At 40.9% G+C, this 66,500-nt stretch overlaps 2 protein-coding genes across 5 annotated transcripts; both read right to left on the bottom strand.

Annotated features, from left to right (window-relative positions):
- Positions 1-6,571: 6,571 nt before the first annotated feature.
- Positions 6,572-51,282, bottom strand: LOC124279704. 4 transcript variants are annotated; one of them, XM_046715541.1, is made up of 3 exons: positions 51,081-51,282; positions 26,412-26,505; positions 6,572-9,430 (listed from the first exon to the last, which is right to left on the bottom strand). In XM_046715541.1, exon 3 carries the CDS (start codon positions 9,125-9,127, stop codon positions 7,142-7,144), a length of 1,986 nt encoding a protein of 661 aa, XP_046571497.1. In that variant the 5' UTR covers positions 9,128-9,430; positions 26,412-26,505; positions 51,081-51,282; the 3' UTR covers positions 6,572-7,141. The 4 variants fall into 4 exon arrangements, with proteins under 4 accessions (XP_046571497.1, XP_046571498.1, XP_046571499.1 ...); XM_046715542.1 differs by having other exon boundaries at positions 51,091-51,282; XM_046715543.1 differs by lacking the exons at positions 26,412-26,505; positions 51,081-51,282 and adding an exon at positions 17,759-17,855.
- LOC124279725 (extensin-like) lies at positions 41,814-42,728 on the bottom strand. Its single transcript, XM_046715588.1, has one exon. The coding sequence runs from the start codon at positions 42,726-42,728 to the stop codon at positions 41,814-41,816; it is 915 nt and encodes a 304-aa protein (XP_046571544.1).
- Positions 51,283-66,500: the final 15,218 nt, after the last annotated feature.

The raw sequence follows: 66,500 nt of genomic DNA, 5'->3' as shown, positions 1-66,500 counted from the left end.
ATTTCTTTAACGGATTGATTCCTGTTTAGCATGTAAATTGTGTAAACTATCAAATTACGTATTTCTGTTTTATGAATTGTGTATATTGATCTCACACGCACATACGTATCATATATAACGTATTTATATAATATGTTACTGAGTCTGTCATTCATTTGTTCTAAAAAAAAGGCTCGCTGACTTGGTTGACACACGTCATCGTATCGATCTCGATCGATGCTCATGCTTTTGATCACTGGATTGTCTGGTCAAGACTCGAATATTTACAGACTGCTGTCATATAGTTGGCATATTGCAGATTGGGGCGTTCAACAACAAACAAACAAATTTATTCTAACGATGAAATGGATGCACCAATACAACCCCCTCTAAACAACATTAATGGACTATGCCACACCCAGATAACACCTATTACGAACAGTCATTCAGGTATGACATAACCCCATCATCTAATTGGTTCTCTGTACCAAACAGGTAGAAGTTAGATGAAGTGGGAGGATGCTTTTCCTTACCTGTGACCAAATATTCTAAATGAACCTGTGGTGTGCGGAGTTTAATGAGATGAATATATTTATAGGCTAAGTGTCTTTGACTAAGTGAATAACAAATTTGCCAGCAATTATCAGTATATGCAGAACAAGATGTAACAGAAACAGTTGATATGAAAATAAAACAAAAATATGCATTTAAAAAATTTGCAATCGTTAAAATGTGAACGATAACCTAATGCTAGTATTTTTCAGTAAATATTATTGGGGTGCCGCAGTTAAGATGCTACCATGACAAAACAAATATGAAATTAAGAAATGTTAGCCAGTACCTGTGTTTCTCTTTACATGTAGTTCCGTGCTACCAAACACCCTGTGGTAGAATGTCTTGTGACTCCGGTACAATGACTTTGTGACTACAGAAATCTATAGCGGCCATGGTCAGAGCTCTGGTCTGCACTGGCGGAAAAGCTGCAGGTTTCACTACACGCTGTAATTTAGAAAGTAATATTATATGTACAAATATTTTTTAGGAATTTTAAGTGCATTTTCTGAGCCAATACGAATATCGATTACATTATGATTCCTTGCGCTGAATATTCCAAACCAACAAGTTAATACTAACTGAACGCACATAAATGTAATAATTATTAAAGTTCCCTCATATTTGAAGCACAGCTATTGCTTAACCCCCTGGACATGACGATTTGTTAGAATACACGATTGGTTCAGTGTAGAGGTTGAATAACTGTTCGATTGTTTCGCTTTTGTTCGTTTATTGTTCCAGAGCGCCATCCCCAGACTAACATCTAGTCTTTGAAATGAACGTATTTTACAGAAAAAACGGTTTCTAAATTACGTTCATATGATAAAAAGGAGCCCAGTGACTATATTCATTTACTGAAAGTGTGGTTATCTAGACATGCCACGCATTCTAGACTTGGGCTGTATTGGGTATATGTGTTTTAGGGTCTGTGTGACAGGCTACGTGATTCCATGTCGGTAGTGCTGATGCCGTGGAGAACAGAGATCCCCAGCATTTCCTGGGTGCTGACATGAGATCATGGAAGAGGGTCTGGGGGTCCGGTGACGACATTCAACCGCCATACCAGCTCGCTTTGACATACATCATGTCTAATAGGCTATATTTGTAGTTGCATAGCCTTTGGCGTGAAAGAGGAGTCGGTTACACTGCATATCATGTCGATGTTGTGGTGAACAGCAGTGGAAGTCAGTATTCATATTAGCTTTTAACATTTCACTTCTCAATTTTTTAATCTGTATATGTTCACGAGTGCTGTAGGAACCGATTCAATGAGATAACAGTAAATCCTGCCCCAAGTGATGGTAGGTAACTTCCCCAAGATATGGCATAGACTGAGTGTGAGTCAAGTTTTAGCAATATTCCAGCAATATCCCGGCGGGTACACTAGAAATGGGCTGGTGTAGATTGACCTACACGATGTGGTTAAAGGATTGTTTACGGGTAACGTTAATGCGCAGCTTCGTCCGCATACAAACACTTTAACTCAATTCAAGAGAGTTTAATGCACACTTGTGCTGTGGTTAGGAACGATACAGCCATGTATGTGAATATGAATATTTTACGTGCGCATCTCATGATGTCGTTCCTGTGACATTTATGAAATTTCGACACTACAGAAAAACTGAGCGTTAATTGCGCGTGTGTCCCCCTGTCACGGTCGGTATTGGGTGGCAAGTGGGTTGCCGGTGAGGTGAGTGTGGGGCATGCAATTAGTGTTTTGTTTGTACTGATTTGTAAACTTAGTTTAATTTAAAAGTTGCTTCTTGGTTACACACCAACTTCTTTACACTTGGAAATCGACATTGGGTTCAATACGTAACGCAGTCAGACAATCACTCTCACTCCTGTTATGAATAATCTGCAATGGAGCTATATATACAATGCAACCTTCCATTATATTTGCCGTCCTGTTCAGATGTGCATCCAGGGACTTGGGTCAATAAAAGGTTTAAAGACAAGACACACTTTACATGTAGGACATGAGAAAAAACAGAACCATCACAAGATTTACACAATTTTTTTTATTGAATACAGATGTGCATGTGAAGCAAGCTGAACACTACCCCAGTGCTTGCACAGAACACGTTCTATATACCAACATTAGCTGTGTGTCACGGTCCAGCACATACACCTACAGCACACATACAGCTCTGTGTACCACTGATAAACCAGCTTCAGTGACCCCTAGTAATTCACACTGACAACAGCTGACAAGTAGATTTCTTGTTTCGAATCACTTCTTGTGGGGTGTGTCAGTGGGGTGAGTGGATGGGTTGGAGGGTGGGTGTAGACTGGGTTGGGGTGTGTCAGTGGGGTGAGTGGATGGGTTGGAGGGTGGGTGTAGACTGGGTTGGGGTGTGTCAGTGGGGTGAGTGGATGGGTTGGAGGGTGGGTGTAGACTGGGTTGGGGTGTGTCAGTGGGGTGAGTGGATGGGTTGGAGGGTGGGTGTAGACTGGGTTGGGGTGTGTCAGTGGGGTGAGTGGATGGGTTGGAGGGTGGGTGTAGACTGGGTTGGGGTGTGTCAGTGGGGTGAGTGGATGGGTTGGAGGGTGGGTGTAGACTGGGTTGGGGTGTGGGCTCTGCGCGTTTGTTGTGGTTGGCATGTTATGTAATATTATTTCATTCCACCCCAAATTTAACGTTTCTTTCATGACCTACAAAAAATGCTTAGTCCTCAAATAGTGTTGAACTTTATAATCATTTGTGTCACTTCATCATTACACCAAGAATGATGAATGACCAGTCCCTGAATTCAACATATCAATCTCAACCAGTCTGGTTGACTGATATCTCCAAATCCCCTGCAACAAACTGACTGTTGCGAGTTTGCAGTTTTGTGTTATCTGCATGGATGTCTTCCATATTACACAATGGACGTATACATGATGCAGTGTCCAGGGTTTCACACACATCACCCCTGTATGTTACTGTGAGGGTTTCACACACATCACCCCTGTATGTTACTGTGAGGGTTTCACACACATCACCCCTGTATGTTACTGTGAGGGTTTCACACACATCACCCCTGTATGTTACTGTGAGGGTTTCACACACATCACCCTTGTATGTTACTGTGAGGGTTTCACACACATCACCCCTGTATGTTACTGTGAGGGTTTCACACACACATCACCCCTGTGCTTCGCACACCAGCCAGTCACGCACACTGCAACCACTACACAGTGAGAGCACATTACCAGAGACTCTCAAGCTGGCTACAGTAATTCACAGAGCTTGTGAGGGAATAGACTGCAGTACCAAATATAACACCTTTTCAATTTCTTCTCATCACTGGGCAGCTTTTTATTAATGCTAAAAGCATCAAGAGCATTAAGTCTAGTAAACATTCTCAAACCGAACTATCTGTACCGTCTTTGAGAAGAATGCTGTATATGTATAGCAATAAGTAATGATTTGATAAATAGTCATCTGTACATATAATCATTCACATAAATCACTGATTAAACTGACTAAACACAAGAAGGAAAACCATTTGAATCTCAGTTTGATTGTATCTCATTGTCTCAGATTGCCATAAAATTATAAGATATATTCAGTAGATCTTTGCAACAAATAATAGAAATATTATATATATTAGAACTTTCAGACTGGCATACAGATTTAGCATGAATTGTAGCAAAAATAACACAAGCAGAACATCACAGTTCATTACATAATGCTGTACTACAAAATATAACACAGATGTAATAAAGTGGGATTTACTTTGGGAGAGGACTTAAAGACAACTGTAAAGGGTCTCTCAAAAGAGCGTATCCTAAATGAGCGTATGTGGGTGAGAAATCACACAGTACAGTCTGCAAATGTACACAAAATGTAAATGCTTCAGAACAAAAGGCATATACTACAGTTTATCTCCAAATTCAAAAGTTAAAGAGAAAAGAATATTGCAATATAACATCTGTATTTGTATTTGTTGGAGAGAACCAAACATTTCATTTACTGCTAATTTCAACCCATCTTGGACTCCCTTAGGTGAGAGCAAAGGGAGGTAAGCAGTGTCTTGACATGACTGATTGACATGAGTGAGTGTTGGGTTTAACAACGCTTGAAGAGTATTCCCGGTATATCACAGTGTGTCAGCACAAGGTGGGAGGAACACCGGACATGAGGCAGGGCTCAGACATTTATCACTTTAATGAAACCCACGAGAAGAACAGGTATGGGGCTGACAAATCTAGAAACATAATAAGACCAAAATGGGATTCAAAACAACCATCATAGTGCTCAAATCAGCATGCCATGGGACACAACTCTGCATAGAGAATTGTATTACCGCAGACGATTGGTCCGTGATACAGATCAATATATTAGAGAAATGAGTGACATGGCATTGCTGATTAACTAGTGACTGACTGACTGACTGAGTTTGGTTTTACGCCGCTTTTGGCAATATTCCAGCAACATCACGGCGGGGGACACCAGAAATGGGCTTCACACATTGTGCCCATGTGGGGATTCGAACCCGGGTCTTCGGCGTGACGAGACAACGCTTTAACCATAGGCTACCCCACCGCCCCGATTAACTAGTGAGTCGAGCTGGGGTGCAGTCCTGAAATTGCAGAAATCTACAGTATTTTCCACACAAAATGGTTCTATGCCTGCGTGACACCATAGTTCACCATAATCACAGAGCCAGCGAAACTATCAGATAATCCTTTGTCTGGTGACACCAATCTTTATAAACAGTTTTTGAAACTTGTTCACGCTTCTGCAATTGTCTTCAAATTTGATATTGTGGTAAAGAAAGGCAATTCTTCATAGAGTGGCCCTAAATATCTTAATTAAATATGGCAAAGTTATTATTTATATCTGTACAGTATCTTCTGTGGTTAATATATCTAATATACACGGGTAGATAGGTCTGGCTGGGAGAAGTCTCACGGTGATAACAACTTGATACAGGCAACAAAACATATTCAAACAGACAAGAAAACTTTAAATGATATGTAGAAGATATTTGGATTTCCTTGTCAAATAACATGTTTATCTCATCAAGAGACTTGATAATGTTGATATTGAACATTTTTGAGAGACGAGGTAAGTGAGAGGTTTGGTTTATTCGAACTTTAAACAGCTTTCAGCCATAGTACAGGATGACTACTTGAAGGGAGCAGAAAGCCGAGTGTGATGCAGATGTTAATTATCTTGGTGGAATCAGAGCCCATATGAAAATATTATTATATTGTCTCTGGTGAAATCCACAAGCAAGGGCATGGTGCTGACATGGATAAGGGAGGTAACTCCGCACAGTAAATTGATGACTGCTCCCACGCCAGCCCTAACCTCCAGTCACCAGATCAGATAAAATTGATGTTTGACAAGAGCAGCAAGATGATCTATTTATCACATTTATCATGTACTTTCTTACTGGTCTTACAAAACAACAGTCTCTTGGAGGCAGACTGAAACTCAGTGATTCCAGCAAGGATTTAGTGGAAAAGGTATTTAACTATCAGGACAAACATTTCACTTCAATGTTCCACTATCTTATCTGATGTTCTGAAAATTAGCACTCACTGAAAAGTAAACCTTTTATCTGTGTTACAGGTCATATAAATTGAATGGTTTCTGGTTAAGTTGACATTCAGAATGGTAAAATTGCTGCCTTGATTTCAACCAAATAATTGATTGCGAAGCATGCAAACGAGGTATTGAGGCCTATTAAATATTCATAAATACATATTGAAGCCATTATCAGCAGACACTGCCCTATGATGCTAGGGTTATACATGCTATATACAATAGTGTATCTTTCAACACAACAAACATACAGAAGAACTTAAGGTTGGCCAAGATTCACTGTGCTTTATGTTGTCCTTGCAAATGTTTTGCGTAGTAAATACAGTTGTAAACAATTAGACAGGTGCTGTTCCAGCAAGGGTTTAAAACATCCCCCAAGTTTCTAAAGCACCTCAAAATGTATAACGTTTATGAGGATAAGACACTTAACATTCTTTGCATACAGCCATGTAAAGCTTTCACTTTGTCCAGTCAAAACTGATCCTGTTAGGAAACACTAACTGGAATATTTCATTAAATTTGTATAAATAAATCTTTACTTTTGCTATCGATGGAGCACATATGCTTAGTGTTACAGTGGTTTTACTTAGAGCTCTATAGAAATATCCAACATGGTGACCATGCTGCTTAGTAATTAACCTCAAATAATGAACAATGCATATTTGCTTCACAGATATGTAGTGCTATTGAAAAAAACATTTATAGTTGTGTCGGCTTGATAAAAGAACTTTCAAGAATCAAAATGTGTAAATCCTGACAGTTCCCATGGCAATACCCTTTGATAAATAATGAATAACCTATATAGATTCCAGCTGACATTTGTAATTTCTATTACAATGATATCGGGCTGATATGATTAGAAAATATAGCAATTCATTTGAATTGCTTTTAATCTGGTATTCAAAAATCTTATCCAATGTTCATACAGGCACTTTTCAGCAACAAACATTTATGGGTAGTTGTAAATATAATAATCTTAACCAAAACAAATTGAAAATGTCTCAACAATTATCAACAACATAATCACAATTGTCCATTCCTGATTAAATATAATGTAAACAAAAATCAGACAAGTGTCGACAGTTTGTCATTTGCCTCTGTTAAAGAATTTGGTCGAACCTGATGGTTTGTCATGTGGGGAGGGTGGCCGTCAGTGTTGTTATACTTGTATATCTCATGACTTGCCCTGACCGGGCCATTCTTGACTTGGGATGGAGAACCACAACGGTTGGACGAGGCGGCACGTAGACGATGCCGAACTTCTTCCATAGAAGGGTCTGTAGCTTGTAATGACAAGTTTGTTTGGGAAGGCATGGCATGAAAACTGTGACGATGTGATGCTTGCTTTCCCTGCGAAAAACCAGTGCGACCTTGACCTTGGAAGAGTTTATAAATGTCAGACGATGGTGCAAAAAGTGCCCTTCCATTTTGCAATGCCATTTCTGATGTTGCCCGGAACTGATTGGACAGTTTAGGTGTTTCATCGATCTGGACGGTGTTGTTGTTTGTCAGATTACGACTATCCACCTCAAACTTGGAGTGCATCAAATGTACATCACTACAGTCCCATGAGTAACGGAAATCTGGTTTGCGGGTGTTTTGATGGGAAGAGTTTTTGGGTCTCCGCATGACCACTTGACCCGTGTGAGGGGCTGACCTTATGTCATGTGCCAGATTAGGCATAGAGTACATGTGGTTGGGATACTTGGTTAAGTTGGCTGGAGGAATATCCCCAGACGGGCCATAATTAACACTGTCACCATGCAAATGGGGTCGTGGCCTTGAAGCCAAATTAGACACATCGCCATTACAATTTCTGGAATCTTGTTCTCGGGTATCCGCCTCCGAACGTCGGAATGCATCTGTTCCACTGATGGGGATGTTTTCCATCTGGGACACAGAGTGCCGATGAGTATCAATACCATCACTTCTTCGTCGGTTGGAATTAGTAGAACCTTGACCAATTTTCACAGGCACAGCTCGAAATATTCCCTCTTGTGCACTCCAGCTACTTTCCTCCATGAACATTTTACGTTCTGCATCATTTGTATGTTTTTGCTTGTATCCTGTTTGCTCAGTCCTTCCAGGATCACCATTGAACCTTAGTTCCGGATTCCTCAAGTCATATCTGGTGCCTTCAACAGCAAAACTACCAGGTTCCTTAACAAATGTATTCTGGTCATTAACATATGACCTTTGACTTTCACGGAATCGATGTTCATGTACATAGTCATTTGACCTGTGGTCAGGTACCTTTCTAGGGTCACTGCTGTAAGGCACTTGCTGATTGGTGCTTTCTGGACCCCCTGTTGACTCCTCTTCCTGAATTGTTGTCAATGCACGCAACTTTTCCATTAGAGAATTGTCTTGCTTTTCCACCGGTTGTGATTTTTTCTTTGCAATAATGTTCTGACGGGTGCCAACAACTATCCGTCCATTACTGGGAATTTGTTGTGATCGTGCATTCACATTTAAATTCTTTTGCATGCTACCCTGACTAGATGAACTTTCTGATGTCAATAAGGATGACAAGCTTGATGACAAGGGAGATGATAGAGAGGCAGTAGTGTTTGTCCGACTGTCAGTGCCATAACCTTCATCATTTAGGAAATCTTCATCAGGATTTTTATGACCATTGTTGTTGGTGTAGTCACAGTGTTGGTCAATAAAACCGTCTGTCGGGTAATTGTGTGTAGTCTGCTTCATGTGTGGATTCTTACCACTTTTCTGCTGTTCATATTCCATGAAACTATTCTTTATTCGTTCTTTGTTTCTGTTTTCTTCTTCAGTTGTCATCATTATCATCGTATCCGATGATGACTCACTTTTTATACTCTTTTCACTTGCCGAGTCAACTAGCAAGTCCAGTGGATCAAACTTCTCCCACAGTTCTTGTGTTGTTTCTGGAGTTATGTGTTTTAATGGTGGTGAAAACAGAGCATTGGAATTATCAAATCCAAAGAATCCTTTGGGAGATTCCTTATCCCATATTCGATCATGTTTTGTTACATTCAGCCTCGTCAAAGGCTGAGGTTCGGGTGATGTCTGCATAGTTACCTCCCCTTGACCTCAGATCTTCACACAAAATATTTCCACAGAAATTCAGCATGTCGGCAGACTTTGAATCCAAGAATTACATGGTCTTACCAATACAAAGCACAATCACAATAATCTTGCAAATGCAACTGTTGATATACACAGAACGCTTTCAAATATTGTAACCACTCAATAAACAACAGTTACTGGTGAATGTTATCATTCACTTCTCAGGAACAACAATATTCCAGTGTTGATTATCAGTCATGTGATCATCGTATCCAATCAGAGGCTGCTGCACATCAGCTGGGAAAGTTCCTGAAATGACATAGAGGCACAACTGTATGTTGGTAAGAATTCAAAACATACTTTGGTGACGCAATTATTAGATAGACAATAAGTGAAACATCATGCAACTCTGATACCAAGGCTTCATCTTGATTGACAAAACTTGATTCTTACAGGAAATCCAGTTAGTGATTGAGTGAGTGAGTTTTATGCTGAACTCAGCAATATTCCAGTAATATGCCGGCAGTCTGTAAACAATCAAGTCTGGATCAGACAATCCAGTGATCAACAGTATGAGCACCGTTCTGCAACTGGGATACGATGACATGTGTCAACCAAGTCAGCGGGCCTCACCACCTGATCCTGTTAGTCGCCTCTTACGACAAGCATGGGTTACTGAAGATCAATTTTAACACGGATCTTCACGGGTAGAGGGTCCAGTTAACATGGTACAATGAATACACCTCTAAAATCTACTCCAGACCAAACCATAGACTGTGACCACCTTCCATACCCTCTGACAACAGTCTGTGAGTAGAGGAAGTTGTAAGGTACGGCGGACATTTTATGAGTGTCACAAGGAGTTAGTCTGGGTTACATTGTAACAAAAGCATACTACAGTAAACAATATAGTCTAGGGGAGATAAACCAATGATGAATATTATGAGCAATGTTCCAAGGTCAAGACATGCATGTACACACTTATACCAACAATTCCCTCATCTTAAAATCTAAGCTGCCAAACCAAATGAACATTTGCCAGTGGTAAGTGATCCACTAATTAATGCCCCCTTGCCACACACTGATAACGACCAGGGAGATTGGTTCATCAAAGCTACTAATGAGTGCACAGAGTGGATAGATAAATCTCCTAACAAACCAGCTTGAGACTCCAGTAAGGAGATTGTCCAATCAGAAGCTTCCAGCCAACAATGGAAGCAGGAAGCAAAGCAGCAGAACTCTGATATCAAGGAATGCTTGAAAACATATCAAGATCCCCTGAAAGACCAACACGTCAATGTTAGCTGACACCATTGTGGTTAAGGAGCACAACATACAGAACCCTTGTTGATTTCACACGATAAGGGGCAATATCAAAACGTTTTCTTGTAATCTTGGTGGCAGTCACATTTGACACATTTGACCACTTCCAACACTTTCTGCTCTCTTGACGCCTTACACATAACCCTGGTGTAACCACTCACACATAGCCATAGTCTGATTTGTCACTCATAGCCAAAGTCTTTCCTCTCACATATTGCCTTGGCTAGATCGCTCACACACATGGTCCTGCTCTAACATCTCACACATAGACCTAGTGTAACATCAGACACATGGTCCTGGTGTAACATGTCACACATGGTCCTGGTGTAACATGTCACACATAGACCTAGTGTAACATCAGACACATGGTCCTGGTGTAACATGTCACATGGTCCTGGTGTAACATGTCACATGGTCCTGGTGTAACATGTCACACTGTGATTGCCCTGGTGTAACAGGTTACAAATAGCATTGGTGTAACAATTACTAACATCAGACACATAAATGGTCCTGGTGTAACATGTCACATATGGTCATGGTGTAAATTAATATGAAATTGTCATGTGAGTACTTGAATGTGCACCAATCTATCTGAAATACTATGGCCAAGACGATGAAGTCATGGAAGTCGTAGAGAGACACTACGGTCTTTGTACAACATGAGGTTTTCTCAGGCCTCCGTGTGATGTAGGTGATAGGCAGGCTTTGTATATCTTAGAGCCAACTTCTGAAATCTTGGGTGATGAAGCTGTCAGATTGAATGATGATAAAGGTGTGTTCTGACTGGCATGTTACACGTGTAATAGTTTCATACAAGCAGATGCTTCATGACATCTCTCACTAATACCACAAGCAACACAGAAATAAGCCTGACTGAACAACTTGGCGTGGGCAGTATGGGAAGACAGGGAAACAGTGTTTCAGTACAACCCTAGACTAGCCCTTAGTCTCTGAATATATTTAATTTTGATTGTAACAAATAAATCCATTTAAATTGAAAAGGAATCCAAGGGAGACCAGAGATTCACCTGAACCTGGAGAAATCTAGACTTGCTTCATTTAGGGCTTTAGCATTGCAGGGAGGGCTGGCAGTAGGGAACATAATGAGGTTCAGGGACTGTGAGACAGAGTAGTACAACCCCAACAGGCAGCCCACAACATGTGTGGTAACATCCCAGTTAATGCTTTCAATGCTTACATACACCTCTGACTTGATTAAATGCAATCAATCCATCTACTTTGATAAATGGTATCATTTTCTATGAGATGTCTGTGTCCTCAACCATTGGCCTGCCATGTCTAGTCCAGCACATTATGTCAGGTGAGGTGTAGCCTTGCTCCAAGGCTGTACTTACGATAAATCCAGACCATTGGTGTACAGTGTTTCTATACTTACATACGCAAGTGTAGATAAGCAAGAGTCAGACTGTTATAGGGACAACTTGTTCTGATTATTTATATTATCTAGAAATCATGATTTAGACTAATATCTATTACTCAGTATGTATTTACTTTTGCCAAATGTATGTATTATGGGCCTTGGGCCTAAATTACCGATTAAACCTGCCTGTCTGTCTGTCTGTCTGATTTAGACTAATATCTATTGCCTCAGAGACTGGTGGAAGTCTAGGTAAGATGCAGGTGAACAGACCTAGCTGCTTGTGAGGATACATTATAGTGGCCCAGCAAGCAGTCCAACAGAGACTGTTCATGCAGTACTTTTCTAATGCATCATATTATATAGGTATTTGTATCTTCAAACATGTGTCATCCCAGTGGTTCAGAAAAGAGAACATGTTACAGCACCATGTCACTGACCCATAAACACAATACAAGGGACATTATCATATTCATCCATTCGTTAGAAAATCACAGTTTCAGATGCAAGTCATGCTTCGCAGTTTCACTTCAAAGTTTATTGTCAAGTGTGTTTCCACATCACGCTTTTCAATAGAGAGGGACAGTAAACCAACGAGCTCTCACAGGAAACAGGTGACGTCTTAACTGAGAAGTAATGGACAACATACCTTCAGTGAATGGCTTCCCAAGCTGGAGTGTTGATGCCAGTGTATGTACATATTATGTGCACAACTCAGTAGAGCACAACACATGTTATCTAACAGATAAACACCCAAACCTCTTCTGATGGTTACATCTCTCTTCCCTGTGTTTCAACTCCAGATAATGTATGTTGGGCCTCTGGAGGGCCTGTTTGAAGATAATGTACTCCAATACAAAAGACAGAAACCTGCTAAAACTTTCCATCAACATCTCATCTAGGAAATATGCTTTTGCTGCCATGCCTCTTGCCACCCAGTGTGTCAGCGGTAATGAAGCTTGTAACAGGCTTTGACCGGCCAGCAAAAACACCTTCTCCACCTGTGACCTGACAGGTGAAATCCACACACGAACATTTCACTAACACCAGGTATGGGGAATTCTCCAGCCTGTCTTCAAGCATGACTGAGCGCCTCTATTGCAAGGATGGCCCTGGGAAAATCTATACCAAATAATAGCTGTCATTGTCTCTCGCTCACCTCCTATTTCAACAATTGTCGTCTTTTCACAGCCATCAATTAAAATTCCGCAGTCTTTGTTCTTGCTCTGTAGGTCAACAGGCAAGTGAGTTTTGAGATGGTCGGAAGACATCCCTTCAAAGATGATGCTGTTTATTTTTTGCAGCCATTTTTTGAACTGTCAATGTTTTCTTTGTAGCTGTTTGCCAACATGTGTGTAGGTGACAGGTTGAACGCTGTTCCCTGGTGTCGGTGAACGGAAGTATCAAGTCAACTGTTGTATGAATGAGACACAAGGTTCTATCCCATATGACAAGAAGAAAACAATAACACACGTATCTCCAATACATCATAAATTATTGCAGAAAATCAGTCTCTCAATACCAGGTTTAGCTAGTTATCACCTGAAGAGTTAAAGAGTTGTCTGTGAAGATGTCTGGTGCTTATGTCTCCTCATGGTAATATGGCCGTCTGCTGCTATGAACATGCTGAGTAAGTGATGGGCTTTGAAATTGCAGCAATACTTTACTGGGCATGTCTGGATGATTGGAAGTGGACTATGTACCGGCCTACCAAAGAAAACATTCCCACTGTGCAGAAATACGCAGTAAAGTCCACATTAATCATGGAAATAGCAACATAAACATAATACCTCGCTACTGAAATAGTAAAAACGGTAACTATACATCGCTAAACCTGGATAGAAAAACGAAGAGCCTGCAACTTGCGCATGTGCTTGGACATGGAAGAGGAAGCCTCGACCGCATGTTGATATTTTCCAGCTTGGACAAAAGTTACATTCCCTTTTAAGTATTTCTGTTGTGTTATTTGGCATTTATCATCATCATACTTGTGTGCACACTTGTTTAGTTTACTTTCCATTCGTATGAAAATGATTGACAGCAATTATTTGGACATATTCAATACCTTTTCTACGCAAGGCGATTCACGGTTGCTCAGAAATTAGAAAGAAGCGCATGCGCAGTAGAGGTCAAAGTTTGCTGATCTAAAAATGTTGCAGTTTCATAGTCTTCCGTTGCCGTTTTTACTGTTTCAGTAGCGAGGTATTATGTTTAAGTTGCTATTTCAACGATTAATGTGGACTTTTCTGCGTTTTTCTGCGCAGTGGGAAAGTTTTCTTTGGTAAGCCTGATGTACTCATCTGATGAAAAATACCTTTGTATGACAACTGCTGATATATCAACCAACCAGCCAAGAAACACCTCAGTGGGAAATAGGTAATGTCACATGGTTAAATGATACCTAGCACCCCAAGCAACTTCACGTTCAGGTAACTGCTGACTACCCATATTACATAAAACATACTTCTAGGTCAGTCGAATAATCTACAGTGCACAGTTGTCTGCATGGTGCTGGTACCCTCACCGGTATTACCCACCACATTACATAAAGTACCATTTCATCTATTTCAACAATAATGATGCAGGAGTCTGTCTACAGTTTCCTGAAGATACATAGGATAACTAAACACTGTCAAGAAGTATATTAGTTTATAATCTTATTTACCTAGATTTTTTATTTCAGAATGATTTAATCTAATTTATTATTGCTACAGAGACATGGTGCAACGAAAAACAACACTATATCAAATTAATTAGAAGAGATAATGTTTCACCAACATAAAATACAAGTTCCATATGCAGCATCCAGCTATAACATCTAGCTACAACAGGCGTCTGCCACGGATTGCTACAAAGTATTGAAGATCTTCCTCCACAAATGGCAAGCAGCTGGACTCCCTGGGAGAAGATGTCTACGGCTGAGTGGTCAGATTATTCGTGATATTGACCAGTGGCCATTAAGAAGGTAATTATAACCTCGTATTCCTCCCATTCACTGCCTCCATCTGCCAGATGTACATTCCGTCCATCCAACACATCACACCATTAAACTATGTTAGCGCACACATTACAATTATCCTCCTACATTTTCATCACAGTTATGTGAACACATTCAGATAATTACCTTGTATACCTACTGTGAAAGTAAAATAGACACAAAAATAGCACCTTACAACTGACTCAACACTCACTGTGGAGTATCTGTTAATGATAGGACTCACTCACATCAAGGCAAGGTGTCAAGAGTAATGATTTTATATCACATTTTTAAAGTATTTTCAGCCAGATTGAAGAAGCAGGTCATGGTTTATGTTTGATTTGGAGATCTGTGTACTTCATGGGATATGTCTGTCCACCAACTTTGTAACTGGACAAGAGTCATATCAAATCTACTTGTTAATCCTGTACCTATCCTGTGTACCCACCCATCCTGTATCTGGTGCCATGTGCCATGTTAATCCTGTATCATGTTAATCCTGTACCTATCTCTGGTGCCATGTTAATCCTGTATCCTGAACCTATCTGGTGCCATGTTAATCCTGTACCTATCTGGCACCATGTTAATCCTGTACCTATCTCTGGTGCCATGTTAATCCTGTACCTATCTCTGGTGCCATGTTAATCCTGTACCCATCTGGTGCCATGTTAATCCTGTACCTATCTCTGGTGCCATGTTAATCCTGTACCTATCTGGTGCCATGTTAATCCTGTACCTATCTCTGGTGCCATGTTAATCTGGTGCCATGTTACCTATCTCTGGTGCCATGTTAATCCTGTACCTATCTGGTGCCATGTTAATCCTGTACCTATCTGGTGCCATGTTAAATCCTGTACCTATCTCTGGTGCCTGTACCTGTATCTGGTGCCATGTTAATCCTGTACCTATCTGGTGCCATGTTAATCCTGTACCTATCTGGTGCCATGTTAATCCTGTACCTATCTCTGGTGCCATGTTAATCCTGTACCTATCTGGTGCCATGTTAATCCTGTATCTATCTCTGGTGCCATGTTAATCCTGTACCCATCTGGTGCCATGTTAATCCTGTACCTATATCTGGTGCCATGTTAATCCTGTACCTATCTCTGGTGCCATGTTAATCCTGTACCTATCTCTGGTGCCATGTTAATCCTGTACCTATCTCTGGTGCCATGTTAATCCTGTACCTATCTCTGGTGCCATGTTAATCCTGTATCTATCTCTGGTGCTGGTGCATGTTAATCTGGTGCCATGTAATCCTGTACCTATCTCTGGTGCCATGTTAATCCTGTACCTATCTGGTGCCATGTTAATCCTGTACCTATCTGGTGCCATGTTAATCCTGTATCTCTGGTGCCTATCTCTGGTGCCATGTTAATCCTGTACCTATCTCTGGTGTATCTATCTCCATGTTAATCCTGTACCTATCTCTGGTGCCATGTTAATCCTGTACCTATCTGGTGCCATGTTAATCCTGTACCTATCTCTGGTGCCATGTTAATCCTGTATCTCTGGTGCCTATCCTGTACCCATCTGCCATGTTAATCCTGTATCTATCTCTGGTGTCATGTTAATCCTGTACCTATCTCTGGTGCCATGTTAATCCTGTACCTATCTCTGGTGCCATGTTAATCCTGTACCTATCTCTGGTGCCATGTTAATCCTGTACCTATCTCTGGTGCCATGTTAATCCTGTACCTATCTCTGGTGCCATGTTAATCCTGTCTCTGGTGCCATGTTAATCCTGTACCTATCTCTGGTGCCATGTTAATCCTATCTCTGGTGCCATGTTACCTATCTCTGGTGCCATGTTAATCCTGTACCTATCTGTTAATCCTGTGCTATCTCTGGTGCCATGTTAATCCTGTATCTACCTCTATCTCTGGTGCCATGTTAATCCTGTATCTATCTCTGGTGCCATGTTAATCCTGTATCTATCTCTGGTGTCATGTTAATCCTGTATCTATCTCTGGTGCCATGTTAATCCTGTATCTATCTCTGGTGCCATGTTAATCCTGTATCCTGTATCTATCTGGTGCCATGTTAATCCTGTACCTATCTGGTGCCATGTTAATCCTGTACCTATCTCTGGTGCCATGTTAATCCTGTACCTATCTGGTGCCATGTTAATCCTGTACCTATCTCTGGTGCCATGTTAATCCTGTACCTATCTGGTGCCATGTTAATCCTGTACCTATCTGGTGCCATGTTAATCCTGTACCTATCTGGTGCCATGTTAATCCTGTACCTATCTCTGGTCAGGGGCAGTGGGGTAGCCTAAAGGTTTACCGTCCGCTTGTCACGCTGAAGACCTGGGTTCGATTCCCCACAAGGATAAAATGTGTGAAGCCCATTTCTGGCTTCCCGAGTGATTCCTGGAATATTGCTGGAATATTGCTAAAAGTGGAGTAAAACCATACTCACTCACTCTGGTCAACATGTTAATCCTGTACCTATCTGGTGCCATGTTAATCCTGTACCTATCTCTGGCGCCATGTCCTGATCAGCTAGTGCTGACAGCTACTGTGTGTCACCAGCTGGGATTCTGTCAGTTGTCTGTTACACCAGCGAGCAGCCAGTCAACAGTCAGTGGTGATTTATGGTGAATGGCATTGTTGCTGGGTTTTCTTGAATAAGGTTAATCAATAACGTAACTTGAATATTCATAGAGTTTAGATTTAAGTGACACACTGATACAAATATAGCCGGGGTTACCATGATCTTAGAGCAAAGACAGGGTAGTGAAGTGTAGTCAACCTACAGTCCCACTGTGTAGTGAACTGTATCAGGTGTTGATGTCACTTAATGATCAGTAACATAAACCAGTCTATCCTACCATCCTCCATGTGGATAAGCAATGGCAGATGAGGATTTAGAAAAGATAACAGTCTTTTAATTTTAAAGAGGAAGATGGGGGTGAAGAAAATGCACATATTAACCGAGGGTCATGATAACTGACCCAAGATGCAGATTCTGGGGATTGTCCGCATCCCACTTCACCCACTAGGAGCATCTGGCTTCACCCTGGCCACATCATGATGTACAAGTAGACAATCAAGTGGTTATCTGTTGTAACGTTTCTGTAGTGGCTACCCATCAGGCAGGGGTGATCAATGGAATCAAGCCTTCCACTCTACACGGATGACTACATGACTTCACCTGTATTGTCAGTAGTATTTCTCCACGTACATATCTACATTCCCTACACTCAATATCCCCGATGTGCCATGACAAATCTCATCAATCACCCCAATGGAATGTACTGGCAAATCAGTCATACTATGCAGACAGATATCAATTAGGTTGCCAGCATATCTAATTGTTCACATATCTCACATTCAATCATGCAGAATTTATTGACCAAATGTCTATTTACAATAGCACATAGCAGTGTGAAAACACAAGGACAGCTGGATAACATGATGACAGCTGGATAACATGTTGAGTGAGTGAGTTTAGTTTCACGCCACTTTTAGCAATATTCCAGCAATATCATGGCGGGGGACACCAGAAATGGGCTTCACACATTGTACCCATGTGGGGAATCAAACCCAGGTCTTCACCATGACGAGCGAACGCTTAAACCACAAAGCTACCCCATCGCCTTGGATAACATGAAGTTAGCTGGATAACAGGAAGACAACAGGAAGATGACAGGAAGACAACTTTATAGCCTGTGTTTTTAGAAGTTACTTATAAAGTCAGATAATGACATCATCACAACTAACCAATAAAAAGAAAGTAGAAATAACTCCAAAAAGTTTTTTCATCATTCAAACTTGCCAAAGGATTGTCCACAATTTTGCACATAGGTTACATGTGTGGCACATTCAAAATAAATTCAAACTAATTGATTTATCTTGCTTTGAGTACCTAAACAGTCATGTGTAAAAAAATAACACCCCGAAACTACACGAGCCCAGAAAATAACCAACATTTGTTCAAAAAGGGAGCAAACTTTCAACACAGGTCTGACGGACAGTGTGTATCTCTTCGCATCCACATGCAAACATTTTGATCGTTCAGTGCAAAGACAGACTTCGACATTGCACTGTCTGGAGTGAACTGGACAAAATATGGTTTACCTACGAGTGTCATATGACAAAATCTAAACATAGAGTCCGGCAACAAATTGTACATTCAAATCTGAAGTAATAGGAGTCTACATACCAAGGCATTGTTCCCCTGCCAATTGTAAGCTGACATGCATGAGTTCTTGGCTACCTTACATCACAGCATACAGGAGGATTTCTCTTCATGTATTCATAGGCTATTGTAACTGACTTCATTCAGACATGATAAAGACATTTTTTTCGTTTGAAAGACTTTGAGTAAAGCATATTATTTACATCCTAATTCCTTATTAAGAAATTATGACGGACAGGTTTGACACAAGCCATATCAAAGGCCTGCCTCTGCGCTGCACTAACTTTCTATGAAATCTTCTACAATGAATTTGGAAAATACTCAATTCTGATTGGTCAATCAAAGGTTTCATATCACAACAACCACCATTGACTGAAAAGGCTATTCTGACTGCCTGGAAGCTCATATTTATACAACAAATTAAAGGCTACTTAATGCAAAGTTTCTGGTGCAAGTTTTCAAGTATGTACATCAAAAGATGTTGCTGAAAAAGGAAGGCTACAGAAACTGTCTGAGAAAGTATGGTTCAAGTTTAAGAGACAACAGTGAGCTTGAAATTTGGCAACTTTCTAAACTGTCCCGAATGTGTATCTCACTGAGGTGAAGTGCAGTGTAGAGTTAAACCTTGCAAAAATTGCCTCATTTTCTTCTGGATCACCAACTTGATGTTGGCTATTATTCAGTGTACGCAAGGAAAGTATAGTCAAGGTCTTCTCTACCTGAACTAATAAGCACTTAACTCAACCAATGCTTCTTCACTCAATAACACTTTACACTTTACACTTTACATTGTCATGGAAGAATGGATATGAGATAGGTTTCCTGCATATTTAACCACGCTAACTTATAGATATCTCCTCGTTAAACAACAATACATATATAGCTAACTGTATCTGCCTTTTTCTATGATGATGTCATCAGCGTCTACTCATTACAAAGCATCAATGAACTATGCCTGGGGACACGGGGCTGGGTCGCATCTAACTGACCCATGAAGATCCAGGTTAGAATTGGTCTTCAGTAACCCATGCTTGTCGTAAGTGGCAACTAATGGGATCGGGTGGTCAGGCTCGCTTACTTGGTTGACACATGTCATCGTATCCCAGTTGCGTAGAACGATGCTCATGCTGTTGATCATTGGATTGTCTGGTCCAGACTCGATTATTTACAGACCACCGTCATATAGCTGGAATATTGTGTTAAACAACAAACCAAACAAAATCAAACCTGGCCTCACACAGTGTCACTGGACTGGGCCCAAGGATGCACTCTACACAGTCTAACACTATACGAACACACAACATGGAGTCTTTACACAACACCCAGTCATTGACATCCAATCTACATCAGGACCAATATGCAGCAGCAGTATCAACACGGGACTGACACATCCCCGTCACAAGACTCATACAACATTGATGATGCTGGCGGGAAGCTCATCACTCCATCATAAATCTAAGCCAGGATTATGATTAATTAATTCAACAAAGATAACAAAGTAGTACTTTGAAATTTCAGTTCAGCAAAAGGAAGTTACAAGCACAAACAAACATGAAGACCAAGTGGTCTTTATCTACCGGTACTACCTATCCGTATCCTTGTGGTTCTAATACAAGACACACTAGAATCAACATCAGGGAATGTAGAAATCTGCTAAGTAATGTAATGAAAAAGTATAAATACTTGATAATTGAATTCAATCAAATGAGATTTAAGGACATAATTTATGTACCTTTTTGTCATCTGTTTGCATAAGAACTATAAAAAGAAGCATCGTATCTCAAATCATTTCTTTCATTGTGATACTGATAGGCTGCATTACTTGACACAGTGTGGCCACCTACAAGACAACTCCAGATTTCAGGGTCCATTGTCCCATAAGCTCAAAGCAGTGATATACATTTTTTATAAAACAGTAACAATCAGATGATAGATATCTGTGAACAAATTCACATTTTTATAAGAAAGATTACATTGGTTAACAATCGTCTTCAATATAGTTCACGAGTAAAACCGTATCCTCCCAATTTCCTAGGAAGTAACTTGTTTGTGGATTTTTCTTCTTTGTAAAATATTAAAAAACCACCAGGGCAGGATTTTTAGCCAATTGTAGTACACCATCATGGAGTACAACACCAGGGAGGTTGTAGCCAGACTACACTACAACTGTTGTACACAGGCAGCTCATGCTGATAACATAAAGGCTCACACAAGGAATCCAACAGTACTCTCGTAACTGATGGTCCATTATACAGGCTTACTGAAGCAGGCAAAGTCCCGTAATTTATGATTCTAAGAAGACAATAGATATAAATAATTAATCATTTCCAAACATCACATGTTACCACTTAATTTACATACACCGGAAATAAGCATATTAAAGTTAACAGCAAAACTGAGGGCAGGGAAGCTGTAGTGATTGCCAGTGATGTAGAACTGATATTGAAAAGATTGGTTCATGAATTATTGCTGAAAATATGTTGGACTGGTCAGGACAGATTTCAGGTCTCTGCCTTCATGCAGAATTAATGACGCTGCAAGGCAGGTCTAATAATTGCAAAAATTGTTGTCAAGGCAACATTGGTCTCCATGACACCTTGAAATATGACACTGTCAAAGCCAATTTCAATTTACCACTGTGTAAGGAAAAACTATCTTTGTCCCAAATTTATGATATATTTATGAGAGATCACAAAAGCTGCCAGATAAATATGTAACAGCTGTTCAGGCTTTGCTGGATGACAATGATGATTCTTCATTTTATATGAAGAGCTGTTGTCAGCAGAACATTACTAATACCATTTGTGCACGATTTGTCAGTAGCATTGATGCTTGGTATGAGTCAGTCAGCCTCAACCAAGTTGTAAATACAGTTCGCATTTACGTCTTTGGACAAACTAACTTGATCTTCCCCTATACATTTGTATCAAGTTTATTTCCAGGGTAGGGCAGTTCCGTTAGTTCCGGCTCCAACAATATTTTGAATTTAGAATATACTTAGGATTGAAGTGGAAAGGTGTGATAAATAAATATAATAATCATAATTTTGTAAAGGTGTGATTGCACGTAACTCCCAAGGACAGGGCCACATGTATTATATACAGGTGTTTGGAAAGGTGAGGTTTGCACATCTCTGAATCCCTTTCAGTATCTGCCAGTAAGTGACATAACTTCTACGAATGATTGACAACTTTCAACTCTGGGACGCTGATCAACCAATCAGTTGAATCGAGGTTCGTATCATAAAACATTATGAAAATCAGAAGGAAAATCAGGATCATTGCCCTCATCAAGTTTGACAATACTAATAATGTTCACACCTTTTCAATACAATATTTAGTACTTAATATGAACAGATATCAAAACATTGACTCTCCTAAATGTTTAAGTCATCAACAGACAAATGATTCAGAGTTTTCTTCTGGAAGGATGATCTCACACAAAGAGACAGACAAGACCATCAGAGACTTTCAACAATGTTGTATGCAGAGTAAAAGATATGTCTCAATTTTGATTGACAATTTCTTTGTTCATCCTTGTTGTCAAACATCAGTACACCTCCCCATGCTCTAAATGATGATCTAATGACTGCAATCTACCATTACTGTTAACACACAGCCATTGATACCTGCAGTGTCTGCACCATGAAGCCCTGATGTAGTCGAGCAGCTTCTGAAGCACCATCAGCAGGAACCAGCAGAAAACATGGCCACATCATGGAATCTGATTACCAGGCAATTTTAAGACAGACTTAATCTAGTCAGCAGACAAAACAACGACTATTACCCACCGCACATCAAAGGAAATCCTGCAGTCAGGGGATTAGGTCCCCTGTTAAACCTCATGGATAACTTAATGGACTGGACACAGACAACCAGCAGGATGTAAACTGGTATATTTCAGAGAAGCCTTTAGTAGTGTTGTGCCAAAAAGGGAGAACAATGTTACCTGTGTTTGCCATTTAAATAAATGAAATATCAATACACATTAAAAATATAATAACAAACAAAAATCTATCAAACATGGCCTGATGGAAAGCAGAACATGCAGGATACCAGAATCACTCAATCATTAGCTCAGTCAAGCGCCAAATAATGGTAACATTATCACCACATTATGTCGGTGGGATATCAGCAATTAATTATAGTTCTACATGACATGCAAGACAATTATACTCCACATAGGAAACAACCATCAGAACTGACGTTTTTAAATAATCATAGACATTTATTGTGAAATACAAGATATTGTCTGAATGTAAACTACCACAGAGTTAGCATACACATTAATATCCGTTTTCTGTAAATACACCATTTCACCACAGTGTTGCAAGATAATTACAGCCTATAGCACATATATCATATGTGGGTGCTGACATAAATCCACAATAACAGAACTTTCATTCACAAACATAATCACCATCTTAGTATGTCAAAATGGATGTGATTTTACTTTTTCAGTCATCACAGTCATCATGACAGGTCTTTGAAGTCCTGCCATGTAGCTGGAATATTGTTGAGTGCAGCATAAAACTAAACTCACTCACTTTTTGAAAGTCATATTTTTCTTACTGCAGGATACTGGGATTAAAAGAAATCAAAAGAAAGAGTTCAACTCTTTAACTTGAAGTTATGGTTATCGTTACCGTGTTATCAATGTTATAATTTACTATCATTCAAGAGGGATAAACTGTTTTAACACCAAACCAACTTGTAAACACTGTGCATGTACCATCATGCATGTACTAGTAATTGTAGTACACGTGTTATTACACATTTACAGGTTACTGATCATCCTAAATATAAACCCACAGCAAGCTGTTGCTACCACAGCCTGTCTTTCAGATTTAGGACATAGTCTATTTATTGCCACATTGTTTACTATCCCATGACAAGTGTACAATGTGTACAAGTACCATATATCACATGATTGACAGTTACATACGTGTATATGTCCACACGTATCACATGATTGACAGTACTGCCTTGAGTCCTCACACTGTAATGTGAGTCTGTGGTATGTGGAAAAATCTGTTTTCACAGATTGAAATTAATACCACGTTTGTTGTTCACCTTGTGTCAGAACAAGACTAAATTTCTTTAGTCACAGCGAGTGTGACCCAAATCGGGTACGATGTCGATATAAATGTCCCTTTCTGGTGTCATGACACGAACAGCCGACACCGAAATGTAAGTGACTTATGCTCAACACAGCTCTGTGAGGTCAAACAGGGCTAATGGGATTGGGTCGTACTGGGAGGGACAACAGCCATTCAAACACCTTACAACTACACTATCGCAACCTATTTCACACGCTTCTTGTAACAAGCTTGTTGGGGATATTGTCTTATCAGCTTGAGTTTTCTTTTGTGAAAAATATGCAACATTGTTTGTGTAAATAAGCTTGTTAGTGGCCCTGCTATATTGGTGTGGCTGTTGACTGGACAATACAGACAATAATGTGGGGAATTTTGTCAACAACACATTATGTCACAGTAAGATTCAGTCACTCAGGTTTTCTATGTATAGATTCAACAACAAACAATATCACTGTTTATCAATCAAATGATCTATATCTTCTCTATATGATGACGAGATGAGATGTTCATGAGAATGTATTGAGCGAGGGTTTCAAAATCTGTTGGGGGAAAACGCCATCCATTAAAAATGGGAGTTGTCCTGATGTAAAACCCAGCGGCCATTGTGACCATTGGATTCACGTTTTGGTTTGTGCCAAGGACACAGGATATACCAAGATGTAGACAGACTGGGAGTGGTTCAGTACAGCGTGTCATGTCATGTCATGTGACCAGTTCATCTGGTTGTCATGTCATGTCGAGTTCACCTGGTTGTCATGTCCAGCATGTCATGTCAGATCCAGTATGTCCCTGTAGACCATCTGACCACACCCACATGGATTCCGACAGGGGACAGATTGATGTCCTGGTCAAGCCTCCTGTATCTAGTATCTGTCCACTACATGCAGGGGAGTGCCCAGACTGCTGGATGTGCTGGACTGGGGTGGGAGGTGGCAGGGAGGCATGTTGGAAGGTGGTGGGAATGTCAGGTATGTGCCTCCTCATTGTCTAGAGTTGTGAGGAATGTGGTCTGTGATTAGTGTAGCTGGGGGTGTTACAGAAGGAAGTCTCCTCACATCAGGGGGAGAGCCAGCTAAAGTCAGTGGACAGTGATGAGTGTTTAGGGTTCAATAGTACATTGTCTTAAAGATGTATACAAATACAGTATTTGCCAATAGTACCTGAAGGGCACAATACATGAAATAGCAGTTCTGCTATGTCCATGGAAAATAAGATTTTACTTTGCCTTTATTCCGTGTTATGTATAACGCAGGGGGTCATCCATGGACCCCAAGACGACTGACTGTAATTTAGAAAAACATAACTAGACAATTTGCAAAATAATTACTTTTCTAGGAGAGCAGCTTTCTAATATAGAGCCTACACCCTTCAAACACAGTCTAGAGTCTGAAGGTGAAACTGCAGTATACCAGAAAGCAAATTAGTATTTATAGGGATAATTACAGCTGGGTGTTTGGTCAAATGTGCTGCAGTCATAACTGGTCGCCCTTCAACAGCCAATGAATGGAATGTATAAAGCTTCTTATATTTATCTGACATCCATATTTCAGTGTCCAGACACACTTCTCCATTCGATTCTTGTACGTCTGCTGCTCAAATATACAGAAATCCTGTCTGTCATGAACACACCCATTACGACTTGGACTAGCATCCAACAAGACGTTTACAACAGAACTTACTATGCAGTTGTACTACCAATCATTTGTTATTTAAAGAACTCAACTTGATAACTCCGAATAAATCAAGTAGTCTCAGTTTCCACATATCTCACCATGACATTTGAAAGGAGATTAATAATTAACAGGAATCAATGTTTTCTCTTTCAGCTTATCATTTAAGACAAATATTTGTCTATAAGAATCAAGCTTAGTCGTATTAGAAGAAGTAAACATGTACCACATGATCAGTCAGGTTGTATTTGGGTAAACTGAAAACTAGATCAAAATCAGTCGATCACACAACCAAACTACAATAATCAAGCAATTAAATGCTGTTAAAGAAGCAATTATTTTCACCTATGAACAACTCTTTATGCATGACATGGTATTTTCCCACAGGTATTTCAAAGATATCTCTAAATGGCAATCCAACCAACTCATAACCAATTGTCACACCGGATAGCACAACATTGTGCATTCAACATGAGACTGTTCCCAGCAGGAAGCCTATCTCTCAGCTATAGACAACCCCAAACCATGAAGTATCACTCTCACCACAATGCTTGTCAGCAGTTAACACCCCCAGGGTACATAAATATTTACGATCCACACATCATTAGAATTATATTCTGCATACACAGTTCACACCTTGTTCGACTAGAAGGCATCACGAAATAAACATAAGACACGCATGTTTAAACGTTCCTCACCTGCTGCAGCCCAGCTCTCCAGTACAAGCCTCGATCTCTTTATATCACGCTGGATGTTGTCTCCTCCGGAAGTCTTGAACTTGGTATCCAATACCTGAAACATAATATACAAAAGTCTCAGTTCATTTATTCATACACACATTCTTGTGTCCACAAGTTACATAAAACTCAAGATTTGAAATACACAATGAGTTTTAAAGGAAACAGTTTCAAGCTGATTAAGAAATAAGTTGTCATCTGATATGACCAGATTAGGAAGGGCATGTCCAGTACGAGTGCTGGCTAACATCAGCAAACATGAACGACATATTCATAATCCTTCTCTGTAGAGAGATCATGTTCATGTTTCAGATATTATCCGTCAAATATGTGCCCACGACACGATGTATTTAAAACAAATATGGTACCATGATGTAAACTTTGCTGCATAACCAAGAGTATTTGTAGTTGTGGACAAAATGTCCTCCAAGTGATCTTTAAGGAACTAGATTGTCAGTGGTTTATGCTAACATTTGCCTAATGTAAATAGATAGTTCATGTTGCTGACAATCTTTGTAAAGAATGACGGCGGGCAGTATACCAATATGACATGCATCTGGATACCAAAGTAGCAAACTAGACAGACAAAAGGAATCATATTTCAGAGGTTCACTCACTCACTCACTCACTCACTGTACAGACAGATGTACATTCAGCGAAACAACACAAAGTACACAAGTCAAACTTATGTATACTTCTTGTACATATGATCAGAAAATAGCATGTTAAAGTCATTTTATGTCTTGTTACAATCCTGTATCAAACACACCAAGACATATGGGCCTTGTGCTAGAACATAGTATCCCCACACAACAATACTTGCAACAAGCCTGGGATCCCTTCATTTGCCCGGAGAGCGCGACACCTAGAACCCAGGTGATGACTACAGTGTACAGTGAGTGAGCGAGCCATCCCGGGATTCCTCGGCTGGATGATTCACATGTTATTTGAGTAAATCTAATATTTCTGCATATCGACTGCTGCAGATATTAAAAATGTCATGTGTCAGGTAATAATGGGACCACATATTATCCATGGTAAACAATATGTTAGGTCCTGACACTTAGAGCCTCACGCAGTGAAAAACACTGAAAAACAGTCAGCATCTGCTGAAGAACAACAACAAAATTGTGCATCATATATATTGTGGGGCGGTGGGGTAGATTAGTTGTCAAGGAGTTCACTCGTCATGCAGATTCCCCACATGGGTACAATGTGTGAACCATTGCTGATGTCCCCAGCCGTGATATTGCTGAAATATTGCTAAAAGCCGCTTAAAACTAAACTCACTCACTCACTCATTCCATAGCCTGTGTCACAGTCCCTGAACCACATTATTTCCCCTACTTACAGCCCTTTCTTCCAAGCAAAAGCCCACAATTAAGCAAGTCTGGTTTTTCACAGGTTCAGAATCTCCCATCTCAATCGAGTTCCTTTTCAATTGAAATGGAGTATTTGTTTCTTTGCTAATTCTATATTTTGAGAGACTAAGCATGAGTCTCAGTTGTATCGGTACAGCCAGGTATTGTTCACGTCAGCGGACGTCTCCCTGGCAGGTGATACAGAAAGGAGGTCCGTCATCTCCTGGAGGCAGGTGCGACAGAGAACACTCCCGGGTCCCTCTCAGATACCATCTTAGATCATGTCTGTCCTGAACTGTCTCACCTGGGACCCACCTCTCCCAAACATCAAAGGTAATGACAGGTGCCCTCAGGTGTCCACAGGTGTAAATATCTTCCTTTTACTGGTCAGTCTCTCAAAAACTTTACCTCAGAGTTGTGGAATGTTGTGGATTTTTTATCCTATTCACAAATTCCTTTTTTTTTGCTCCTTTGTGAATTGCAGGAATTTGTTTAACCCCTAAGCTGACAGAGGTTGTGGTACTCATTAACTGAACACCTGCTGAAACTGTAAACACCTTTACTAATAAAAAAGGATAGATGAGGCAAAGAGAATAATCGAGGGTTGTGATGGGTGTTTGATGAGCCCAAGGCACCAACAACACTCTCATTATTCCCATAGTAAGTTGCAATGGTCTTACCCATGATCAGCAAACCTGTGGTCAGCAGAATGGACACTGGCAAAATGATTTGAATTGATGTCATACAGTTTCAAAATCAGACAACCTGAACAATTTGGTCTCTCAGTCTCACAAATACTCAATTACCCTATGAGAACAAACTCCTCATCAATAAACCTGAGTTGTTCCAGGAGGTGTGCAGATGGACATGGTACAGTGTCTCCTCTATGCTGTCAATGTGACCTTTCTCTGATGAACTGGTTGTTTTTGTTATGTACATAAGCTGAGTATAAGCCATGAGAGGAATCTGAAACATCACTCTACTCCAATCTTACTCCGGCTTCCCCAGGAATCTGTCCAGGATTAAAACTTGTTAATATTTCACAAGGAATGTGCCTCTCATATGCAGCAGGATTCAGCTGACCTGATGATCACACTGATTCACAGCAAGTTACTAGAAACAGGATTGTATGTCTATTAGAAGGGAAACATATTAAGAATATCATACTGGTGTATATAGTACAGTATACTTGTGCATGCAGAAACATCATACTGATGCATGCAGAACATCATACTGATGCATGCAGAACATCATACTGGTGTATGCAGAACATCATACTGCTGCATGCAGAACATCATACTGGTGTATGCAGAACATCATACTGGTGTATGCAGAACATCATACTGGTGTATGCAGAACATCATACTGCTGCATGCAGAACATCATACTGGTGTATGCAGAACATCATACTGGTGCATGCAGAACATCATACTGGTGCATGCAGAACATCACACACGTGTATGCAGAACATCATACTGGTGTATGCAGAACATCATACGGGTGTATGCAGAACATCACACAGGTGTATGCAGAACATCATACTGGTGTATGCAGAACATCATACTGGTGTATGCAGAACATCATACTGGTGCATGCAGAACATCATACTGGTGCATGCAGAACATCATACTGGTGTATGCAGAACATCATACTGGTGCATGCAGAACATCATACTGGTGCATGCAGAACATCATACTGGTGCATGCAGAACATCATACTGGTGCATGCAGAACATCATACTGGTGCATGCAGAACATACGGGTGTATGTAGAACAGCATACTGGTGTATGCAGAACATCATACTGATGCATGCAGAACATCATACTGGTGTATGCAGAACATCATACTGGTGTATGCAGAACATACGGGTGTGTGTAGAACATCATACTGGTGCATGCAGAACATACGGGTGTATGTAGAACATCATACTGGTGCATGCAGAACATCATACTGGTGTATGCAGAACATCATACTGGTGCATGCAGAACATCATACTGGTGTATGCAGAACATCATACTGGTGCATGCAGAACATCATACTGGTGTATGCAGAACATCATACTGGTGCATGCAGAACATACGGGTGTATGTAGAACAGCATACTAGTGTATGCAGAACATCATACTGGTGTATGCAGAACATCATACTGCTGCATGCAGAACATACCGGTGTATGTAGAACAGCATACACGTGTATGCAGAACATCATACTGGTGCATGCAGAACATCATACTGGTGCATGCAGAACATCATACTGGTGTATGCAGAACATCATACTGGTGCATGCAGAACATCATACTGGTGCATGCAGAACATCATACACGTGTATGCAGAACATCATACTGGTGCATGCAGAACATCATACTGGTGCATGCAGAACATCATATACGTGTATACAGAACATCATACTGGTGTATGCAGAACATCATACGGGTGCATGCAGAACATCATACTGGTGCATGCAGAACATACGGGTGTATGCAGAACATCACACACGTCTATGCAGAACATCATATTGGTGCATGCAGAACATCATACGGGTGCATGCAGAACATCATACGGGTGTATGCAGAACATCATACTGCTGCATGCAGAACATACGGGTGTATGCAGAACATCATACACGTGTATGCAGAACATCATACTGGTGCATGCAGAACATCATACGGGTGTATGCAGAACATCATACTGGTGTATGCAGAACATCATACGGGTGCATGCAGAACATCATACTGGTGTATGCAGAACATCATACTGGTGTATGCAGAACATCATACTGGTGTATGCAGAACATCATACTGGTGTATGCAGAACATCATACGGGTGCATGCAGAACATCATACTGGTGTATGCAGAACATCATACGGGTGTATGATGTCATACATCTGAACTTAATAATAAACCTGGTTGCTATACAGAGTCTAACCACTGTCTCACACACACACACAATTATCCCAGAATCCGTGGTTATTAAATAACATTGCCACTCAGGCACTGAGCAATATATAATTTACCCTTAGCACTTGTATGGAATAATTCATAAACTGATATCACATACTGCGCCATGCAGGTAACAGCTGTTGAAACAATGGCGTACAGCATGACACTGTTTCAGCAGTTTCAGGAAATACATGATTGTGTGTGCTTCACAGATATAAGTCCTTTAGTATGTCTGCTGATATTTTGGTAATGTGAAAGAGTAGGTGTGAGTAGGACGATCCATGAGGAGACCTGCACACCCAGTACCATCTGGTGTTCTCTGCACTGTGTCAGTGTGAACACTGTTGTATACCAGAGTCTGTAACACCAGCTGACAAGTGACCTTTAAATGCTTGCATACATCCTCAGAAAACCAATATCCATTTAACGTTGACATTCTGTGAAGTAGGTGAGAGTGTTCCCGGAGCTTGTGAGACGGTAGTGTTTACCTGGCTCCACCATGAGTCATGCAGCACTACATGGTGACAGAAAGACTAAGGCATACTTAGCACTTTAAAACATCTCGTTTGCCTAAACTAATCATTACTACAGATCAGGCATTTCCTGTGAATTCTGATGAAAAAAGGTAATGTGTTTATCAGCTTTCCATGATAATGTGTCAATCGTACACAAGTTTGGTCGGTTTATTAGTGAGAAACAGTTTCATCACCAGCCAGGTCTACTTAGGGTCCTCTGTCACAAGGGAACTCAACCATAAGTGAGTGAGAACACATTGATCATGTAGCTCACCTATATCATGCGTGTCTGTAAATATCCAGGCACTGGAAGCAAAGACATCTTATGCCATGGGATCCCAGTCAGCACCTGCACAACCCTTTCAAAGAAGGATTCAGACAATTGGATTCCAGTTTGTCAAAGACCACATTGTCAGTTTAAGTTTTTATGACGGATATCAATGAATAATTATCTCCCCTAAACAGCAACATATTCTCACTTTCTTATATGGTATTAATGACAGCATGGTTGAACATCAGCTTGTGTGACTATGGACCCCGTCACATCTGGAATTGCCATATGATCAAACCAACGGAACTGTGAAAGCAATCACCATTACAGACAGATAAAACAAACATTTGTACACAATTTTACCAATGAAAAGATGTGGCTTGTTTCACACACATTCACAACAGTGACCTCCAAGTGCAAATTGTTAGATGCCACAGCTCATGGCCATGGAGTTGAATGACCAACTCCTGTAGTTATACAAATATACAAAATCATTATCTTCATCAAGAGAAATATCACTTCACTGTGTTTGTGATACAATCGAGAAAGATCAGAAGGAAAAGATTTAATACATGCTCTTTTGTTTCTTCTCATGCTAAACTGATTAGGATCATTTTGAGCACCACTCTATCAATATCAACTTTAGGGACCGTTCATAATTTATGGCTAGGGGGGGGGTGATGATGATTTTTATGGAGAAGCATGTACAATGTGAATGACCCCCCCTAAAATTCATGCACAAAATAAGTTACCCCCCTGCATGTCATGTAGAAAGTCAATGACCCCCCTCCCCTACCCATAATTTCTAAGCATAATTTTAAGCATATTTTTATGTACAAATTTGATGACGAACCCCACCCCAACCCCCTAGTGCGTGTGTACAAAATTGATGACCACCCTAGCTCGGCAGAACAAAATGGGTGACCCCCCCCCTTAAAATCATCATCCCTCCTTCTTCTCTCCCCCGCCTCCTTTTAAATTATGAACGGTCCCTTATCGAGTCACTTGATGAAAGGAAGTTTCAAACCACTGGCTGAGATGTAAATCATCACCCCCTTCACAATCGGTGAGACTTTGATGAACTATACCCTTTATGTATGGTTACTCTTAGAGAGACATTAATAAACCAGGTTCCAGGACTCTGAGCTGACAAAAAATGCCTCTGTAAACAAGAACCCATACAGGGCCCCTGATGACAAGAAGCCTTACAAAGCCCCTGAAGCTCATTTGACTGCCTGAAGGTGTGAGTGACAACTGTAAGCGTTCATCTACACCGACAGCTCGCTAATTGCTGGAAGCTACGGTAACATGCTGCTGGTCTCTGTTTACCACACAAGTCAAAGGGCAAACCAACACTATGCAGCACACAATGTAAGTAAACTGGACATGTACCACCGGACACCTTTCAGAACCTCACAGATCACTGGTCAGAACCTTGCCAATACAAAAACGCCAGCACAGGGACATGGTTGCAGCATTTAAGTAACAATCAACATCACCCAGTATTAAGAGGGCAGCTAATAACGGCAAATTATTTCTCGTTTTCCTGCCCTATTATTAGCAACCCTTGAAGGAGAGTCATCACCTTGATGGCATGACCGAGTACTGCGTCGGTATTTTAACCTCACTCACAGACTCCATCCACCTCATAAACCTGTTTAACAAGTGAGAGACAAGTACCTACTTTTACATCTAAGTGCTTCCTACAGTGATTCATAAGAAAAGTATTAATGTGACTGTGTTTCCTAAAAACACGCTCAGCTGCTCTCTCCAATAAAGCAAAGGATATTTCTGGACATGACAGCTGAAGCAATGGGCCTTGCAGAAAAAAACATTGCATTAAAATAGACACTGTTACCCCTAAAAAATGTATCAAGACATGGTTTGATCACAGATGAGACAAGGGAAACCGCAACTGACAAAAAGAAAAATAAGCCACTTGACTTGTGTGGGGACATTAACTAAGGACTACCAACCAGCAATGATGGTAACACCGTTATGTTCTCATGACACACATTACTTACATAGGCCTCCTACAGGAGACAGTAAATTTACTAGTGTCTGAAATGACTGTTTCACACAAAAAACATCTTACATTATCTTAATAAAATGTAATAGAAAGGAGCATTAAGAGACTTTCTTTCATTCTCAGAAACTACATCAATCTAAATTGGCCAAACGTTACATACATGCATGGAGTGTATTGGATATACTTGTTTCGGGGTCTGTATGAGAAATTATGGATGTAGTATTAAGATACCATTTTCTCTTTTCATACAAATATAAAAATAAACATGATCGTGCAGACAGTGAAGAATCTTTGCTGACTGTTCTAAGTAACATTCCTGTTGACTACTGAATTGGTCTTGCAATGGTATTTCTAAAAGACATAGTTTTTAGCATGACAACATTTCCACTGCCTGACAATTATCGAGTAAACCTACCAGTTCCTCCTTCGGTCAGGAGAAGAAATAACACAGGACCAAATGTTGGTCACTTTGGTGAACAAAGAATGTCAGAACATGAAAGTTGAAACAGATGTATTTTATGAAAGAGAATGACAATATAAATCAGCTGTTTAGAAATACCATTGCAAGACCAATTCAGTAGTCATAGCAGTATAAATAAAAAACAGCTGGAATCTAATCTCATGGATTAACAACTATCTCCAATTATGACAAATGACGCTGTGTTTCTACTGTCAACTATATCAAGGTGAATCTGCATTGCATGTATAAAGTTGCTCCAGGGCCTAATACAGATCCTATCCTCCTGACAACAAATTGACATATCACCAAACCTGATATGATCCATGCTTGGTATTTCAACTAGATGTCGGTGAGGTAACATCATTACTCATATCTGTCCAGTCAGACTAGGAATTATCTCCCCTGATTGTCTTAATCTCCCCCAGAGGGCATGTTATGCAACCTCCCATGGTGCACCACACAGCTGAATAAACTTGAAGAAAACTAGTCTTGTTTGTTATTGTTCTCTACAATGGTAGCTGATGTACAATAGGTCCAACTCTTGGTGCTTGCATGCCTTGATCTTTTTACGGATTGATCTTTTGTTGCTTTGAAGATGATTGGATGAGATCTCAATCATAAATATTTTTATAATCATCTTTGAAGTTATGTGTCAAGTAATTATGTCATCATCATTAAGGAATGTTGCAGTGTAAAGGGATCAACATACTGGCCATTAGTAGCAGGACACTTGTACAGGACTCTACAGTCCTAGAAGCCTGTCAATATACAAACACTATCAATCATTTCATTTCTGACTGGTAAAACATTGCTGAGGTTCATTAATATGTACGTAAGAAACCATACGTCAACATTTATCAATATATGGAACTGAGGAATATGAATAACACAAAATTGACCAGTTGTAATTAATTAGGGACTGTTCGTAATTTATGAATGGGGGGGTTGTGATAGTTATTTTAAGGGGGGTCACCCATTTTGTTTTGGGGAGGTAGGGGTCATAAATTTTGTACACGTGCATTGGGGGGGGGGGCGGCATTGATTTTTACATGACATGCAGGGGGGTCACTTACTTTGTACATAAATTTTGGTTGGGTTATTCACATTGTACATGCTTCTCCATTAAAATCATCATCACCCCTACCCATCAATATATTATGCACAGTCCCTAATAAGATTACTACAAAAGCTGACACAAGTATCCTTCATCATGAACAGTGTATATTTTCTATTTGGTATTATTTAGCTATTCAGAAGCAGAAACATAACCCATGAGACGTGACTAGATACGTCCCTCTTACAGCTGTGTACAGCAATCTATGTTGAGAGGCAGCAACTCTAACACGTCTACGTTTTACCGCACTTGTCACCACTCGAGTCAGGTAAACCACAAACATTTGGCAGATTTAGTGTCATGGGTTAGATTATTTGCGGTTACCCCGATCTGTGTAAGACAACCCACTGTGATAAACATGATACCCTTGAGAGTAGGTCGATTTCAACACGATAACCCCTGGTAATCCAAAGGGTGGTGCTGTGACCTACTCTGGTAGCTATAACAGGTAGGTATGGCGTATGACAAACATAGTGTCACTGTGTGCCATGTATTAATAGTCTGCTGAGTAGGACTGGTCAATTAAAGGGGGTTGGGCTGCTGGGTGGGGGTAGTCAAATAATGAACTGACACAGCAAACGTGGGAGAGGGTCATCTGAATTTACCTTTGGGGCACTATTTACAAGAAGACACAGTTGTATTTTATTTTTGTCAAATAAATAGTGAGTGAGTTTATGTTTATGCTGCTTTTAGCAATATTACAGCAATATCACGGCTGGGGACACAAAAATGGGCTCCACACACTGTACCCATGTGGGGAATCGAAAATGAGTCTTCGGCGTGACGAGCGGATGCTTTAACCATTAGGCTACACCACTGCCCTGTCGAATAAATAGAGTACATATAAAAACATTATCATATACGGTCTGGTCATTTGTTATTGGGAGTGGGTGTTTCATACAAAATAATACCTGAGCTTGTTTCGGTTGGGGTGGTGTGATGTGGTGTGGCTGTTACTAGCGTTACAGGAAACGTCACATGAAACAGGAGAGGGAAGCATGACCCACCGGCCCACCATAGAAACAAGGCCAATCCATTTGGCTGCAGGATTCCTGAGACAATGATTATATAACAAGTTTATGACTTTTTTGTGGAACTAGTATATCTGAGTTGCTCCCTGACCTGTAACAACAACAGTCAACTTCTATCTTGCACACACACTCACAGTGGATGCTCAGGTCACACACGGATAAAAGTTAATCTTGAAAGTCAATCAAGAACAGGTGAGTTTTAAGGTGCAGATGGAATTGTGAAGGGCTTGGAGGTTGTCTCAGCTGTACATGGAGTGAAAGTCTCAGGACTGAAGGCATTAGTTCACAGACTTGTTTGATGGACGAGTCAATAGGAGTTTACATTCATACCTCAAGATCTTTAGAGTGTGACCTGCTGGACAGGTCAAATACATACTGTGGAGCCGCCACCACCATATCTGTTGTACATGCAGGTAAAAGACAAACCCATTGTTACATACCCGGGAGATATAAACTCTTCAAGTAGTCCAGCCCCTGCCTCATGGCAGTCCACAGTAACGAGACCTCATTTGGAAAATAATTAGCATGAACATCCTTCCAATCACCAGCAAGCCATTAGGTGCAAGTCTTATTTTGTTAAGCCAGTGGCAAGATTGGTGTAATATTGATAGTTTACAGGGAAAACATGACACCACTTAGGTCTCAATGATGGCCTGCCAACCTCCCTTCTTCCCCCAAGGGACCTGTAACTCTAGCCCTGACTTGGCGGCACTGTCTTCTCACTGCTGACTGGGAGGGCATCTTGCCACACCGGGAGACAGACTAACAACTAGTCTCTGATATGAACATATTTTACAGAAAAAAAAGTTTATAGTAAAAAGAATAAAATATAATGAAAAGGAGACTTTCTTCATTTCCTGAAGCTGTGGAAATCTAGACTTGTCACATTTTCTAGAATTGCATGGGCTCTCTTGGATTTATTTGTTTCAGTCTGTATGACAGACTAGGAGACAGTTACATCACCACATTACCATGGCAACAAACTAACATCACTACATACAGTGACCATGGTAACCAACCATTACAAGCCTTAACCTCAATACACTACCATTGCAAGAAAGGAGGAATGCATTTCAAACATTATAAAACTTTTCTTCCCTGAACCCAGACAAGTCCCCTTCTCAGAGGAGTTGTTGACATTGAAGCCATGAGCCTCTCATCTTCCTCCAACACGTGTCATAAACAGACTGGACAGACCAACTATTAACACCATGTTAGTATAAACATCACAGCTTGTTGAACAGTCTTATGTCAAACACCAGCCATAATAGGCAACCATATGTCTGAACACTGCTCTATCATGAATGTCATGATGCTGTTAGTTTCTGCTGAGACCATGTACCTGGATAGCAAGTTGAAATACTCTAACAACATACAGCTCTTGTATACACATACCAGTATGTCAAGAACAAGCATATACATACAGGTATAGCAAACATACACACATACTGGTATATCAAACACTTATACACATACTGGTATATCAAACACTCATACACACATACCAGTATATCAAACACTCATATACACATAACACTCATATACACATACTGGTATATCAAACACTCATATACACATACTGGTATATCAAACACTCATATACACATACTGGTATATCAAACACTCATATATACATACCAGTATATCAAACACTCATATATACATACCAGTATATCAAACACTCATATACACATACTGGTATATCATACTGGTCATATCAAACACTCATATATACTGGTATATCAAACACTCATATACATACTGGTATATCAAACACTCATATACACATACTGGCATATCAAACACTCATATACACATACTGGTATATACTCATATATACATACCAGTATATCAGTATACACTCATATACACATACACATACTGGTATATCAAACACTCATATACACATACTGGTATATCAAACACTCATATACACATACTGGTATATCAAACACTCATATACACATACCAGTATATCAAACACTCATATACACATACTGGTATATCAAACACTCATATACACATACTGGTATATCAAACACTCATATACACATACTGGTATATCAAACACTCATATATACACATACAAACAGTATACGGTATATCAAACACTCATATACACATACTGGTATATCAAACACTCAAACACTGGTATATCAAACACTCATATACACATACTGGTATATCAAACACTCATATACACATACTGGTATATCAAACACTCATATACACATAACACTCATATACACATACTGGTATATCAAACACTCATATACACATACTGGTATATCAAACACTCATATACACATACTGGTATATCAAACACTCATAACATACTGGTATATCAAACACTCATATACACATACTGGTATATCAAACACATACACACAGTATATCAAACATCATATACACATACTGGTATATCAAACACTCATATACACATACTGGTATATCAAACACTCATATACACATACTGGGTATATCATAACACTCATATACACATACTGGTATATTCAAACACTCATATACACATACTGGTATATCAAGCACTCATATACACATACTGGTATATCAAACACTCATATACACATACATACTCATATCAAACACTCATATACACATACTGGTATATCAAACACTCATATACACATACTGGTATATCAAACACTCATATACACATACTGGTATATCAAACACTCATATACACATACTGGTATATCAAACACTCATATACACATACTGGTATATCAAACACTCATATACACATACTGGTATATCAAACACTCATATACACATAAAACTCATATACACATACTGGTATATCAAACACTCATATACACATACTGGTATATCAAACACTCATATACACATACTGGTATATCAAACACTCATATACACATACTGGTATATCAAACACTCATATGCACATACTGGTATATCAAACTACATACACATACTGGTATATCAAACACTCATATACACATACTGGTATATCAAACACTCATATACACATACTGGTATATCAAACACTCATATACACATACTGGTATATCAAACACTCATATACACATACTGGTATATCAAACACTCATATACACATACTGGTATATCAAACACTCATATACACATACTGGTATATCAAACACTCATATACACATACTGGTATATCAAACACTCATATACACATACTGGTATATCAAACACTCATATACACATACTGGTATATCAAACACTCATATACACATACTGGTATATCAAACACTCATATACACATACTGGTATATCAAACACTCATACACATACTGGTATATCAAGCACTTATATACACATACTGGTATATCAAACACTCATATACACATACTGGTATATCAAACACTCATATACACATACTGGTATATCAAACACTCATATACACATACTGGTATATCAAACACTTATATACACATACTGGTATATCAAACACTCATATACACATACTGGTATATCAAACACTCATATACACATACTGGTATATCAAGCACTTATATACACATACTGGTATATCAAACACTCATATACACATACTGGTAATTCAAACACTCATATACACATACTGGTATATCAAGCACTCATATACACATACTGGTATATCAAACACTCATATACACATACTGGCATATCAAACACTCATATACACATACTGGTATATCAAACACTCATATACACATACTGGTATATCAAGCACTCAAGTATATAAACATACTGGTACAAGGTCTCTGGTTTGTATCACTCTTTCAACAAATTCGACTCCATCATTGTTTTTACACGGACATGAAGTCAAGTATTTCTACAGAAGTCTTTCCACTATAGTGTAGAAACCTCGTGACAATACAATGCTATGAATCTGTCAGTACAAGACTAACAAAAGTTTAATTATCAAGTTTCTGTAAAAACAGTGCCAAAATCTCAACAGAATTAAAGCAGTCCAAACAATAAGATATGGCTGAAGCTATCTGTGGAATGAGTCATACACCCCTAGAATTGACACAGTAATATCCCCCCTTGCTTCTTCTCATTCACCTGACAAACTGTACCTTCATTTAGGGAGCTGACTGAAACTCACTGCATGGAGAGATCCTACCTTAGCAAACTAACCCACTTCACGGACTCCCCACGCTGAATCAGGAACCTCAGTCATGTTATTTTTTCGGACAAGAACAAGGCAAAAGGTTATCACAAGTTTCTGATACAGCGATCCAAACATTGTTCAAGTATTTGTGCACAGCATGGTGGCTATAAAGAATATAAAGAATCGGAATCTATTGTAGACCATTGGAACCTAAGTTAGCCAACTCAGAGTACAGTCTATTTCCTCAGGGAGAATTTTCTCAAAACGTATTTTGTTCTGGTGATCAGTAAGTTTCTGCCAACTCTATGAGTTCCAAGTGTCTAATCCTACCTGTGCTGGATGTTGGGGTATACAAATGTGAAGCAGCTTGGCAATAATGTGAGTATCTTGCAAGGGTTCACCTGGGACTGTCAGTAAATGGGAAAAACATGTTATCTTGTACCACACTGGAACTGTTTGATGGCTCCCATCTATTTAAGTCAGGGGTATTTAGCTTCTCGTTCAGACTTGTTCTGTTTATTCATCCTGTTATCGTTATTGGTTCTGTGAACTTTGAGAAAAGTCTATTTAAACATGATTATAAACTATAACCTAATTTTGGGAAATTCACATTTGAAATTATATTTAATAACCGAGCACATACAAACATATCCCCCCTTTGTGCTGAGATTACAGATATATCAAATAGCAACAGTCTGGTATCAAATATAGTCTTTTCTTTTGTTTCCATAATGATATTCATGTTTTCAATTCATGGACTGGCCAACCCACAGTTTTTAGTACATCCTTAAAACTCAGAGAATCATGAAATAATGTGTTGTTTTTTTGGAAAATGTTATACTTTCAAATCATTTAGTTTGCACTTAATTCAACTACATAACTATATTATACACAAAAATCACAGGATCATGAAATACAGATGACACATATCTTCTGATTTCAAGTCTGCCTTAATGGAAGTACAAGCTCACACTTATACAAGGGGGGTGAATGTGTCCCCAACCTCATCTCAACCCTATGGAAGCCACCTCACTAAGCTACAGCGAATGCCTAATGTTCTGAGATAATGTTTTAGACTGCTTGACTCCATCAGTCTAACATACACTGACTGATATATCCCATGTGGATCTGTTGATGTGATCCGCACAGACCAGGTCTAAATGATCTGCAGCCCAACTGGCAGGTGGATCCAGGCAGCCGAGTGTGATACAAGGGGGTTTACAACATGTGTGATTCATGGGGGGAGGAGTTTGGGTGATTTGTGTTTACTGGGAAATGAGGATGTTTTTATTTGCTAGCTTGCACGTTCACACTTCCCTGATTAAAATTAGGCTTCAAAGTCAACTGCCAGGATTTCCATCCAATTTGTTGAAATGTGGTTTGGGAGCCTCACATAAAGTGGTCACTGATTTCAAAAGGTAATCCTATTTCAACATTCATCTATCCACCATATCCCAGGAATGAATCACTGATGGGTTTTTTCATAGCATTTGGTCAAGGCTAATGGAAAACATCTTTTAAGCATGTCACTATTTGTCAGATGTTCTGATAAAGAGGTAAAGGAGTGGAGGTAAAGGGTGGGGGCACAGGATGTGGGGTGGGGTGGGGCACAGGATGGGGGTAGATGGTAGGGGCATAGGATTCTGGATGTGGGAACAGAGGATGTGGAGGTAGTGGGTGGGGCACAGGATATGGATGTAGAAAATGGGGCACAGGATGCAGAGGGTGGGGACACAGGATGTAGAGGTAGAGGGTGGGGGCACAGGATTTGGGGATGGGGACACAGGATGTGGAGGTAGAGGGTGGGGGCACAGGATTTGGGGGTGGGGACATGGGATATGGAGGTAGAGGGTGGAACACAGGATTTGGGGGTGGGGACACAGAATGGGGAGGTAGAGGGTGGAACACAGGATTTGGGGGTGGGTACACAGGATGTGGAGGTAGAGGGTGGAACACAGGAGGGTACACAGGATGTGGAGGTAGAGGGTGGAACACAGGATTTGGGGGTTGGGGACACTGGATGTTGAAGCAGAGGAGTTTGGAGGTTGGGACATGGGGTGTGGAGGTAGAGGGTGGGGGTACAGGAGTTTGGAGTTGAGACTCAGGATACAGGGTTGGAAACACAGGCTGTGGAGGCAGAGGGTGGAACACAGGCTGTGGAGGTAGAGGGTGGAACACAGGCTGAGGGGGTTGGGAACTCAGGCTGTTGGGGTTTGGGAACACAGGATGCTGGGGTGGGGTCACAGGCTGTGGGGGTTGGGAAATCAGGCTGTGGGGGTAGAGGGTGGAACACAGGATGTGTGGGTGGAACATAGGATGTGTGGGTGGAACACAGGCTGTGGAGATAGAGGGTAGAATACAGGATGTGGAGGTAGAGGGTGGAACACAGGCTGTGGAGGTAGAGGGTGGTAGAGGGTGGAACACAGGATGTTGGGGGTGGGGTGGAAGCATTGCTAACAGTACAGGTATGGATGAAGGTACAGGTAGTTAGTCAGGAGTGGGGGTATTGGGTCAGTTGTGTATACACATGGGTCACAGGACAATTTGTAACATGAACATGAATTTAACAATGCTTAACATCTTGCATGTACCATAATTATATGTTAAAATATCATTAATGTCATCATAAAGAAAGATTCTGTTGAAATCGACAACAATATGTTTTGAAAATATTTCAGTTATATTATTTCCAATCAAAGACCAATAACAGGGTTGACAGATTCATGACAAAAGCTATGGCCTGCCACAGTTGTACATACAAGGAATCTTTGTATCAGCAGACAATACAACTATCTCTTCAATGTATGCCCAGCTCACTCACAACACCAAGAACATAGCCTTGTATTGGACATTGATCCGTAGCTGGAAGAAGCTCTATCAAATACATTCTTATATCAAATTTAGCTAAGCCTGCCAGGCTTGCCAATAATTCAATATATAAAGGGTCTGTCTATTTTGGACACGGCCAAAGTCAAATCTCCACCAATTGATGTTGCTGGAAAAGAGCTGTCCAGTCACATCAGACGCAAACCGTTTCACACAATAGACATAGGCTTCTGAAAGTATAGAACACTGCTACAGTTAGTGTGATGGAGGGCGTCTTGGTGGGTGAAACTAGAGACATTCACTGGGCATACCTGACGGGTATCCGGGCTCACACTTGAAAGGATCCCTGTTTTCATTACGTGTGTACATAGCTCTTGAAACAGGAGACGGTTTACTTCATGATTGATAGGTTGGAGATAATCTTGACAGATCAGCAACAATGACCAAAACATCTTTTTTCAGAATGTTCCCCTTTTCTTAGCTATTTTAAGATGGAATCTACAGCAAAGACGTCAGGTCAGATTTCAGCTGAGAGTTACTGTTTCAGTTTATTTACAGTTAGGTCAGACCAATTTTATTTCTTGTTTTACGGAAAATCGGTCGTATTTTGAATAAGAAAAAAACATTATTGGCCAAAAATGTAAACTTACAAGAAATGTTTTTTTAAGATTGTTTTTTGCCACATATAACTTCATAAATTGCCAAAAGTATAATAATTTTAATATTCAAAGGAATATTATTTTGACACTGGTAAAAAAAATTTCCCTCTTGCCTTTAGGTTTTCTGAGGACAAAAATTCGTAAAACAAGAAATAAAATTGGTCTGGCTTCATGAAATAAAAAAATACTTTGTGATGACTGCAATCAAATAAAAAACCCAAAAAACCCTTCCATTCCCTATTCAAAATATGCAATACACTAATACGAAGATCATCATTCGTATCATGGTTAGAGCTAAACAAAGAAGAAACAGCACTCAGACTAGACACATCCAATAAAACATATTAATGAATTGTACTGACAACTATCAAACAGTACGCAACTATTGATCATCATCATTAACACAAATGTTTGTTTACTCTTAACATGCTTAAGTCAACCGTAACTACGATCACCTTTTTCCACAGGATGATTTGATGAAATATGCTTTGTCAGGTGCTGGTTAACTATCAACTGTGACCAGTCACCATCCCGATAGGAATCATTGTCACATTACCACGGTCATGCTCCACTTCACACACGATGTAACAAATACACTTTTTGCTGACTCGTGTCACTGCCAGGCTTCCAAGCACCATAATAATCTACACTTTATATCCTCCAGCACATCAGTTTTTGATGGGCAAGAAAACGATCATTTTTCAACCATCTGGTAAAAATGGCCACATTGGGCTGGAGCAGAGTGGCTTAAGGGAATATGTTCTGCCTGCAGGTCTGAAGTTCTCACATGCTTGGCGGAACTCTCTTCACATTCGGAAAATGGAAAAGGAGCAAAGGTCAGGCCATCAGGTTCTTTTAACTTAATGTGAAGATGTTAAATCTGTTGGGTGCACTCTGGGCTTGTCCTGAAGACTACAGACGGGACATGGCAAATAACATCCAGACCCGACTCCAACCAGGGGCTTCAGCCAGCTGGAATACTCCAAACAGCATTGCCTCATCTGTCTCATATAACACAGAGATTACCTTCAGATGCACAGATAACTTTAACTTGTTTACCATTAGCTCATTGTGGAGACAGCTCTGTGGAACCATCAGAGCACAGGGACTGTTTAGACCCACATGGATTTTAGGAACAAATAGCCATACGTTTTGCATATAGGACACCTGGACTACTTTACACGGCAATCAGAGGGTCACCGTCACAGAAAACAATGATCGCTACATTTTCGCATGTAGAGGCAATCCTATTAACTTTCATGAAATGGAATGTAAGATTATTTTACAAAATATGTATTGATATATGATGAATTACCAATGTCTATATTTCACTTAATGAAATACAACCATGTAACATGCTTCAAGTTGTCAGAACGTTAGTCCAACTGTAAAAAGGAAAATCAAACATTTACTCTACCTATCTGATCTCTATACATATTATTTTTTTAAATCAAATACTTTAGAAAATTCTAGTTAAGCTACATGGTAACACTGCGTCAAGACTAAGACCCTTTACCCCTCTAGATGGTTGGAACTGCCAAGACTACCATCTCTTCCTGGACCAGGTGGGTGGAACCGTGGACTGCCATCTCTCCCTGACCAGGTGGGTGGTACCGAAGACTACCATCTCTTCCTGGACAAGGTGGGTGGTACTGAAGACTACCATGTCTTCTTGGACCGGGTGGGTGGTACTGAAGACTACCAGCTCTTCCTGGACCAGGTGGGTGGTACCAAGGACTACCATCTCTCCGTGGACCAGGTGGGTGGTACTGAAGTCTACCATCTCTCCGTGGACCAGGTGGGTGGTACTGAAGTCTACCATCTCTCCAGGTGGGTGGACCTACCATCTCTCCATGGTGGTAGGTGGTACTGAAGTCTACCATCTCTCCGTGGACCAGGTGGGTGGTACCGAAGTCTACCATCTCTCCGTGGACCAGGTGGGTGGTACTGAAGTCTACCATCTCTGGACCATGGACCAGGTCCGCGGGACCAGGTGGGTGGTACTGAAGTCTACCATCTCTCCGTGGACCAGGTGGGACCAGGTGGGGTACTGAAGTCCACCATCTCTCCGTGGACCAGGTGGGTGGTACAGGAAGTCTACCATCTCTCCGTGGACCAGGTGGGGTGGACCAGGTAGGTGGTACTGAAGTCTACCATCTCTCCGTGGACCAGGTGGGTGGACCAGGTGGGTGGTACTGAAGTCTACCATCTCTCCGTGGACCAGGTGGGTGGTACCTGAAGTCTACCATCTCTCCGTGGACCAGGTGGGTGGTACTGAAGTCTACCATCTCTCCGTGGACCAGGTGGGTGGTACTGAAGTCTACCATCTCTCCGTGGACCAGGTGGGTGGTACTGAAGTCTACCATCTCTCCGTGGACCAGGTGGGTGGTACTGAAGTCTACCATCTCTCCGTGGACCAGGTGGGTGGTACTGAAGTCAACCATCTCTCCGTGGACCAGGTGGGTGGTACTGAAGTCTACCATCTCTCCGTGGACCAGGTGGGTGGTATATTGTGCGGCTTATCTGTTTAGGTAGGTTCCCGGCCACCACATGACCACTTACACTATCTCCGCTATCTACAGCGGCCACATTCACCTATAGAGAGCTGTTGACCACTTGCCTTCACTGGCAGTATGCAGTTCATTGAGATAGTAGGGCAATAAATCTCGGCCTGCCGTCAGAGGATAATGTCCTACTACCTTCAGCGACAGTGTTTATAATGAAGATTTTATTGTACATAGATAGCATGAGATAACAGACTGTTTTCTAATCCACTTTAGACTAGTACAATTAGAACAAGAAGGCTAATAAGATCAGACACATGAGTGAATATCTGAATCTGTTTTCTACATTATATACATTCTAAAAGTATGTGTATTGACAGCTAACTTGAACACAGTCCAATGATTCAACATTTTTTACACAGAGATGACAATGACAGTCATCTGTGATCTTTAGTCGCAAATCCTACCAAGTGTATTAATTAATTAAGAAAACATTAAATGTTTCAAACATTAAACTGTTTTTAGGATAACTTCTGTTACAACTAAATGGATAGCACTTTCCCAGCAATGCCTACATTTTATCACAAATCTGCAGGTCACTGCACCTTGAGAGCAGTTTCCTCAACAATCTGTCTGCAATCTGTTATGCAAATCTGTTATGCAAATGAGAACAGTTTACATGTTTCAAGAACATTAAAAGTGGATATAGGTCTAACAAAATGAATGGTAACTCTTGATGAGGTCAGTATGTGAAAACAGGGACCTCACATGTGACCCTTTTGGCCATAGACCGAGGTCCAGTGAAATAACCAGGGATCAGGTTCGGTGGTCCTTCTTTTTGTATATTGACCTCATCAAGAGTAAATATTTGTACAATGTTGTTATTTTGTGAATCAATGACCTCTGGGAATGATTTTCTGGCTATGTAAAAACTTCACACCAGTCTGGGTAGTTAATGGCAAACCTCGGCTTTTGCAAATGCAATGGCCATGAGAGATATAGTACCCTCACATTACCATGTCTTTAGAACCACTGGAACTGAACCGAAACAAAATATCCCAATCGTATTGTTTCTGTTCACTTTGAACGTATTTCCACCTGTTCTGGTTATAATTTCACAGAAGAAAACAATCTGATATTTAAGAAAATAAAGTTATTTCTGCTCTACACGGATATCAAATTAACTCCCATCTCAAGTCCATATGTCTTCGGGCACCATTGACCGAGACAACTAAGTTCAGTGCTGCAGAAACACAATGCCAGCAGTACGAGTATGGCTTCAACTAAACTCAATGATGGTGTGGGATACTGTTTCCAATTTCAGCTGAAGTGACTTTAGTTCTGGAAACCTGGATGTGAGTTAGTGTTCTGTGACCCGAGCTGAGCTACACACATGTGCAGAATTACATGAAGGCTGTGACATGTTGTATGGTAATTAGCATCCCATTTCAAAATTATCAACTCTAAAATGTAAATGAATTTACAGAAATTATCCATCATTTGATAAGTAATTCTTCTTTAATTAATAAAACAGAAATATGAGCTCACACTGACCAACTTCGCTGTTTGGATGATGGTTACAAAATGCAGCAATTTACATTTGTCAATCTGGGTGCCATTGTACAAAACAACCTTAGCGCGCTAAGGCTACCTTAAGTCTATGTTAAGGTATGGGAATTACGGTCACCTTAGCGCTAAGATCATTTTGTACAACGGCACCCTGGACCTTACTATGATGCATCCACATCACGTCCATGGTGTAGTGGATAAAGTATCTGCCCAGTGAGCTAACGGTTTGATTCCCTGCCACTTCAAGCCAATAGATGTACTTGTTGTTACCCTGGCACCGAGCATTAGGAGGAAAAAAGAAGAAATGATCACGTTTTTTTTGTGACTTACAGAAGTAGGGTTCAGGAGACCACCATGAATATATTTTAAGGGTCTTTTAACATGTATAAGTGAGTGAGATTCATTTTCCTCCACTTTTAGCAATATTCCAGCAATATCACGACTGGGAACACCAGAAATGGGCTTCCACACATTGTATCCATGTGGGGAATCGAACCCGGGCCTTCAGAGTGATGAGCGAACGCTTTAACCATTAGGCTACCTCACCACCCGACGGCGTGATAAGACACATGAGAATCCTGTTGAGTAATAAAATGGTGAGGAGTCTTGTAATTTCTGATGATTACTTTAGCTTGGAATGAGTTTGTGCTGTGTGGACAGTTGGCATAATTAATGAGCTAAGTGACAGACACCCAAAGCTAATCTTCATGCTTTTGGTTTAAGGAATACCACTGTGTTCCATGGGATGTAGCATATATTTTTTCAGTCCATTCTTTACAAATTACATTTGTGCACATTTTTGTTGCATAAAACCCTATGGTCAATCTTGGAGTCAGTATAATGTATATGACAGAGGTATCCATGCTGAACCAAAGCATGGTATCTCATTGGGCTAGAACTTCAAAACAGCATCACTCTAGCCTAGTAAACACACACACTAGTGTTGGGAATTGGTTAAAATCGCATAATTGATGATTGGTTCTTTACAAGCGATCAATCATCGAAAATAATTAGTTTGCATCATTTATCAGATTTTCCTGTTATGTTTGTTAATGCAAAAACGTTTTTTGAGGTTTTTTTTGTAAATTGTACAAAATATATTTGTAAATTTCACTTCTTTACGGGATTACTAGTATGTTAGGAACATAAATTTCCTGGAGTCTTTGAGATAAATTCAATCATGACTTGGAACAAGCTTGTAGTGCTTATGAAATGTAAATTTAATGACACAGACAAAACCAACCTTTTTTCCAAAATTGTTTGTGTTCGATTATAAGAAAACATGATCGATTGCTTGGTCGTTTGGACTGCGACCAACCTTCGATTCTTTCAATTAATCGGACATCCACTAACACACACACACACACACGCCTATGTCACTGTTTTTAGTGAAAAAATCTGTAAAGTGCAGTTAAAGCATAATTCACCTCACTCGATCTATGATCATGTAGTTAACACCTGCAGTTCTCGTTATCTCAGGTGTGGCAGGATTAATGAAATTAGAATACACTGTGATCCCACAAATGGTGTAAATGCACTAATGTTTGTAAACACATCACGGCCATGTTGAGATGTGCACTGTCCTCACCTGGTTGAGACCACATTGGTCATGGTTTGTGAACTAATACCTGGCGTGGACAGGATGCATGAAGCACAAATATTGCCGGGACTGTTCTATTTGGATTCTTGTTCAAGTTACCTTGACCTGTTAATCTAACACTCAAGCAGCCTGGAGGAGACATGGACAATTAGTGCTGGTCTTAATGTCTTTAAAACTAACCTTCACCTTCAACTGACCTCTGACCTGGCAGGACATGTCATGATTCAAAGGTTGCATACTTTGAAATTTTACAAATTATTCAAGAATTCACTTCACCATGTCAACGAATGAAATACAACTGATAAAATCAGTATGATGTGTTGGACATGGTGAAGTGGATTCTTGAATAATTTGTAAAATTTCAAAGTATTGAAACGTTTGAATCATCATGTCTAGATTAGGTTCCATTTACAACAAAAAGAAATAGGAGTTGAAGAAACTGTATCAAATCTAAATTGCATTAAACAATAAACTTATCAAACAAGCATCAGAAACACGAGCAAGCACCTGTAAACCCAACATTATCCAGCCAGTTCAATCATCACAAAAAAAACATCAATTTGGCTTCATTCCAGAATGGAATGTATAATGACTTAAACAGAGTAAATGTATACTGTCAACTTACTGTGATATATATAATTTACTATGGTATATATAATTTACTGTGATATATATAATTTACTATGGTATATATAGTGTACTGTGATATATATATTTATATCTATAGTAATGAAGACACTATGAAAGACTCCAGCAGCAATTTAGAATTTAATTTAAAATTAAAAGTCATGTACAGCCATGGAAACAGATTTTAAGAATATGATAATTTCAGATATTTAAACTTCATGTAAGATATACTTGAATTGACTATCATGAACAGTTCACGTTTTGTAAATATTCATAAAAAAACAAACAGTTGGGGCTCTTTTGTTGAAAAATTCCTACTACTTGTTCTATAAGTGTTCAATAATTTACCTCAACATGCCTTGTGATCATATTGATTTCTGTTCCTGAAGTTAAACAATCAATAATTGATGTTGACAACAACCTATTTACCTCCATTTGTTTATTTGTCTACCTGTTCCATGATTACAGCAATATTCTTTGTCTGAACACAGAACTGTTTATCAAAGAGAACATTCACTTTCTACTCCCACAATGTACACTGCTGATTGCCATACATACATATAGGAAGTCGTACATTAAAACCATCATACTTTTCCCTGTTGATAAAATGGGTCAAATATTTAAATTAATAAATTGTCTAACTAATCAAATTTGTCTTTGCGTGTCAGTGAGGGTATTCCTCATTCCATGTACCTGTTGTACATCAAACACTATGTACTTGTCAACTCCCTGTCTACCTGTGTGTGTGGTACATATTACAGGTGAGAGTCCACTTACCTGAGTCGCACCTGTGCGAGTCCCGGAATACTTCAAAGGGTACGGGATAAACAAACAACAGTAGCAGATACTGATGCCAGATTCGGAATAAAAGGCATGCCTTTTGTGACTTTTGACAAATCAAGATATCGGTACATATTTTTTCACCCAAAATACATTTCCTGTACGGTTTAGAAAACTAAACAAATAAACAGGTAAATTTACGATCGAAAATTCACTCAGATATTTCAAAACCACACACCTGTACGCACCTTGAATTTTCAACGCTTGAGTCTTGTGTGATAACTATCCCACGCAAATGTAACACATCCGTAAACCAATCTTCTTCACAAAGTCAGGAGCAAAACGTCAACAAACAAATAAGTCCCATATCAAACTTGAATGTTCCGAAGACACTCCCGTGAGTACCCCGCACAGCAAGGCTGTGGATAGTGAAGATATCGCTCAGCTCGAACAATCAAAGTGAGGCTGTGACCCACTTTCTTGGTCAGTAGAGTGTTTACATGTTCAGGTGGAAACTTGGCCTGGATAAGACTCAGCGTAATTTCAGAGCTGGACAAATCGCACGAGATTTTACAAATGCTTGTTCTCATGTTTAAGGCCATAATTTAAATCCCACTTTCGAACAGGCAAGTATATGTAATTACATAACATAAAAATTACTGACAACAAGATTGTTCAATATACTGTATGCTGAATCATAAACCATATAATAAGCTTATCATTATGGTCTCTGGCTGAATTTATAGTTAGTTATACAGTCTAATTACACACAGCACGCTTCATTTTTATACAATCCGTGATAATATGATAAATGATTTCATAAAAACAGCAACGTATTTTTAACATTTTCCGATTCCATCACTAGCCTTTTCTATAAAACCTAACTTCTACAGACTATCCTAATTCGTAAGTGTGCATTCAATCAGAAACCATATGGTCTCAGATTCAGTGATTAAATAGCCAACATCACACAAGCTGCGTACATTTTACACTGCATGAAAAGATAACTGTCAATTAAATCTGTGGAGCATTTATCAACGGCATATGTTTTTTCCGCAGGTGCAAGGCATGTTTGAATGCAATATGCAAGTGTACATGAATTTAAACACCTGCGACACGTGCAATTGTCGACTGACTCTGATTCGCACCACTGCGTACAATTTATACACGTGTACAACTTGATAAAAAACACACACACGTGTCTCAGACTATTCAATACAAAGAAATTATGACCATATTCTATCCGATGTGGTGTCGTGTGGCGTGTTGTCTATTGTTGTACATTTTTCGAAATGGATGAATCAGAATCCAGTTTTCCTTAATCACTGTTCCTTAATGTACTACTGTTCATAGCCAGCTGTAGTGGAGAAGTGGCGTCTTTCAAATAGTCACGACTCCACGACGTGTATTACGTCAGCAATGACAAACAATATATAGAGATTATTACACGAGCAAGTGTGTCATACGACTTAAACGAAACGAGTGTGAAATTTTGCACTGCACTCGCTCTCGCTTGGGCAATACATAATTTTGCACGAGTTTCGTATAAGTCATATGACACACTTGCTCGAGTGTAATAATTTCTTTATTATCCATTTTATTTATGTACATTTGAGCAGTAAAACACGCTTCACAAGTGTGACGACCCTCTTCATTGACGTTCAATTGTTTAATGACGTCACAAACGACGAAATATAGTTGCTTGGCAAAAGTGATATGTGCATATATATGATATATATATGACACTGGTTATGTTTCACCATCTGTGTAATAACATATGTTACGTCATGAATACTGTTTTACGTCAACAATACATGCACGTGCGCACAAACACACACCTCCATCCATACATTACGTCACGACTCGCGTAATGTCAGAGATGACCGGTTGTTATACATTGCGTCGTGAATCATGTGATATGTCAAAAATGACAAGCTGTTATATATTACAACATGTCACATCAACAACATGTGTGAGTGCGTGTGTGCGTGCGCGTGCGCGCGCGCGCGTGTGTGTGACGTCAAGAATGACCAGTTGTGTTATGATACGCCATGAGCCACGACTAGCGTCACCAATGGCAGACTTTTACACATTTCATCATAATTTCTTACGTTTTACGTCGACAAACAGCAATGTAACACGTCATGTTATTTATAACTAAATACAACTTAGTCAATAAAAGTAGAAATACTACAACAACTCACGTATTACTTCATAGATGACCGGTTGTTCTGTCTTGTGTCGTATACGACAAGAAGAATGACAAGGCGAAGCTGTGACATATTACGTCAGGAATTCTCTCCCTTGAGATTCTAGGCCTGGGTGCCGTTGTACAAAGCAACCTTACCGCTACGACAGACGTATATAGTAAGTGTTTAAGGTATGAGAGTTACGATCACCTCAGTCCTAAGATCGCTTTGCACAAGGGCACCCAGAACTGGTTCCGGCGTCGTAGCACTATACCATTCGTTAGCCTGTGATAAAGCATAGAGTTACAATAGGTCGGAACGTTACGAACGGTTTGTGGATCGAAAGAGGCAACCAAATGTATTGTGTGGTCAGTCGTCTTGGTTTATTGCGTGTCATAGTATCTCGATGGCGTTTAACATTCTTCACAAAACTTGGATCACGCAACTGTCTGGTCCGAGTTGGATTCTGGACACATCAAACAAACGGAGAAACTTATAGTCCTGACTGATCGAATAGTATGCGGTTTCACAGCAGTTTATAAACTTGTAGTTGAAAATAACTTCGGCAATAAGATAAATTGTAAATAGGTTCCATTGATGTTTGGCTTAAGTTGGGTCCTCCCTGACTTTCGTCCAAATGACATTGTGATTCTCATATTTCTTTTTATAAATACCAGACACTCACTCACTCCATTGTTCTGTCTTGGCGAGCAGTTGGCGACACAAGGGAGATAATCACTGTGTGTCTCAGCAGCCGGGCCTGTGTAAATGAGTGGTTGTTTAGCTGCAGGAGGAGAACTCGGTACAGTTATGTCAGACTGGTTGATTCAACAAGTAGGTGACATTTCCAACCATGGCGCAGCACTTGCAGGTGAACCTTACCTGCAGTTTCCTGGGTTGAACACCTCCAAGAGCGTTATACAGGTAAAATACCAGCATCACTGCACTTGCCACGGCTCTCCTCGAGTAGTCACGCATGTTTGTCGCTCTCTCTGTGGATCCTGGTTCATCTCATGAAATATTCCAACCATTAACGAGTCCTACTTCTGGAGGTTATAGGCGCCACACACAGGGTTAAATAAAATAGTTTTTGTTTTGGCGATCTCGTAACCATAAATACGGCTCTTGGAGATGGTGTGGTAATTATTTGACTTTCAGTAATGAACACCCCTACCCTCCACCCCACCTTGCCAGTTGCCACCCAGCCACCCCACCTCGCCACCCAGCCACCACAATTAAAAAGGGAGAAACAGCAGTGAAGTTTGCATTTTTCTGTTTTGTACCCAGGGCGGTGGTATATCGGATTGGTCATTGCGATAAATTCGCTCTTCACGCCGACGTCCTGAGTTTGTTGAAATTGATTCTCACATGGGTACAGTTGATATGTGAAGGTGTTTCTCATGTCCGGCTCATTGATATTGCTGGAAAATATTTTCTAGGGGAATTATTCCCATGGGGATATTTTTCCACGATACTTTTAAACAGGCAATTGTGGCTCCAAATGGAGTAATTTCATGCGGAATTTATAATCGTTGATGATGTCTCATCTAGTGGTAGCCACAAAGATCTGTAGACAGAGATGAATTAAAATACAAGTTTGTCTTTCTGTGAACAAGATATTGAAGAGTCTGTAACACATATTTGTATGCAACAAGCTTTCACAAGTTAAAAATATGGCGTTTATTCTGAGGCCGATATTCTGATTCCTACCACCGTGTACCACTGTTGCAGAAACCCGTGGATTGTAGGTGCGCTTCACGAACTCAACGCAATGTTGTCACTGATGGAAGGCGCCGATATTTCATGGAAAGTCAACACAGAGAGTGCGGACATGGTTGGTGAGTTGACTCTGCTATTTCCCAGATAGACACGCACTCCACCCCAGACACGTTTATGAGCATTTTGTTCATGTGTATCGAAACTATCTATAATCATGGGTGGCATCACTGTCAGCTATTGTTTGGTCATCGATCTTTCCCCGTCGTGATCAATTGCCGCACATCGATTTTGCATTACGAACCTATTCTTTATCTTATAATGACTAGTATTATCGATGCGACAAAGCAATCCAATAAACGTTGGCACTATATGACACGCTGAGCGGATCACTGAAACAAAGTATTCATATATAGCATCAGTATTCACTTGAAACATTGGATGTGACAAGAAACGTACTTCAGATTTGATTTGATTTAAACATATTTTATTCACAAATGTGAAAGGGATTGGGGACAAGTTATCCGACTTACATACATACATTTTCAATTATATTCAGATCCAAAATATACCAAGAATAAAGCAGATGATATTCCACATGAGGGTGATATTGAAGGGAACCAAGTCGTCTGATTGTATATGGATTTAGAAATGACTATTCCATTCACAGCGTGTTATGAATTTCGTGTAAGCGTTTTTCATGATGGGTACGTGAACATGGTTCGGGTAAAAGTCGAAACATAAGCACCTTCCTCCCATGGCCAGCTCTCAGTCCTGACATGTCATCCATCGAACATGTCGGGGATATCTTGTATGTCACATTAACAAGCACCGATCACTCTCAACGAACATAGGAAGAATGGCATGGAATGAACCAAGTTCTTATTGGACGTTTGATTAGGAGTATGCCCTGTCTTGAGAATACAGGCAGATTCACGCGATAATTATCAGTTTGACTTTGGTTAAGGACGTGATCGACAGTAGGGCGCTTTGGCCAGTCATCTCAAGAACGGCGTGCAACGACTTATGCAAATATTTGTCAGATGTCCCTGTTTCACTATTAAACTATCTATTTCTATTTACAGCGTTCGAAATACCTGTCTGCCTGTCCGACCGCCCGGGACGGGGTATTTTCAACACGGACTGCCAGATTTCAAATTCACCTGCCCGACGGTCGGGTTAAAATTTAGACATGTATGTTAGCATTGTTGTTTTTGTGGGCAGGTAAGTTTTACATCTAACCAGCCCTGTGGTCTGGCTGAATATTTTTGGAGTTTCATACCCTGGACTATTTGATTTCAGACATACAATATCAATAATTGTGACGCCTCTAAAGAATATATATCCACTTGTTTATTTAATAGTATATACCTATGACACCCGAAATAAATGCATTGATTACTATTTCTTGTTTAATACCGTCAGTAAAAATCAAACATTGCTCCTACTGATCTATGTTTAGACGGTTTACCGTCAGTGACAGCCATCGTGTATAGGTCCATGGGTTGCCAAGTGTGCATCTTCAGTAACCTGGACCATACTGAACCTTGGTGGCACACGACTTACCAGTGGGAGGATTTCACCAGTAACCTGGACCATACTGAACCATGGTGGCACACGACTCACTAGTGGGAGGATTTCACCAGTAACCTGGACCATACTGAACCTTGGTGGCACACGACTCACCAGTGGGAGGATTTCACCATTAACCTGGACCATACTGAACCTTTGTGGAACACCACTCACCAGTGGGAGGATTTCACCAGTAACCTGGACCATACTGAACCTTGGTGGCACACGACTCACCAGTGGGAGGATTTCACCATTAACCTGGACCATACTGAACCTTGGTGGCACACGACTCACCAGTGGGAGGATTTCACCATTAACCTGGACCATACTGAACCTTGGTGGCACACGACTCACCAGTGGGAGGATTTCACCAGTAACCTGGACCATACTGAACCTTGGTGGCACACGACTCACCAGTGGGAGGATTTCACCAGTAACCTGGACCATACTGAACCTTGGTGGCGACTCACCGACTCACCAGTGGGAGGACCTTTTCACCAGTAACCTGGAGGATTTCACCACTGAACCTTGGTGGCACACGACTCACCAGTGGGAGGATTTCACCAGTAACCTGGACCATACTGAACCTTGGTGGCACACGACTCACCAGTGGGAGGATTTCACCAGTAACCTGGACCATACTGAACCATGGTGGCACACGACTCACCAGTGGGGGGATTTCACCAGTAACCTGGACCATACTGAACCATGGTGGCACACGACTCACCAGTGGGAGGATTTCACCAGTAACCTGGACCATACTGAACCTTGGTGGCACGACTCACCAGTGGGAGGATTTCACCAGTAACCTGGACCATACTGAACCTTGGTGGCACACGACTCACCAGTGGGAGGATTTCACCAGTAACCTGGACCATACTGAACCTTGGTGGCACACGACTCACCAGTGGGAGGATTTCACCAGTAACCTGGACCATACTGAACCATGGTGGGCACGACTCACCAGTGGGAGGATTTCACCAGTAACCTGGACCATACTGAACCTTGGTGGAACACGACTCACCAGTGGGAGGATTTCACCAGTAACCTGGACCATACTGAACCATGGTGGCACACGACTCACCAGTGGGAGGATTTCACCAGTAACCTGGACCATACTGAACCTTGGTGGCACACGACTCACCAGTGGGAGGATTTCACCATTAACCTGGACCATACTGAACCTTGGTGGCACACGACTCACCAGTGGGAGGATTTCACCAGTAACCTGGACCATACTGAACCTTGGTGGCACACGACTCACCAGTGGGAGGATTTCACCAGTAACCTGGACCATACTGAACCTTGGTGGCACACGACTCACCAGTGGGAGGATTTCACCAGTAACCTGGACCATACTGAACCTTGGTGGCACACGACTCACCAGTGGGAGGATTTCACCAGTAACCTGGACCATACTGAACCATGGTGGCACACGACTCACCAGTGGGAGGATTTCACCAGTAACCTGGACCATACTGAACCTTGGTGGCACACGACTCACCAGTGGGGGATTTCACCAGTAACCTGGACCATACTGAACCATGGTGGCACACGACTCACCAGTGGGAGGATTTCACCAGTAACCTGGACCATACTGAACCTTGGTGGCACACGACTCACCAGTGGGAGGATTTCACCAGTAACCTGGACCATACTGAACCATGGTGGCACACGACTCACCAGTGGGAGGATTTCACCAGTAACCTGGACCATACTGAACCTTGGTGGCACACGACTCACCGGTGGGAGGATTTCACCAGTAACCTGGACCATACTGAGCCTTGGTGGCACACGACTCGCCAGTGGGAGGATTTCACCAGTAACCTGGACCATACTGAACCTTGGTGGAACACGACTCACCAGTGGGAGGATTTCACCAGTAACCTGGACCATACTGAACCTTGGTGGCACACGACTCACCAGTGGGAGGATTTCACCAGTAACCTGGACCATACTGAACCTTGGTGGAACACGACTCACCGGTGGGAGGATTTCACCAGTAACCTGGACCATACTGAACTTTGGTGGAACACGACTCACCAGTGGGAGGTTTGCACCAGTAACCTGGACCATACTGAACCTTGGTGGCACACGACTCACCAGTGGGAGGATTTCACCAGTAACCTGGACCATACTGAACCTTGGTGGCACACGACTCACCAGTGGGAGGATTTCACCAGTAACCTGGACCATACTGAACCTTGGTGGCACACGACTCACCAGTGGGAGGATTTCACCAGTAACCTGGACCATACTGAACCTTGGTGGTGGCACGACTCACCAGTGGGAGGATTTCACCAGTAACCTGGACCATACTGAACCTTGGTGGAACACGACTCACCAGTGGGAGGATTTCACCAGTAACCTGGACCATACTGAACCTTGGTGGCACATGACTCACCAGTGGGAGGATTTCACCAGTAACCTGGACCATACTGAACCTTGGTGGCACACGACTCACCAGTGGGAGGATTTCACCAGTAACCTGGACCATACTGAACCTTGGTGGCACACGACTCACCAGTGGGAGGATTTCACCAGTAACCTGGACCATACTGAACCTTGGTGGAACACGACTCACCAGTGGGAGGATTTCACCAGTCTAACAAACACTGTGACATGAGACAAATATATGTTCAGGATTTCAGGCTGTGATGCCTGACTTCACGTTAAACCTGGTTACATTAATCCAGACATTGGTAAATATTCGTGGGACACTAAAGAAGCTGCCCAAACATGCGGTCCAGTCGAAAACGAGATGGTAAGAACAAACTGGTGCCCTTCACATTAAACCATCAATCCGTTCAGTCGCATTTCACACTGTTAGGCTCTAATGTCAGTCTCTAGTTAGGGCCTCAGTTCATTAGATTATATACACATAGAAGTCTTCAGTTTCTGTTCCATTGCAAAACACAATTTATTACTTATTTTTTCTCCTACGCCTGTCGTTGAGAGATGTCGCGTGTAGTGAGTGAGTGAGTTTAGTTTTACGCCGCGCACTCAGCAATATTACAGCTATATGGCGGCGGTCTGTAAATAATCGAGTCTGGACCAGACAATCCAGTGATCAACTGCATGAGCATCGATCTGCGCAACTGGGATACGATGACATGTGTCAACCAAGTCGGCGAGCCTGACCACCAGATCCCGTTAGTCGCCTCTTACGACAAGCATGGGTTACTGAAGATCAATTCTACCCCGGACCTTCACGGGGCATGTCGCGTGTAGTAGCGCCAGTAGTTTATGGCAATGTCATTCTTACATTCAGGGCTGTGAAGATATGTCTCACCGACCCAGGGATCGCTAGACAAGGCCATCCAGCAGTCACGTCTGCCATTTAATGGTTGTGTGACGAAAACATGGAGAACGTCTTTTCCCTTTACTGAATCTTCATTCCTGTATCTGGTGACAGAAGGTTAAACTTCAATGTTTAACACATTGTGCACCATCATAGCAACGGTATCACTGGTTGAGGTGAGATGCTGGTACGCCATTTTAAACAGAATATGTGACAGTTATATAACGGCGTTTGTAGCGGATGTTCGACAGCGAGTTGCCGTGTCTGCGATAACTGATCAGTCGGTGCCACCGTGTTCGCTGATGTCGAGCAAGGCCGTTTCCAGGTCTAGATATTCCAATAAGACCGTGTTTGAAACTGATAATGTCTGTGATGCGGCTTAACCTGCAAACACTGTTGAGTTGGAATGAGGGTTGCCAATGTCGACATGGTACGGGTCTCTTGACAGCAAATTTGGCTTAAGTCATTTCCAACAGTTTGCTCGTGATTCATGTTTCATGTCTCATGACAACATAATTCTTCTAAGAGTATATAGACTTCTTGTTGCCATGGCTGCACAATGGAATGAAGCTTCACGGCACAGGAAACATCAAGGCTGTGATGTAGAACGCTGATAAACAAAAGTCTTCAGATTCCACACTCATCAAGATGGAATCGTGTATAGTGGGAGAAATATCATTATCGATATAAATTTAGTATTGTTGATTAATATCATGAAAAGGTGGATCAGAGACCATATAATAGAGGGTTCTCTATTAAATGGTCTCTGGGTGGATACACTTATTGAAATACCACTTTTCAGAATAATTGAAGTCCGATTAAGAAAACACAGGATGGATAGTCTTCGGATAGCCTCTTGCTTGTCTTCGACATATTGGACATGTACTACAACAATCATACAAGGCAGGTCGAGCTGAGGTGATATTCTATAATTCTCATTTCCTGAACGTGACGTTTCGCATATCATAGCTGTATGAACCCACATGGATTTCCTCCTTAACAGACACTAACAAGGAGCTCTCCTCCCCTGATAATTACCCAGGCTGCTACAAGAGACCCGAGGGTCGGGTACCAAAACAAAGGTGTGACTGCTCCATGCAATTAGCCCCGGCGTGCAGCAGGTAATTACATAGAACAGGCCACTGCTGCCGGCTTCACCGCTGTGGGAAAATATCCTGTAGGATAGATTATTGATTTCCTGTCATCGATGATATTATTTGATTGATTGGAGCTGGGATCTGTGACGGGAAGGTGGAGATGAGAAAGGAAAGCTACCCAGAGGTTCTGAACCAGGAGTCATCAACTGCTGGTCTGTGTCAGTTATTCTACCTGCCACACGTTATTATATTAATCAGTGCCGTGTGGTCCATCAGCTCGCCTGCGAATGGATGCACGAATGCTAATGTGCCGTTAATCACTCCCTCCTGTGACGTGGGGGCTGGGGCGCTTAGTACATGACTCCGGTACACCCGGGCAGACTCCGGTACACCCGGGCAGCGACCATCTCACTGTAAACATACACGTTACATCAATAATAAACTTACATTTATCAACATAGTTTACACAAAAAAAAACTACTCATAAAACATAATCATAAAATATAATGAAATGGAGCCCAGAGACTTTCTTCATTTTCTGACTGAAACTGTGGAAATCTGGACTTGCCACATATTCTAGACTTGCATTGGCTTTCTTGGATATATTTGTTTCAGGGTCTGTATGACAGTGAGTGAGTGACTGAGTTTAGTTTTACGCCGCACTCAGCAATATTCCAGCTGTATGGCGGCGGTCTTTAAATAATCGAGTCTGGACCAGACAATCCAGTGATCAAGCTGTATGACAGACTACATCAATAACAACAGTTCCATTCGAAGCTTCACAGCTTATACAGTACTGGTGGGAATCTTGCTGCATCGGCTATGTAGTCTCAGAGTTATATGAAACAACTTATTCAGATAATAGTGTTGATTGTTTAGACTCTATATTTGTATCAGCATACATGTAGCCGTGTACTTGTAAAGAACTGTCCCCCCGACGATCCGTGTTAGAACTGGAGCTCCTTTCACTAAACAACCTTAACTAAGGTTAACCGTAACTCCCATTCTTTACATTGCACTAAGGTTACCTTAGTGACTTACGATCACCTTAGTGTTTTGTGAAAGGAGGCCCTGCATGGTCTTGAGCAATACCAGGCGCGTAAGCCCGAGAGGTTACAAAGCTTTATATTTAGATAGTATTGAGGGCTTGCCCAACTTTCATGGTGATCTTTAGCAAAAATCATGTGTAAGCCCGGGCTTTTTTTGTAATGGTAGCTACGCCCCTGAATACATGCTAGTCTCCCGTGAAGTTCCGTGTTAGAACTGGCCTTGACAAACCATGCTTTGTGAAGATTCCGTAATAATTGGTCTTCCTACAGATGTACGAGGCGAATAACAGAATCCGGCAGAAAGGCTCACAGATCTGGATGATGCGTGTTATGGCATACCGCTTGTGTAGATCGATGTTCCTAATGAGCGCACATGATCGGGAAGTGTGGTGCCGGGTCTTGACAAATATCATTACAGTAAAACACCCTGTCTACCATGGACGCAGTACTCATAATGTTTACAGATCTTGAGAAATACTGTATTTTCATATATGATAATAAGAATCAGTCATGTAAATAAGAATCAGTCATGTAAATGTCCTTAAAGATACATCTTAAGATGGAGATTTTACTCCCTCTTCGAAGAGTAATGCTGCCACATTAAGTGAGTGAGTGAGTTGGGGTCTACGTCGTTTGTCTTACTCCTGCTAAATCACAGCGTAGATGAACAAGATCAGTCTTAAGATAATTCATCCATGTGGAGACTCGAACCTGGGCGAACCAACGCTGAACCCGCTAGGCTACCCCACCGCGTATGTCTCTCCGTATGTTATTGTTTGATACATGTGTGTCAGATGTGGTGGTGGGTAAAGTAGATTTGTTGCACAAACTAACCCTAAAATAGTGGCAGATAGGACAGATTAGAGGTTTTAGCGCATGCTTGAGAAATGAATATTTGTGGGCACAGAAGCTTTTCACATATTGTCATTACCGGGATCGCAGCACTACCCATGTGCACAGTGCTATAGTCCGGTAGTGACAATACATACCTCAATGCTATATATAGGCTTGTGGTTGTGATCAGATCGATGGGTGTCGATTGTTGTCGAAGAGATACGAAGACTTGAGATTAAGCACAATTGGGTTGTCTCCCATGAATATGTAAAATACATGAAGAGACGTAAAATGTCAACGCGTCCGCCATTAATCTTGTATCTCGAGTGAACTGTCTCTTCTTCTGATGCACAGACATTGAAACCATATGAGTGACTTTACTTTTACGCCGCTTTTAGCAGTATTCCAGCAACATCTGGGGACACCTGAAATGGGCTTCACACATTGGGCCCATGTGGGGAATCGAACCCGGGTCTTCAGACTCCTTAACCACTAGGCTACCCTAGCGATGGTCCGTAAACACTGTACGTTACTCTTGGTCTGTGGTAGATGGCTGTTTGCTTTCCACATCCCGTGGCAGTGTTAAACTTTATGTTCAGCATGTCGTGTTAATGCAGCTGTAGGTATGTCTGTGTGTGTACGTAACATTCACCCATAGATGTGGACACGTTATTTTAAAGCTGTAGCATGCACGAACAAAACATATCAATCAATGCCTGAAAGCTAACCTCACAATTGCCAGAGCACATAACCATCACCATCTTTTGTCTTGATTATATTATAATTGTCACACAGTTCAGCTCAGAGGTGGACATGCTATTTCTGTCACTATCGAGCAGTTGAACATAAACTTAGTATGACTGAGTTGGTTGGTTGTATTTTTTGTTTAACGCCGCACAATATTCCAGCTATATGGCGGCGGTCTGTAAATATCGAGTCTGGGCCAGACAATCCAGTGATCACCATAACGAGCATCGTTCTACGTAATTGGGACACGATGACGTGTGTCTCGTCAGCGAGTCTGAGCACCCGCTCCTGTTAGTCGCCTCTTACGACAAGCATGGGTTACTGAAGATCAATTCTAACTCGGATCTTCACGGGCTATAACTGAGGAAAAGCTGGTACATATGTTCTCCATTTAATAATGAGCAATCCAGTTGTCAGTTTTTTTTCTCTTGAATGTATATTCTGATTTGTAAATAACATGTTATGTCATCGAATATGTATACGAATGTCATCTTCCATCTCCATCCTTAGTGCGTGACCTTGGATTAAACAAAAATGTGACATTGTTGTGGCTCCTACGCCCACTCATCGCCGCCTTCCACTGAAGCTATGCACGTAGCGAGACTCAAATCAGCGATATCACACTTTGTGAACACTCCATCCTTAACCCTCATTCCACCAACTGGGTTCTGATAGGCCCAGAAGATGCTTTCCCATTGATATCTTTATTAGTGAAATTTTAGGTATTCCTCGAGCAACGTCTCAGCTACCTGCACAACATTTTGTTTCATTTTAACAGCTGTTCTAAAAAAGTTATTGAGCATTGTTTGAAATCTCTCCGTTATTACTGAACATGGGCCTCTGAGGCCCAGTCACCCCTTCTTTTTCCAGGTTTTGCCATACATACGATCGAACTGGGCATTGAGTGTTAAGCAATCAGACATTAGCCATGAGTCGTCCAGTAATAAAGGACGTTGTATTTAGCCAGTTTTTGAAAGACTTACAAGAAGATGATGATGGTGGATGTACGTCAGAGTGTTCTGACAGCGGGTCGGACAGTGACTATGTTGCTGGCTCCTGATCCGAAACAAGTTCCTCAGAAGAAATGGATGATGTTAGTGAGGAGAATAATGAAGTTCCTGAGCAGCTAAATGAAAGGACGTACTTCAGTGGAAAAGATGGAAGCAAGTGGTCGTACAAGGAGACGGAATACCCTCCGTGTTCCACTTCACAAAGTTGCTAATGCCAGTCATGTGACCACTGAAGTTGAAGCCTTTAACTTTTACATTCCAGATGTTATCGTACAGCATATTGTACATTTCACCAACACTGAAGGAAGACGAATGGCAAGAAAACAACCCTAGAGAAACACTGACGGGATTGAGATACGCGCAGTCATTGGCATTCTTTTCACCTGAAACACAATATGTCAGACACTGATGTATTGTGGTCGCAGAAGTATGGCATAGTTCTGGTCAGAGCGACAGTGTCGAGATTTTAAAACCTCATGTCGGCATTGCGCTTTGACAATAGAGAAGCTCCAGTAGTTCATAAAGAGAAGGGCAAGCTTGCAGTAATTTGAGTTTAGGTTATCTTTGAGACTGCTCCAGGTCAATACTACATGCCAGGATTAGATCTTATGGTTGATGAGCAGCTGGTACCGTTCCGTGGGAGATGTTGACTCATCAAGTATATGCCAATGAAACCGGATAAATACGGATTGAAACCGTTTTAGCTGGTGAAAGCAATCCATATCTTTGGCAAAGAACACGTGTAGGCCTTGGACGTCAGATAATTCTCAAACTTTGTGAACCATACTTTGGAACCAATCTCAATGTCACAACGGACAACTACTTCCGTGACCATGAAGTTGCAAGAGAGCTATGGTCCAATAGATTGACCCTTGTTGGAACTGTTAGGTAATATATTCGTTTCCTGCCACCTGAGGTCACTGCAAAGAAAGGAAGACCCACTCTTTACGATTCACTCTTTGGCTTTCAAAATATGACAATTGTTTCGTATCAATGTCGAAAAGCATATAATGTGTCAAATTATTGAGTACCCTGCATAATGATCAGGTGGTGGAAATGCTGAACGGAGAAAACCGGAAACCATTCTTTACTACAACAAGACGAAAGGTGGTGTTGACACCTTTGATCACATGGCTCACAAGTATACCGTCAAAAGAAAATATAAAAGGTGGCCTCTTTCATGTTCATGAGCATGCTGGATGTTGCCGGGATTGCATGCTTATACACTGTGGACAACAAAGAGTGAGGGATTAGTACTTCCTCCAATACAGAGAAGGATGAACACACCACAGCTGCAACGTGGACTCCGCATCGAACAGTTCATGTTCCAGGACCCTCCAGTGACGTAGATGACGAAGGAGTAAAACGCCGCCGATGCTGCATCAGTAGTAGGAGCAAACACCGGATGAGTAAAATCACTTGTCATATGTGTGTAAACACAATGTCTGCAAGAAACACAGTACTCAGACGGTCGTGTGCGAAGACGTTATTATGCGTTGTTATGCGTTATGGTTGATCATTATGTTAATGTTTTCAACAGTGAAAAACACTAACACCTATTGGTTCCATGTTTATTAAATGTAAGGGTTGCTGGTAGCGCTTAATCTTGCTCTTCTTGCACTGCTGGCATTTCTTTGGTGGAGCTCTCCACTGGGAGCCAAGCATCTGGCATCCAGTCCCGCTGGAGCAGTGTCAATGAAAATACAAAGAAAGACCTTTTTATGTGTATTTTAAGTCTACTCATATCTCAAAACGGATTGAGAACTTCATTAGAATTATTACTAAGTTCAAATATATTAATTGTCTTAGACTTTCATAAATTTTTATTTCCAAACAGTGACAAATGGAACTACAAAAAATCTGTAAAATGTTAATAATAATGGTAAAAATAACTTTCCCTTCCGCTCTGATGCTTGCTTGCAGTCACCACTTGGTAATTATACAGCGTAATTATACATAATGCTGCACTTGACGTTGGTGTAAATATATCCAAGACCAAGTACAAAAAAAGGGGAGGAGGAGGAGGGTCTGATAGCTCCATGTACAGTAATAAACTCTGTGAAATATGTTGGTGGGATGAGGGATAATTGTCAACGCATGCATCAAGCATGGTGTCGCGGGGTCTCATCTTGTTCCGGCGACC

Source organism: Haliotis rubra, unplaced genomic scaffold (genome assembly GCF_003918875.1).
Source record: "Haliotis rubra isolate DU_JTF1 unplaced genomic scaffold, ASM391887v1 Scf255, whole genome shotgun sequence".
Lineage (NCBI taxonomy): Eukaryota > Metazoa > Mollusca > Gastropoda > Lepetellida > Haliotidae > Haliotis > Haliotis rubra.
This window is presented reverse-complemented; position numbering and strand designations above follow the sequence as displayed.

Excerpts from the sequence above, each read along its gene's own strand:
- LOC124279704 (XM_046715541.1), bottom strand. The coding sequence starts at position 9,127 with ATGCAGACATCACCCGAACCTCAGCCTTTGACGAGGCTGAATGTAACA.
- LOC124279725 (XM_046715588.1), bottom strand. The coding sequence starts at position 42,728 with ATGCTTCCACCCCACCCCCAACATCCTGTGTTCCACCCTCTACCACCC.